Source organism: Humulus lupulus, chromosome X (assembly GCF_963169125.1).
Source record: "Humulus lupulus chromosome X, drHumLupu1.1, whole genome shotgun sequence".
Classification (NCBI taxonomy): Eukaryota; Viridiplantae; Streptophyta; class Magnoliopsida; order Rosales; family Cannabaceae; genus Humulus; species Humulus lupulus.
In genome coordinates this window covers 14,110,129-14,182,217 of record NC_084802.1, presented here as the reverse complement: position 1 = coordinate 14,182,217, position 72,089 = coordinate 14,110,129, and the positions used below count along the sequence as shown (strand labels likewise).

Sequence of the window (72,089 nt, the reverse complement as noted above, 5' to 3'; positions counted from 1 at the left end):
TGGGAAGATAGGAATGGTGAAGGAGATGACAATAGAATTGCTGGGTATATAAGCTTTTTATGGGCGAGTGGTAAAGATATTAGGGGCAACGTGTCGCCCCTAATATTGAAACACACTATTTGGGAAAATTTCCCCAAAAGAATACCGCAAAAAATTTCCCTCTCAGTGGTGGTCAAAATTCCTTAACTATCATGGGCGACATATTTATATATTAGAGGCGACACGTCACCCCTAATATTTTTTTTTTCCAATATTAGAGGCGGCTAACAACATGTTGCCTCTAATAATGCCTATATTAGGGGCGACGTAGCAACTTTATGTCGCCTCTAAACCTGACTTTTGTTGTAGTGAAACTCCATGTGTGTTGTATAAGTGTAGCATTTAAGTCCCCTATTTTTTTTTTTTTTTTGTGTGGAAAAAGTCACTTCCGTTAACAATTGGTGCACATTTTCCCCTAATCATTAACAATTCGTTAAATGGGGACTCAGCATAAATATTTGGGACTATTGTCGCCAAAAAATAAAATATCGGGGACTTAAATGCTACAATTTTGAAAGAATGGATATTTTAGCCACCAATGTCCCTATAATTAATTTTTTTTCAAGAAGATCGAATGCTCTATAATTAACATATAAAAATAATCTCAAGCTCGAGTCTCATGTTGTTAAGGTTTTCAAGATGGTAATTAGCTAGTGGCCTTTTGTTATTTATTTACTATATTTATTCTGCCATTGTACAATCCTGCATCAAATCAATTATAAAATTTTCACTAAAATAGAAGTACATAATCCCCAAGATTTATATCATAGTTCTAATCTAAATTATTATTGTAAAAATAAGTAACATTAGGTATAAGAACACTCACAATAGCCACTTAATAATTTTTTTCTTTAAATTTATCCTTTAAACATTTTTATTTGATTTTTTTTCTTTCTCTCTAAAAATTTATTAGTTTTTTATTTATTCTTTTATAGATATAATATTTAAATGATGTAAAGAAAAAATAACATGGAATTATGCAAGCAAAACCACAACTTGTCTATGGTAGTCAATAACCCCTTAAAAAATATGAGAAATAAAATTATTTATATGTTAATAATAGAGTATTCGATTATAAGGAGATTGGCGACTAAAGTCCCTATTCTTTCAAAATTGTAGCATTTAAGTCTCTGATTTTTTTTTTGTGTGTGTAATAGTCCTTAACATTTATGCTGAGTCTCCATTTTAATGGATTGTTAACAGTTATGGGAAAATGTGCACCAATTGTGTAACAGAAGGGATTTTTGACAAAAAAAAAAGACGGGGGACTTAAATTCTACACTTGTTAAAAAAATAAGGATTTTAGTTGCCAATTACCCAGAATATTATTTGAGTCTATATATTTCAGCAGAGTTTTTACATACAAAGAAGAATGGTCATCATCTACACTGCAACACCACTATATATAGGGTGGATCTCTAAACTACTTTCTCTAAAAGAATGAGATATTTTTCTATTGTGTTATAATTATATTTATGTGAATTAATGTCAAACATGAAAGTATTTATTAACAAATAAAGACAAGATATTATTCCCATGACTAATGGGAATTAACTAATTAGCACTACAAGAAAAAACAGTATTCATAACACTTAAAAACTGCTAACCGGGACTATTGATAACACTTCTGAAAATGCTAACATAGCCTCTGTTATTAAAAGTCCAGTCTTTTCTATAACAGTTTTTGAATGTTATGTTCGGTGTTATCTTAAACTATTCAATAACACATTTTTAGGTGCTATAATATTCAAATAATAACATTTAGATAGAGTTTTTGGTTATAAATTTGAAGTTTAATCTTGTACTTTTTTCATAACACTTTTCAACCATTACATTTGATTATTTTGATAACATTTTTAGTTTGTTATATTATATAAACCATAACGATTTTTTACGCTTATAATATGTTTTAAATCATAACATATAGTAATAAAATTTTAATTTTTATTTTGATAAGTATACTTATATGGTTTTTTTTTAATTAAAAGATTTTCATTATTGTATTTTGATAAAAAAAAATCAAAATTAATCATAAAATGTAATTCTCAATAGATTGATAAACCATAAGTATTACATTAAACAATAACTAATTCAAACCATGAATGTGTCTACTTCATGAGAACTTAGTTCTAACTTAACTTTGAAAGCATAACATAATAAAGTTTTATAATCTTGAACAATTTTTACTTCAAAAATGAAAAATAGAAACATTACAAGATACACAAAAGTAAACCATGCGTGAAACTTGCTCCATCCTTCAATTCATCATCCTTTGTGCACTTGCTCCATATCTCTCTTCAACAACCTTATCCATTTCCAAATTTAGTCTAAAGCTCTTCCTCTTTTCATTGAGGAGTTTAACTAATTTTCCTGTAGGTATGTGTTTTGGCCTCTTTCCTTTTGTAGATGGAGGTGACATATCTTGTACTTGGCAAACTCTTTGACTAGTTTATGATCAACCGTTTCTATAATTAGTACGAATTTTGATGAGTTACAAAAATCATATATAACAACATATTATCAATTATCACAAAAAAAAAACTTATAATAAAAGTCAGAAAGAAAGAAATAAACTGTCATTCTTAGCATCAAAGAAATAAAAATTCAAAGTGTCATACTAATAGTAAAAGAGCGGATAAGCATCTCTTGGTCCATTTTTGCCACTTTTATCCTCATATTATTTTATATTTACTTTTTCCACTCCATAAAAATGTAGAATTTTTACATTACATACGACTGTTTTAGTAGCCACTGCCAGCAAAAAATAAATAAATAAAAGACATATGTTGACTAAGAGAATATTCTTAGTTTCAGCACTTAGCCTACTTAGTGACTAAGAGAATATATATATATGTGAGGTAGCTTTACATATCCTATGTACTTCTTTGTAGAATTTTTGGTTCCTATAAGTGTATATCTGACAATTATAGAATGCCAAATTGCTATACTCCTCTTGAAGAGTTTCTTTATACTTTTGGAGGACCCTGGCATTTCTCAGTTTCTTTAGTGTAATGGTTTGATTTGAACCCATAAGTAGATCACTAGTATTACATCACAATAGCTGTCATAGAAAACTCTTGCTTAGAAGCAACATGATTCTTCACTGTACAATATTTGCATATTCAGGTGAGGGTTAAGGTAGAAATAGAAGAAAGACTTGGATTTTGGGACGATTGTGAAATTGAGGAAGTACTTTTAAAGGACAACTTTAAATTCTAAGATTTTAGCTGTTTACTTTCTACATGAATGGAACTCACTATGTCTATTGGAAAGGATCATTCTGCTCTGTCTCAGAGCTGGTGTTTTGCACAAAACCAGCAATGACACAGTCAATCATTTATTTATTCATTGCCTTTTTCTGAAAGATTGTGGATAAATGTAAAACTATTTATAGTTGGAGGCTTTTTGGATTACTTTACAGTACTCTGTAAATTTGTTAAGTTTCAATTTTTAGGAGTGGGTAACGAAAATAGAAAGTAGCTGTGGGATTCTGCCTTGATGGCTATTTGTTGGTCATTGTGCTTAGAAAGGGACAAGATAATTTTTTTAATATTGAAAAAGAGATTGATATTATTTGGGCTAAAGTAGGCATCTCAGTGATTTGTTTAAAAAGAATTCAGGAATTGTATTTTTGGTTTTTCAAGAGATTGAGCATTTTTTGTTACTTGGATTTCAGTGGACTTTTCATCTCCTTTATATTTTGTCTTTGACAATAGTAGGGTCTAGTTCTTATTAAACAAAATAAAATAATGTATAAATAATATGTTTTCTAAAGTCTATGGTTTAGCTCATTTCATTTTGTCAAACTTTCTGATTATGTTCATTGTGTTTCTCTCACACATAGATTATGATGAGAAGGCTGAAGATGCTGTTGATTATGAAGACTTTGATGAGCAATATGAAGGACCAGAGGTTCAAGCGGCCACTGAGGAGGACTATCTTTTGCCCAAAAAGGCATACATTTCTAATTCATTGGCTACTTTGAAGCCTTCTGCATCTGTATTTGACGATGAAAATTATGATGAAGAAATTGAAGAGGAACAAGAGGTGGTTGATAATGATTCAAAGGTTCAGAACACTCTTTTGGGTAGGCTTGGTTAAGACTTTTATTTTGGCAACTTTTCTGTTAACTGTTCAATATTTTATAGAAGCGTATCATTTCTTTATTTGGTTGCTATCATGCATGTATAATTTTGTTTTGTTTTTGAATGTTTGTTTTCATACACATTCCAGCTTAAACTGTTTTCAAATGACTGCACTTTTTAGGCCTTCTTGCTTGGTAACATAATTATTTTTTTTGCACCCTGAAAGTCTGGAACAGACATGATTTTGGTTTAAAAAAATAGAAACATGCCTGGATACTATAAATTGCAGCTTATAAGAAAGGCAAAAACTATGTTTGGGAGCCTTCCAAAAATAAGAAAAACAAAACTCCATTGCTATGGATAGAAGATATTATTTTCAACTTCCCGAAAGATAGAGAGAAACAGTAATAAATGTTATATCAAACACCTTTAGGAATATGCTATAAATGTAAAGTATTTGTATTTGTGGGTATATGTTTTCAACACAAAGTCCATATATGCATGTATCCAGCAATATGTATTTGAGGAATAAACATGCCTACCTAGGACACAAACACATCATTTATTAATCAACGAAATAGCTGTAGAATGAGGGAGATCATACATTGCTTTTACGAAAAATAGAGAAGAATATGTACCAGCAGTTTAAGCTTGAGGGCTTTGGCAGTTTTGATGTCTACTGCTAATTGGTCAGCTAATTCTTGCAAGTTTAGGTGTTTATGTTGAGAACTGATCTAGAATTTATCGCTGAATTAAATTCAATCGTTTTTGTTGATTTATGGTACTATTCTTTTTTCTGTTATTTGGCTGCTATGATGTTGAGTGTATGCTGTTAGGTATTTATTAAGATTTATTTTTTTTTATAAGAAACCAGATTGTATTACAAAGAGATGATGGGAAATCATCTGTATTACAGTCTAGCCACTGCCAGCAAAAACTAAGTAAGTAAATAAAAGACATATGTTTTCAAGAGTTCTTCCCTAAAAATACACAAATAAGAAACAACCAATTAATGAGCTGAAGTATAAACTGAAATTTCCATTGATTACAACTTTAAATGTCAAGTGCAACATCTTCTACAATTTACAAAAAACACAACAATAATCAAACTAATATACCCTCACAATCATCTCTAACATATTTTTCATCTTCCACTACATTATATAACCTAGATTCAGTAACTTCAGACATTATAGGCATGAATTCTTGCTCATCATAATTTTCCATGTCATAAAAACCTCTAGGGGGTGCCCTAATCACTTCAGACATTATAGGCATGAATTCTTGTTCTCTTTTTTTTTTTAATAAATTAACAATTGTTCTTTAATTAAACACAAAAGGCACTAGCTGCTAGAACAGACAAAAAACAAATTCCCAATTTTATGTGTGAACGGGAAGACTAGAGCTAGCTAGCTAGCTTGATCTGTGTAAATTCATACAATGATATTGTACTAAAACAATTTTATATATCATCTTCTCCCATACATACATGCTTTAATATTCTCTTTATTAATATATCACCAAATATATTTTTTTTGTTCTATTGTCAATTGATTATATGCTAAAACCTTGAATTAGTGCAGCTATGATGGTATACATTTCTATATTGGAGCAACAAGCAAAGTATGTGGATGCTTTGGAAATTCTCACTGGGAATTTAGGATCTCTGTTAATGATTGAAGTTGATAAACTACGTATACAGGTACTTTAGAAGATTTATTTGCACTGTTTGATGTTTTTGGCTTGTCACCTACTCATGAACTCGTGAATATTGGTTATTACATTAAATCTTTCATGTTTACAGAGGTTTAAGAAAATGGATAATTAATATAGGGTAATAATATTGATCCTCTAATCTTTTATAGGTGTATACAAAAGGGATACTAATCTTTTGAAGTTTATTAGATATACATCAAATAACTAACAGAAAATCAGAAAACATTCCAGCCATATTTATTAATCAACCATCAATCATTATCAATTCAAAATATTCAAACAACACACAAGTTTTCTTCCTTATCTCGCCGCAGCACACAAATTTCTCATAACCTACTTCACTAATACACACAAGTTCTCAACCTTCCGTTATCACCGCAGCACACAATAATAATAATCTCAGAACCTACTTCACTATGGATGAATATCTAAGATATTCAAACTCCTCTAACATTTGCAAAGTATTTTAACAAAAATGAAAGAAAACATACCTCTTGCAAACTGCTGCAAATAAAGTTCCCTCCAATTTGAAATCCAATGAAGCCACTAAAATGAAAGCAAAATTACATACCAATTAATAAACTATCAACATCATTCGACCTTTAATTAGGAGTCATCATTAAAAAAAATTACAACTCTTACAACCAAGAAACTATCCAAACCCACTATAGAGTCCTTGGAAACTAAAGCTCACAAAATACAAGGGCAGCAAAAGCAGCAGAAAAACTAATAGCAAAGGCCAACAATAATGCAACAGTTTGAAATAAAACCAACAATAAAAAGAAAAGCAAACACAACACACATAGAAAGAATAAAAAACCAAAAACAGTTTGTATTCCAATTTAAAAGGATGAAAAAATCAGATTTATTATCAATACAAATAAGGGAAATGATAAATCCATGAAAGTTTGTTCTATCTTGAGCATTTTCTCTACAATAATGAATACCTTGAAAGTGAAAAAATAGCCAAATGAACCAAACCTAGCTGAGATGAAAATATGAGATCCCATTATAAATGCCTCAGTTCCTCAAAAGGTAACAAAAATAAAAACAGGGTCAAGAAAACACACAAGGACCCACATTCCCCAAAAGCTATTACAGCCAATGAAGAAGAGTGATATTGGTTCATTATCAATGGTTCAATGGAAATAGATATTAAAAATGATAGGTTCATATACAGTTGCTTTACCACCATGGACTGTCTTGAATCTTGAGACCAATTTTATTCCCATATAAGCCTTTCAATGAATACTAATAATAGCCAAGTAGAAAAGAAAATGCAGAGAACACCTCTTTGATTAAACAGACCAACAATCAAATTCAACAAGAGTGGGATGGAGTGAAGAAAAGAGAAGCCCTTAGATGGTTTAGCAACAAAAACTCATATCAAAACAAATGTAGATTGCTTTATTTATTATCACTTATTAGAACAGTTCATGTATATGCATAGCTAAGAAAATACATTATATATTATCTTAATCAATAAAGAAAATCAGTAGAACAAGAAACCTTGTGACTACAATTAAAACGTAACTGAACATGTTATATATGCAGCAATTATATACAATCACTATTGTAAACATCAATCATAACTCAGACAACTATAGCTGAAGTCCTCAACCTTAAAAGGAATAATCTCAAGACATTGCATCAACTTATAAAAAAGAAAATGCTAACATTACTTGTACAAGTATATGCCATAAAAAAAAAATTTAAAAAGGCACATGGGACAAGAATAAACCACCACCCCACAAGAGAACCCTATTGGCATCCTCCAACTAATTACTACGAACCAATTCCTCTGCCACAACTAAGTAAGCATAAATCATACTAAATCCCCACCAATATTAGTTTTCAAATTCTCTTATAACATAAAATATAGTTTTCAATACATTTAAGTTATTTACCATATCAATCTATGCAAATAATAAGATTTTTGAACAATTTTAAATCTAACACGCATCTTTAAATAAAACTCACTTGCTAGAATGTTGCTAAGACTCTTCTCAACTGCTTTTCCAAGAATATCATTATTTGCATAATCCATTTCCACTCTTTTCATCTCCCAAAATCTATTTTAAAAATAATAAGAAAAAAGAAATCATTCCTTTTAAATTGAACTGATCTAAAAGCATGTTGCTTCATGCATTTTAATTTCTCATTAAGACCCGGCTAAAAGCAATCAATACAAAATATTATATAACCACTATGTCAAAAAGAAATCAGTTGAATATTTATATTAGATGAAATTAACGCATAAATGATCAACTCTTAATAATGGACCCATTCTAAAGATACTTTCATCTTTTACCAAAACATTGTCAGAATCACAAATTGTTAAGTGCTTATAGTAACTCTTAAAAAACCATATTAATTATCAAAAGTATCAAAGAAAGAAGCCTAAATAATATAAATTTGCACATAGATATAGACCTATTCTGTAAAATTATTACTAGACAGCCACTGAAACGCTCAATGGATTCCTTCCATCCTTGTTATTAATATAAATTAAATTATAAAATAAAGTTGCTAAATACCTACTCATCTCTCTTAGTTCAAAAACAACTTCAGAATAGAGGAAAAGCTGGAAGGAATAAAAGAACTCAAGAAAATAAAAGGTCAGGCAAGAAACTAGAATACACTGAAGCCATATATTATATTAACTCAATGACTAAGAAACAAAAGAAAAAACTGAGTTGAGTACATTCCATGTTGAGTAATTGGAGATAAGCACTTGGTCTTTATCAAATGAGAATGGCAGGTTTCAATAATTTCATAATTTGCTTGCATATGGAAGCAAATTTTCAATTATCAAATGGCCAAAATCTCACAATCCAATTTGGTTGTATCCTCAATTAGACAAGTGCCAATGATCTCCATTTCATCATTACAAAAAAATACATAAAGGTAGTGTGCAAAAAATAGTATTTCAGGCAAAAAGATAACTAATAAAATAGAAGAACAAATTTACTAAACATAAAAATGAAAGGATCAAGCAGAGTACACACCTCTGTTTCTTTCTGAAGAGACATGAAAGAAGTGACAAGAGACTTTGCATTTGGTCTCTCACGTGCTTCATACTGCAAACAGCAGGAAGCTAAACGCACAAGTTCAGTTCCATCATCATTTGAAAAATTACCCTCTAGAGCAAAATCATAAGCATCAGAAAATTCTTGCCACGAATTAGATCAAGTGCCTGCAAACAATATAAACCAACAATGTTGATCCAACTTATTATCCAGTTAAAACCAGAGATATGTGCTTATGAACTGATGTACATATATTTACTAGTAGTAGTAAGAATAAAGTGTGAACTCACATGACTAGGGGTATATGTTTTCCACTCAGAAGATCCAGCAACAACATTCCAAAGCTGTAAACCACACTTTCTGGTGTCACTCTACCTGTCAACAAAGAATTGAATCGTATCATGTATATATCATATTGCTACCAGACTAAATTCTCTCAGCTTCATAAAAAAAATATTTTATACTCGTCAGCCAAAGATATCATGAGGAAAATAGTACAGCAATGCTTTTTCCATCAACATAATTTTTCTTGGAATTTCCATTACTAAAGTCATGAAGAAATGGCTCTTCAGTTGCAAATATCTAACATAGTGATGCCCGTTCAATGATAATCCACATTAAAAGAACACATTATTTCACTTATTCAAGCAAACAAAAATACCAGTTAACTGTTTTAGCAGTTAAGCCAAGACTGTTTAGTTGTTAATATATTTTCTTGACAGTTGATACAATTTCTTGATAGTTATTACTGTTCTATCCAAGTTCAACACTCAATAGATTCCAATCAATGCTCTTATGGTCTTTCACTGTATTAGGCAACAAAGTTTCAATTCCCACTTCATCCAAGCATTTTTTCATCAAAGGGAATCCACAAAGTCTTTTTTTTTTTTTTTTTGATCAAGAAGAAATAATACTTCATTGAACAAACAAGCATATACACAAAGGCAAACTGCCCAAACATAACCAATACAATCCAATCAAGAACCCACCCTCACATTACATACATTTGAAGCTTTCTTAAGAAAAGGTTCAGATGAGGGACATCTTTCCTGCTATGAACCATATACAATCTATATTTAACTAAAGTAATAATCTCTTTGGCTATACAATAAGCTGACAGTGAAAACCCATCAAAAATGTATCTATTCCTATTCCTCCAAATATTATAAACCACTGCAGCAAGAATCATATTCAGAGTTAAACAAGAAGAAGTATTTGGTTCTGGCTGACCTGACTGTTGGGCAGTTTGTTTATGTGGTTCGAAAGAGAATAAAGCTCAGTGCTGAGAAGGCCATATTTATATTTGTAAAAAACATTTTGCCACCTACTGCTGCCATGATGTCTGCTATTTATGAGGAAAACAAGGATGAAGATGGTTTTCTTTACATGACTTATAGCGGGGAGAACACATTTGGATTGTTCTGAGGGAAATCAATATGGAAAATTTGAAATGTGTAAATAAGGACTCGAAAAAGCAAGATGGAAAAATGTACATATTATCTGTTTTATCTCATGTTTATTTTCACCTTGCTGTGGGGATTGTGTTTCTTATGGTTCTCAACTGTTAATAATAGTTGTGTCTAGATTTCAAAAAAAAGTTTTCAATACTTATACTCACTTAAGGTGGTGTCTTTGGTGTTATACTTATATGAACTCCTTATTTCATGCTTTTTACTGAGTTAGGATAGAGACTGTATTTAGAATATTATTCTCGTTAATTAGCTATATTGATAAAGTCTAGATATAATATTTACTAGTAGAGTCTAGATATTGTTTTTCTAAGTTTATAAATGGTGGTATATACATATTGTTAATATTATAATTATAATATTTTTATTGAGAAATTTGTTAGCCCACACTCTTCCGTTTGGTAGATTGAGATGTTGGAGAGATTGACATTATATCCACTGGAATTTTATATTGAATTTAAAAATGAATAAATAAATTTTAGGTGATTGTATATTAAATAAAAAAAGTTGTTATAGTTCAAATGACTCGATCTCTACATCTTTTTTATCTCTTGACTTATAATCTTCATAGCTGTTTCTCTTGAACATTGAACATAAAAATATCTTATAATCTTCATAAAAATATCTTATAATCTTCATAGTTGTTTCTCTTGACTTAAAATATTGTAAAATTGCATATCAATCTAGTTTCTATCAAAGATGGGTTTTTTATCAAATCAACTACAGCTATGAAAAAGAAAAGGATAGGAGCAAAAGTAAGCAAATCAACTACAACATTCAGCCAACAATTTGTATTATCAAGGATGAGAGAAACGAACCTGAGATAGTGGGCGTGAGGCAGAGATAGATCTCTGGAAGGCGTGACTTCTTGAGGCAGAGAAAGAACTCGTGAGGCAGAGAAGCTCCACTCTGGAGCGTGACTTCGTGAGGCAGAGAAAGAGCTCCACTCTGGAGCGTATCTGCTAAAAAATAAAGATTGCTGCTCCAAAATTTCCTACACGATATATGGAAAGGACCACAAAGAAATTTAAGGGTTCAAGTAATAAAAAATTTCTTTTAGTTGCAGTCACCTTGCAAGCAGTATCAAACCCAAAACTTATTGGGACTTATTTGCATTTCAAGTCACCATCAATGGTTTTTGGACACCCAATCACCTGAGTTTTCAAATTCTTTCCCCTGGTTGAACAAAAGAAAAAAAAAACCAAACTGTGTTAAACAAACCAACGAAACAATGTTAAAGGCAAGACTCATGTAACCCTGTCGAACTGTTAGATAAAGAATCCCTAAATTCTATTTGGATGGGTCCCATACACTGATACAAGCACCTAAAAAATAGATGGATCCATGGATTACATGAATGACATATGAAGACAAATACAGGCAACAGTTCCATCTGCCAAGCAAGATTTTTCTAGAAAGAAAAAAATTAGTTATATACCTGAAATTCTCAGCAAGGAGGCAGGCATTTGTGTTCGAGTCATCCCCACCAACAACAAGAAGTCCATCCAAATCAAGCTTCGCGGCAGTATCTGCAGCTTGTTGAAACTAAAAGGAAAATCCATTTAAACAATTTAATATGAACTTAATGTGTCAATAAAACTTAACATGAAACTGTGAAGAAAGAAAAAAAAGTCACCTGCTCTAGAGTTTCAATCTTATCTCTTCCACTACATATCATATCAAAACCACCCTGATAAAAGAAAATTTTCTCCAATCAAATACAATAACTTGGTTAAAATGCCAGCAGCCGCATGTATGAATTTTGTATAAATCACTAGAATAGAATGGATGCGCTATATCTTCTGAGCAAATTAGAACACTCAGAAGTAGCTATCTTTACACATGATCATGGACCTCCACTGCATAAATGACAAAACCAAACCATAGTCCAAATTCTCACCTGGTTTTTGTACGGGTAAATATATTCTGGTGTAAGTTCCACATACTTGCCCTTCATGATTCCAGCTGGACCTCCCCTGAAACCGTACAATACGCTGCCTTTAGCACGCTCCTGCAAGTAATCTATTAGGAAGCATAGAATGAATGAACTCAACCATACTGACACTATTAACTGCAAGAAAACGAATTATGATAACAAAAAATTCTCACCAAAAATTCCATAAATGACATTGTGCCCTGGCTGAAAAGTTGACTTCGTGAGGCAGAGATGAGTTGAGAAGACTTCGTGAGGCGGAGAGGACGGAGAGACGAGACGAGAGTGAGACTTCGTGAGGCGGAGAGGGCAGAGAGACGAGACGAGAGTGAGAGATGGAGACTGAGAGAAATCTTTCGGGTAACTTAGATTTAGGGAATTTGGCAGATGAGACTAAAAAAAAAATTTCATTTTGGCGCCTGAGGTTTATCCATATGGCGCCAAAATATGTTTCGTGTGTTTTTAATCCCCCACCAATAATAGCACTTCTAAATATATGCTATTCTTTAATGTAATATATACTAAAAATTGTTGTAGTGTAGATGACGCCCTACTAATCTAGGACTGCCACCTTGTGTGTTTAAAAATAGTGCTTAACTTGTTAATCGAGAAGTTTGGACTCAAAACTGTGTTTAAAGTTAACAGAAAGCTACAACGCCATAATTTGATTAAAAGATATAAACTTTGTCATTAGAATTATAAAATATTTACATGGGAACGTTTAAACAAATCAAATTTACATCCATTGGTTTCAAAAGAATTCGACCTAAGCGACAAAATTCAGACTCTTATCCCAAGTCCCTCAGATAATCCAACCCGACAGGTTGAGCAGGCCGAACATGTACGCACCGCCACCAAGCCCTCCAACTCATGGCTGGTCTATCTTCCCTTTGCTCTTACCTGCACCATAGAGCACCTATGAGTCAAGGTCCAGCAAGAAAACCCAACAAGGCATAATAATAATCACATTAAACATGAATAACACTTAACATGATTCGCAGATTATAGACACATTCATTCTAATCATATAAACAATTAACACGACCCATGCCGAACAAGGTGCATCACCAGGCACCGAGCTTACAACCTATGCCGAGTGAGTGTATACAACACTCTAATGATGGCCCTATCATCACGCCATTCCACATGATTATAGCCGAATATGGTCCATGCCAATCAATCACAGATAAATTCTGCATATATAAGCGTAGCAAACACAAATATGCAAAAAGGGGTACATAAACCCTAGTTCCAATTTAAGTTGCACAGTCATAACCGTTTACACGTTAATATCGGGGCCAATGCCCTACTCTATATGCATATGCTAGTTTTCTTTCCTCGGGTCTAGTTTTCTTACATTTAAACACATTTAATGCACATAATCAAGCATAATCAATTATATAATAATATGATTCAGTTCATGTCCTCCAAACATGCTATTTAAGGTACTAAACCTCATTAGGAGCTCTGGCCATTACAAATTAGCCTTAGCTACCTATCTTAAATGCGCAGGATCTCATATATTCTACTAGGCTTTCAATGTAATTGATTTTGGATATCTTCAACGTTCAAGAATTAAGGCGACGTTTGATTGGAGGGAATGAAAATGGAGGAATAGAAATGATAATGTAAAAAGAATAGGAATAGAATGGAATAGAAATTAATATGAATAAAAAAATTAATAAAAAAATTATTAATTTTTTTCAATCTTATATTGGAATGATCTTTCCTGAAGAGTTATTCCATCAAAATAATTTTTAAATCATTCTATCATAATGATATTCTAATACTTCAAAATGCAACTATAAAAAAAAAAAAAAAAAAAAATTGATTCATTTCTATTTTATTATCTCCAATCAAACATCACCTAATTTTATTATCTGCTCAAAACTAATTAAGTGAGTGTTTGGTCACGGTCATATTGTAGCAAGTGACTACTACTTTCCATAGAGTTGGATTCTATACTTTTTGTATTATTGTCATTTACAACCTTCATTGCACTCGAATTCATAATCTTCGCTCATGAAGTGCAAAAGTCGAGCAAGCCTTCTCTGCTTATCGATTAACTAAGGGTTGTACAAAACTTTAGTCTTTTTTATCGTGTTAGAATCATGCATAACAAAATTATTGTCTATTATAATTATGCCCTAAATTAAATATATATACACTATTATAATTGTTCCCTAAATTAAATATATATATAGAAGCATATATAAATTATTACTATGAACACATGTGAGATGAAATCACCACAAAATAAAATTTTTTGATAGAATTAGCTTTTTAAAAATGAGTATTATGACGAGACAAATCAAATTTAAAATATGTATATCACATTCATTGTAAATCAATGCTCCATAAGACCTATTTAACGAAACTCGAACCAAGAAAATAAACTCGATTCACATATCTACATAGATTTAAAATCAATTACAATAAATAAATAATAATAAAAAAAAGAAATAGAGGAGGAGCCAAACAATTAATTCTAGTTGAATGAGGATTTTGCTTATCAAAGTGGTCCTCTTATTCACTAATTGGCTAAAAGCAATAAAAACAATATAAAATTATTCTATTACATCACATGATTTGCTAGTTATAAAATATGAAATATATATTTGTAAATAAAGAGAAAGCTGCAGTGACTTTTATAATCATAGTTGATGATCAAGATGAGCCATGTTATTAGAAGTATATCCAAATAATTAGCTTGAACATTTATAGAATAATCCAGATGGGAAAGCAAAGGCTAGCTATAGCCCTCTTTCACTTTCTCTCTCTTATGTTAGTGACAATATATATAAATATATATATATATTAATTAATTAATTAATAATTAATGGTTTCACTCATTTTGGCAGCTATATTTTTAATGAGTTTATTCTTGTACAAGTCTGACTACATCCCTTTATTTATCCTCTAAAAAATAACATTAAAAAAAATGCAATCTTCCATATTTATATAGAAAAGATAACAGAAACTACTCATTGTACAACTTTTATATTATTATTTTTTCCATATATATCCCCACCCCCTTGTGATAACATAAAGATAAATACAAAAGTAGCCCTTCTCTCACTTACATTTATGTATATAAATATAATATATGATGAATTATTAATCAACACACTTTGATCCCACTAATAATTACAATGACGACACATGTGTATAATAATAGCATATATATATATGTATTTATATTTATAATAACACGTACCAATCCGTTGAAATCTGATCCCACTTAGAAGAATATCGTTGTCCATTTCACACACATTAAATCAATTTTGATCAATATTGTTGAACTTGTCTGTATGACTTGATGAAAAATTAAACCTGAAAATATATATTATTATTACATTATCCTTTCAAATATACCATAATCATGTATAGTAACAACTTCGGTAAATCACCACATAATAATACACTTTTGTTTCTGGGAAAAAAAAAAAGAAAAGAAGCTTCGTTATCTTTGTCTCACTCAACTACGTCCACTGAAGAAGATTGTTTATTGTCAACTACCAAATAACTGCCAGTACCACCTTGTTGATGAAGACGATCACGATCATTGTTATGATTATTATTATTATGAACATGATGATTATGATGATCTTCTTCAAGTTCAGTGCTACTACTATCTCTTTCTTCATCTAATATTTCATCTTCTTCATGCAATTCTTCACCATCTTCTTCCTCCTCGTGATCTGAACTTTCAGGCCACTGTCTCTCCGGTTGGACCATCAATGGCTCCATTCCGAAATGGGTTTTCTCCGATATTCCGTTATTGTTCTGAACCACATTGTTCTTTATGGTTGTTTTCTCTCTATACAACGCATCGAGCTGGTGAAAGTACGGACATGTCTTCGAATCCTCGGGTCTCTTTTTGTTACTGTCCTTAACTTTCTTGAAGTACTTGTTGATATTCTCCCACTTCTCCTTGCACCTCTTCGAGCTCCGGTTGTACCCGAGCCGCCTCATCCCGGTGGAGATCTCCTCCCAAAGAGGCCCTTTCGGTCCATTCTCGTGGTACTTCAACTCGAGTGTTCTTCTCAGATTAATCAGTGCTTGAACTTCTGATTTCGGCCACCGTGAAGGGCTCAACTGAACCGGCGAAGTAGCCGCATTAGCACTGTAACTCAACCCGTTATCGCCCAATTTCGGCCGCGGCGGTGGCGTTGCCACAACAGGCTGCGGCGGTAGTGGTGGCAACGACACGGGAACGTGAAGGTGATCGTGAAAATTACTATTCTCGTGATTGGTTAAGAACAAATGGCTTGAATTATTCTGAGGAGCAACGACAGCACTGCCACCGGAGACCTTCTGCAAGAATGCGATGACAGCGGCGTCTTTGGCGGCCGCCGTGGACCGCTCTTGGACTAGAATTTCATGTTCACGATTGACTCTCGCCATCTCTTGAAGCCTCCAGGCATCTTCGCGGACAATCCTCGCTTGTTCTGACTTCTCAACGGTTTCGAGAAACTTCTTCTGCATCTCCTCTTGCTTCCTTATCACCTCCTTCGTCAACTTCCTAAAAAAGTCCCTCCATTTCCTCTTCCTCTTCTGACCACTCCGGGCTTGGAATTCCTCATCCGAAGCCGTCGAGGACGAAGTCGACGAGCTCGAAAACAGATGATGATCATGATGATTATTAGTAGTACCAGCGGCCGCAGTTGGAAAAGAAGATGATGACAAATTGGGAATAGTAGTAGTGGTGTTTAGGTGGTTTATCGATTTGGTTTGTGGAGGGAATAAAGAATTATTACTACTAATATTCAAAGTAGGGTTGTTATTAGTATTATTTGTTGGTGTTGGTGTTGGTGTTGGTGGCAATGGTACTACTAGTGGGGATGGAGGAATATTATTTGTAGGGTTTTGAAGATTATTATTGATATGATAAGTAGTAGTGACAACTGTAGTGGTAGGAGTAGTAGTAGTGATTGGAGGAGGGGTTGTCCATGGCGTAGTTGGTGAATTCACTATAATTTGTGGTTTCGAAGGCGGTGGTGGTGGCTGAAGCGGCGGCGGGTGGTGGTTTTGTTCGAAAGCCGCCAATTGATCGAAAAACCTGTAGGTCTTGCCGTCTGTTTTTCCGGTCCGGCCTTCTTTGGTTCTCTTGTGGTACTTGTAAACGTTCTCGAATTTCTCCTTGCATTTCTTGGCGCTTCTTTGGAATCCAAGCGCAGCTAGCTTCCTGCCAATAAATGTAAATTTTATTTAATTTTTTTCAATAATATTGCATGAAATATTGATCACTCTAATTAATACTGCAAAGATAATTGTAACAAGAAAATATTGAATTTGAGTTTAAATTATAATAATTATGATTTTAAGATTGAGAGAAGAAAGGTGTCATTTATATATAACCTTGATGAGTAAATAGAAGATCGAGATATATTGTCACATAAAGTTTTCCCTTTATTTTTTCTTATTATCTTATATTATATCCCATGTGGAGAACAGTACAATAATTTCTATAACTAATTAGTAGTGCTCTTTCCTTCTGTAAATTTTCCTATTATTTATAAATATATATATATATATGAACCCCATGCAATATTACTTAAACTAAACTGCTTGAATATTTATAGAATTAACTATTTTTTTTGGCTAATTAATTAAAGTATAATGCAAAACCCCACTTAAAAGATTAGAATGAAATTTTGTTCATATTTCCAGAACTCCAGATTTCAAATTGTTTTGAAATGAATTCAATCTAACTTCATTAATTTAGCTTAATTGAATATAGAAAAAAAAAATTGTATTCATCAAATTACTATATACAAAAGAAAAAAAACTTTTGAACAAGTTGGAAGGAGAGTACTAGCACTGAATTAAGGAATCAATACTCATGAAATTCAGAAAGAGAGAAAAAGGAAAGAAAGAGTGATATATATAGTACTTTTATCATTATTATATACATATATTTATATATAAATGAATTACCTTGAAACTTCTTCCCACAATGGACCTTTGAGACTTGAATCCCGGAAAGTAGCATCCATATCCTGTCGAATCTTCAACAGCGCCAAAGTCTCCTGACGAGGCCACCGATTTCCGCCGCTCCGGTCACCGCCTCCGCCGTCATCAACATTTTCTCCACCTAATTTGTTGTCTTCTTCAGCTGAATTGTTGGACAAATTACCTTCAACAATCCTACCTTCGCCATCGCCGCCGCCACGGCCTTCCTCATGGCGAAGCACAACATGATCTTGGGCCGCCACCGCCGCGACGGAGGCTGCAGCCACCGCAGCTTCAGCACTTGCGTCCCCCATGGTTAGGACAATACAAGGCTTAGCTATATCTGCAGTGGATCTCCAAATTACAGCTGAAGAAAAGGGAGAAATTATAGAGAGAAAGAAAGAAAGGAAAAAAAAAATTATATGATAAAAAATATTTGTCACAATTGATGAGAGAGTGAATTCCGTTTGGATTTTAAGAAGGTGGAATATATGAACGTGATTCTTTATAATTTATTTCTCTCTAGATGGGTTTTTCTGTCATTTATTACAAGGACAATCTTTTTAATTATTAAAAAAATCAAAATAAAAGGGAAATGTTTAGGGTACACTTAGAGCTAAAGAATCTTTTTGTTTCAAATTAAACATAGTTAAGAGCCATTCCTTTATCATAAAAAAAACACATGAAATTTTAAGTAATATTATTTTAAAAAAAAGGTAATTATACACGAACATTATATATATATATTATATGCTTTTTGCGTACCTTGTAATTTTTTTTAAAAAAATAAAATAAAATTAATTGTATGTAATAATAATCATAATATTTGATCAAAAATAAATTTGTGAGTGGGAACAGGCACACAGCTACAGAAAACGACGAGATTGGGATAATACGAGTCGGCCCCGTTGTAGGTCAGCTTTGCCATTGGGAGCGTTTTGGTTTTGGATTTCAGTGGTCGTTGCTTACACATGGGCCGCTTGAAATTACCAAATTACCCTCCCATTACCTCATTGACCTAATTGAATCCTATATTACCCCTTTTAAATTGCCCCTATTAATTATTAAAAATAAAAGAATGAGCCATTATGCAAGTATGTATACACAACACAGGTAATAATATTATATATTCTACAAGTATACATACATATATATATATATGTATGTATCTCATGCAGCCACGTGGAGGGTGGGGATAACGGTGTTTGACATTTAACCGTGTTTTTATTTTTGGTTTCTAAGCCATCTATTCTCTTCTTATACATATATATTAATATGAATTAATTATTTAATCAAGAGTTTATCTTATCTTATTGATAATAATAACAATAATAATAATAAAGTATATTATATAATTTGCTAAACATATCAAACAAGTTGGATAGAGGTCATTCTAACTAGGCCAAGTCATATTTATTGAGAGGAAATAAAGAGTGACCGATTCAGTTAGGTTGCAACCTACCATAATAAATGGGGTTTGGAAAATAAAAATTTGATGGTATACACAATAATTCCGTAATGATTTACAAATTATTTGGCAAAAAATAAATAAATAAAAATTGGGACCATATATTATAATAATTATACGTATATATATTGGCCACCGTAGCTTTATTATGAGCTGTTAAATGTTACAATAACACTATTTATATATACACACACCACTATTTGTATACATGAATATGATCTGTCAAGAACATGCCCTCTCTTTTGCTTTTTGGCCATGAATATCTTGCTAGGCATGCAAGTGTACAACGTGCCATTTTCTCTATTACTTAGTATTCGTATTTAATAGAGTTTTCTCTTATTTTTAATTATAATTATTATGCACTTTGGTGGAGTGATAGTGATTTTTATTCATCAAATTTTTTAAATAAATATATAATTAATTCTCACTTTGAATTGATTTTAATTACGATCTAGTACATGATGTGTGTGTGCATACCTTACCAAATGAATAAATAAATATAATGATAATAATAATTAGTTGATCGTTATATATGTATTGAATATTTATTCATGAGAACCTATAGCTTGGTAATAGTATATACCCTTTTTAACCTGAGAATTATAACTTGATGAATCGAAACTTGTTATAATTGGATACATCAAGGGAGTTGGTTAATTAATTAATTATAATTAACGAGCGTTCTTTATCTCTCTTTGGAGGGTAACTCTTTTATTTGAGTCATCACATAGTAAAATTTATAACTGTTATTTGAGTTTTTCTAATTTGTGTGAACTTTGATTAAGGTCGGGCACATAATGAAAGAGGGGCCAAAGCTCCCAATCTTATTTATTTTCTTCAAAATTTATAGATTTGACTCAAAAAAAAAAAAAAAAGTAAAAGAAATTACTATTTTGATCCTTGTGTTTTGACAAAATATATGAATGGACCTTATGTTTTGCTAAATTACATTTCAGACGACATATTTTACAAAATAAATCAAAATATAGTACTCTAAACTCAATTTTGGTCAAAATAATTTTAAATATAATATTTTATTATCTACTTTTTACTTATCTTTTTCACTTTTCTGAACTCATTACAACGATGATCTAAAATTGATTTTATATTTTAAATATTTTTGAGCAAAATCAGCTCAAGGGTATTATTTTGATATATTATGTAAATCATAAAGTCTAAAATATAATTTAACAAAACATAAGGTCTAAATAGATAATTGCTCAAGATACGTGGACCAAAATTATATTTTCCTTAAGAAAATTACATTTTAGCCCCTTTACTATTGAACTCTGCCTCTGTCCATAGACACGGTTATATTCTATACGACCATAAATGAAATGTTCCTTCCTCTCAAAATAAAACAACTTTTTTATAAATGTTATGTTTTTTTTTCCTATTTTCTAAAACAAGGAATAGAAATTGACGTAATTTTATTGACTTACTTTAATAAAAAGAAAGTGATAATAAATTTTTATGTGGAAAAATTCGTATTTTTGGAATAATAAACATCCAATAACTTAAATGACCCCACAACGTGCTTTCAGTGTGGTTGGACTTTAGGATGAAGTTATGCTTTGTATGGTTGAAAAAGTTTCTTATAGCTTCTCAAACCCTTTGAACTTCAAAATTGGTCACTATAAGAAATTTAATTTGATTCATTAATTCTGGTACACAAAAAAAAAAAACCCCCAAGAGAACAATTAATAATATTAAATTACCAAAATATATTATTATATAATAATAAAAATATATATGTATAGAAGATAATAATCTATGTAGCTAGGTTGTTGGTGTGTGTTTACATAATATATTTTTGCTCTATCATCTCAAAACTCAATTATTGAAGATGAAAAACAAATGAACTAATAATGGGGGCAACATATAATGCAATGAAAGTGGGACCAAAGTCACCCAACCAATCAATTGGATTATTAAATGTTTTCATTAATAAATCACCGCGTATATAAATATATATCATAGATTCATAATATATATATATATATATATATTTATGTATATGTATGTATAATTATATTAAACCCTTTCCTTTTCTTTTGCCCCTTCTTTTGTAGCTGGAGATTAGCTTAAGTGTATATTTATATATATACTCAATTAAAATATTCTATCCTCACCTGAATCATAATACAATATTAATGACATGGGCATCACATGTATAGGTGTTTTAATCAAGCAAAAGATCTGAAAATTAATTTATTTTAATAAAAATAATTTTTTGTGCAATTAATTATATTGATTATTTGAAAGGGTAATTATTAAGCAAGTTGGTAAGATTCTAATGTAAACAAATCATATATTGACAATTTCTAATATTATAGTATATTTACCCTCAAATATTATATCTTTTGATATCCAAAAAATATTTGCACTTTTAAATTTAATGACATATATTTTCAGTATTAAATCTATTATGTGTTTTAACCAAAATTATATATATTATCTTATTAATTTGTATTTTGCTTGACTTTTGTAAACAAGACATTATATAGAAAAATATGTATATAAATTTTACTGAGTTGTTTTATGTCTCTATGCTTTGCTGGCACATGAATTATCTAATCTCCAATAGCTGGTGACAGGTGCTTTGCCACCTTATGTTACAATTAAAAGATAAATATTCAACCTTAAAAAGTAAAAAAAAAATAAAAATCTAGATCTTTCACAAATGATTTGATAAATTAAAAAAAAATGTCAAGTTGAAAAATAAAAACAAAAAAAAAAAGAAAGAAAGTAAGAAAAGAAACCTCAGGCGTGTAGGTCATGTATTTCTTAGAGTCCTAGATATTTAGCTTAATATTTTTGTTGATAAATTAACTAATTAAATAATCATCAGATATTAATAAATGTTTAATGTAGGCCATCCAATGTTATTATAATTAATAAAAAATCCCATACTCACTGATTTTAAATAAAAAAAAATCGAAAAAGAAAAATATATTAGATAAGTGTACGAAGAAAATTAGTTCAATTAATTAAAAAAATCAGTAATCTTAATTTAAATATTGATAAAAAAAATGGATTGATTATCATAAATGGTGATATAGTAAATGAAAACAGAAAACATACTTTATAAACACAATTCCTGATCTCTTTCAAAGAAAAAAACACAAATCATGATCAATAAATGAAACATGTTAGTGGCATCAGATTTTTTAGGTTTATGTCATGTGTATGTATTAATAATTATTTTATTAAGAGATTAGTATATATATATATATATATTATAGTATGTACATATTATACAATATGTACACATATTATTTAACATAATTGTCTCAGTACTAAAATTTAGTGGACTTCCAGATCATTATGGATATCGATCGATCGATAGATTAGATCCCAGTTATATATACATTTTTTTTTTTAAAATAAGAAAATAATTTTAATGATATAACTTTGAAAATAATTTTAATAGGCCAAGAAAGTAGCACTACATGTATAAATAATATATAAGTTAATTTTTGTACAAGAAATTAAGATGCTGTCGAGGAAAGTTACAAGCAAATTGTTCAATGAATGTGAATGGTATAATAAATTCTTATAGATCAATAAAAATGGCCTCTTTAACAGCAAAAGAACAGATATATATGGCAGAAAAAAAAAAGCAAAGATAGAACAAAAGGACCTAATAATTATTAAAAAGTTTTTAAAAGAAAATGTGGTATAAATATTTATATATATTTATGTATGTATAAATAAATAAATGCTCTCAATAATGAGCTGTAAACTTGAGTATTTCACAGGCAACCACAGCTAGCTAAGCCTTTTTAAAGGTAACTGATAGAATTGGGAAATAAGTTGGGTACATATACTTGTTTTTGGTGAGACAGAAAGAAGGTTTTGCAGGTTGGCCAATCATATAAAGTAGTAGTTGTTTGTACTTCTATAATACTTACAATACATATAATATACATATATATATATATATTTATGTATATATATTTAAATATGTCTGTAAATTATGCCTTTAAAACATAAAACACCTTCTGGTACTATATAAGTAGTTAACACACTATTCACTTGTCAAATTTATTTCTCTATTTTTTTTCCTACTTGCTTATTGTATAATCCTTAATGACTTACAATCCTTAATTATTGAGAATAACATAGATATATATATATATTCCTATGTAACATTTATATTTTATATATTTATGTGGGAATTAGTGGTGCGAGTTTTTTCATTTTATTTTTATCATGGTTGCAAATATGTTGGTTTAAAGTTGTATATTTTAATGTTATTGTTTTTAAAAATTACCTTTTTAGAGGAAAATGACTTACTGTTGCAGTAAAAAAATCGTTTTGCCTTCTATTTTTTTTTTCTTTCTAAAATTAAGTTTTATGAGTCAGTAGTTCATATTGATATTTATCATTTACAACTTAATTTTAATATTAGTTTCTTCATCATTTATTATTAATAATAAAAAAAATTATTTGTGCATGCCTAATAAGGCATGTGCTTACATATATAATTATGATCATCAATGGTAAATAGACAAAAGCCTTAAAGCAATTAAGATTAGGAACATATAAATTGGTATAAATAAAACAGCAAAGAAAAATACAAAATGAAAAGATAAATACCAATTCAAAAAGATATAAAACAAAGAATACTATTAATTAAAAGAGAGGGAGAGGGAGAGAGAGAGAGAAAAAAAGAAGGATAAGTATTAGTTTTCCTGAAATTTAAAAAATGACATTTACCCTCACCCACAAACTTGTATATAGAATAGTGATTTATGTAATAAAAATAGAACAAATAATTTATTCTCAATTTACACATAATTTATACGTAATGACATATATAGTATATTTTGTAATTATTCATATTTTATTTTTTAAAAAATACTATCACATTATGCGAGTAAAAATTTTAGGTGTAATTTACATTAGTCTGATATCAATTTTATTATAATTATTAGCTGTTCATCAATAAAAACATCAAACCTATTTTAATATTAATTACGAGTGATATGTGTATCAAAATATACATATAAATATTACACAAAATAACATAGCAATTTAACATAACTAATCATATTTATTAATTATTGAGATCCAATGTTTTTAAAAAGCAATACCACATTATTTTGTGTAATATTTGAGTATATATTTTAGATGCACATATCTTTACTTTAAGAGTAATTACAACGTAGTTCTACTATTTTATCATACCCAAGCAGACTACAAATGTCCCTTTTTCTTAATATGGTGGGATACTGCAGTAATGGCATAATTTTATTTTTATATACTTTAATATTTTATAAATAAAATAATATATATTTATAAGATAAAATAATATAATAATATATAATTTTTTTTGTGTGTAATTTTTAGTATTGTGATTAGAATAAATATATATATATATATATAATACTAAATTTTCAGTATTTCAGTAGTGGTTGAACACGGAAAAATGACTTTTGCTTGGCTGCTCTAATATTATTCATAATAGTGTATTTTCACATTGGGAGAGATTTTATTTTGTTGAAGTACATTAGTAAAGGCCAGTGTAGGTGACGTGGCAGTAAAAAAATTCACGAGGTGGCCCACTTAGAGGAATGTTAATATGTGGACACAAAAGGTTTTGCGTAACATGGAGACCATGTGATATATGATATGGTTAATTATGTCATCCATGTGGCATTTTTTTTTAACCCTTTTCATCAGTTTATGTTTATGTGGCTCACACCTCAACAAAAACACAACTCTTTAATTTAAATTCTTATTTTTTTTTATTTTTCTTCTTTTACTTTATTCTTATTAGAATTAATCCATTTTTCTTTTTAATATTTTCACCTAATAATTACAATAAAGAAAATGACTTCTATTTTCTTATTTTATTTTATTTTCCTTTCACATTATTTATGTCTTTTTCAATTTTGTAGTTATGAGTCTTAATAATAAGAGAGGCCTTGAAACATACCATGCATTATTTTTATGGGGTCCACCATTAAGAGCAATTTTTTTTAATTTTTTTTTCATTCAATTACATTTTCATGACCCACTTTTTCATAAGCTGGAAAATATAGTTCAACTTAAATAACATTTCAAACAAATTAAAAAATAAATAAAATTGATAGAATGAACATTCAATTTTTTATTCATTTATTGGTTTCGACACATCAACATTTTTCATATAATGCTATAATAGTATTATTTGAGAAGAAAACTGAATGCTTGATTAAAATTTAATAATAAAAATCTAGAAAACAAGAGTTGAGAAGCTTCAAATCGTTAAATTAATTAGTATAAAATATCCTATCACGCTCAATACTATTGTTATCCAATGATATATTAGATTTTTTTTTCTTCTCAAATTTGTGATTTTGTATGAAGTAGATCAAGTAGCATTTTAGTCCAGAATAGAAATCACAACGAGACAAGAAACTACACAATAAATAAACATATCACCATGGTGCCACCTAATTAAAGTAGTGGAATTTACACTTTGTATAAACAAAATTTCTCAATCTTTTATATATAATATGAAGTTGTCATTTTGTTTATTTTTATATTGTTTTATATCTTTTCTTTGTATATTATAAATACGAATTTAACGAAAATTGTTGTTTTCTATTATATTTAATATTTTTTTTATTATTTTCTAACGCTGTTAGTTTTAAAGTCATCTAAAGTAAGTAAATTGAACAAAAAATAATAAATGAACCATAATAATTTATCATCACATATATTGAAATTTCATATTAAAGTATTTGAATTACTCTATCAATTATGTTATCAAAGTTATAACGGAAATATATATATGTGCTTAAATTTATTATTTTATTTCTTTTATTAATTATTTATTTTGTCATTTATAGTATTTTGGTTATCCAAACATGTATATAATAGTGAAATAAGATATTAATATACATTTTTTTTTATTTTGTCGATTAGTTTTTTTAAAGAGAATTGACTTGTTTTAATTGTTCTAGCTATTAATTAAATATATTTATATATAACATTTTGTTGGCTTTAAATTTTTTAAATTAAATAAATAAAATTTGATCAAATAAATGTTTTAAATTAGAATTTTTTTAATATTTTATTATATTGAAATTCATAGTTATTTTTTAAAAAAGAAAATTACAATTTTTTTTAAAATTTAATACTAAAATGCACTATATATTTATATATATCTTCTATCTATTCTATATAATAAGTGTGTAGATAATGGAAATTCTTAGTTTTAACGGTTTTTTATTTTTTTTAATGTTAACTTTAACGGAATATTCTTATATCTAAAGGTAGTTTGTAAATACTTAAACTTAAATAAAATAAAATAAATAATTAAAATAAGATATTTTACAATAATAATTTTTTTAAATAATAAATAATTAAACAAATTAAAATAGGATATTTTTGAGATATTTTACAATGATAATTATTTAAAAATAATAAAATTATTTTATAACTTAAATAAAATTTAATTAAACTTAAACTCACTTATTATAATAATATCATATTAAATATATAATATAATATACTGTCAATTAGTAATAAATTGATTTTTTTTTTTAAAAAAAAACTAGCAAGAAACTTAAATTTAAAATACATGTATAATATTTAATATTACATTAAATATATAATATATAATTGTCACTCCCAAATTAAAAAACTAGAACAAACATAAACTCAAACAAAAATAAATAAATTATTTAATTAAAATATGAAATTTATATGACATTAGTATAAATTTAATAAAAATAATTAATAAGTTATATAAATAAAATTAAGCAAACGTGCATATTACACGTTGTTTGTATCTAGTATATATAATAAGTGTGTAGATAACAGAAATTCTTAGTTTCAACGGTTTTTTATTTTTTGAAGGTTAACTTTAACGGAATATTCTTATATTTAACAGAATATTCTTATATTTAACGATAGTTTGTAAATACTTAAACTTAAATAAAATAAAATAAATAATTAAAATATATATATTTTTGAGATATTTTACAATGATAATTATTTTAAAATAATAAATAATTAAACAAATTAAAATATGATATTTTTTAGATATTTTATAATGATAATTATTTAAAATTAATAAAATCATATGTTTATAACTTAAATATAATTTAATTAAACTTAAACTCACTTATTAGAATAATATCATATTAAACATATAATATAATCTATTGTGAATTAGCAACAAACTACTTTTTTTAAAAAACTAGCAAGAAACTTAAATTTAAAATCCACGTATAATATTTAATATTACATTAAACATATAATACATGATCTCTTGTTGTCCCTCCTAAATTCAAAAACTAAAACAAACATAAACTTAAACAAAAATAAATAAATTTTTTAATTAAAATAGGATATTTATTTAAAATTTATATGACATTGATAAAAATTTAATAAAAATAATTAATAAATTCTATAAATAAAACTAAACAAACGTGCATATTGCACGTTGCTTGTATCTAGTATATATATAAATTGTGTATCTAACATATTCTTGGTTTAACATTTTTTTTATATAAAATATATGACATCTTTTATTTATTTATATGATAATTAAAAAATATAATAAAAATAAATTAATATATTTTCTTAATAAAATAAACAAAGGTGTCATGCACGTTACTTTTATCCAGTAATATATCTCTTCTATATAAAAAAATGTTTAGATAACGGAAATTTTTAATTTTAACCATTTTTTATTTTTATTCCGTTAACGTTAACAGAATATTCTTATATTTAACGGTAGATTGTAAACATGACTTAAACTTAGATAAAATTAAGTAAATAAATAATCAAACAAATTAAAATAAGATATTTTTGAGATATTTTACAATGATAATTATTTAAAAATAATAAAATTATACGTTTTATCACTTAAATAAAATTTAATTAAACTTAAACTCCACGTATTAGAATAATATCATATTAAACATATAATATAATCTACTACTAACTAGCAACAAACTTAAATTTAAAATTCACGTATGTTACTAATATTATTTTAAACATATAATATATAATATCTTGTTGTCACTGCCAAATTAAAAAACTAGAACAAACATAAACTTAAATAAAAATTAATTAATTAATTAAAATGAGATATTTTATGATAATTTAAATAATTAAATCATATTTATTTAAAAATAATAAAAGCATATATATCATTTTTTTTATCTTATAAATTTGTGTGATAGTTTGTTTTTTATCAAGTGATTTGAACTATTTTTCTTCATCAAATTCACCAAAGGACATTGCGAGATACATTGGAAACTAAAAATAGTTTATGCATGTATACTACTGTCTATACTACCATGTAGCCATGTAAATATATATATATGTCAATGTTGTGTTTAGATGTCGTATATGTAGATATTATTGATATAAATATTTATCTATACTATAAAACTATAATTCATTATTTTATTTATATATATATATATATATTAAAAAAAACAGTAAACCAATTTTTATTAGAATTATAGACAATGTTTAAAACTTAAAATTAAGCAAACGTGCATTGTATGTTACTTCTACCTAGTATATCTCTTCTATATAAAAATTGTGTAAATAACGGAAATTCTTAATTTTAACTATTTGTTTTGTTAACTTTAATAGAATATTCTAAATATTTAACGGAATATACATTTAAAATTAGCTAAAGTAGATATTTATAAATTATATTAATATAAATTCAAGTATTATAGAATATCATTATTATATTAATATTTAATGTAAGACTACTTATATAATAATTATTATATTAATATAAATTTAAATTCAAATGTTACAAAATATTATTATGATAATAATATATAATCCTAATATTTTATTAATTATATTAATATGAGTTTAAATATTATAAGATATTATTATTATAATAATATTTAATATAAGACTAGAGATTTAATACTTATATTAATATAAATTTAAATATTATAAAATATCATTATAATAATAATATATAATACATAATCTTAATTTTTGTTAAAAAAATTATCATTTATGTTTAAAAATGTTATCATATTATATATATTAAAATAAATCATAAACAATGTTTTTGTTTAATTTTTCATCTCATATGTTTATGTCATTCTTTTATATATAATATTATTTATTTATTTAAAATTTATATGACAATAATAAAAATTTAATAAATAAATTCTATAAATAAAACTAATCAAACATGCATTATAAGTTACTTGTGTCTAGTATATATATATATATAAAAATTTGTTTTCCAATATAAACGTAACTTCAAGAAAACAAGTCATAATTTATAGTTGAATTAAGTTCTATTTTGAGAAAATCTGAAAATTAATTGATGAAAAATTATAATATGAATTTTTGAAACTTATGTCAGGAAAATTATTAATATGAGAAAGTCAAATTTATTAAAAACTAGTTATTAAAAGATCATATTTATAAAAATTTCTCATTAAATTATCATATCTCAAAACTTAAATATACAGGGAAAGACAGCCAGCAAAATTGAAGTGAAAAGCCCATATATGAGTTCGAATGAATGGGCTTTATGTAAGCTAGGGTAACACATCGTAGCCCAATTTTCGAATTGATCAAAGTGAAAATTACATTTAATATGGGTTTTTTAATAAAGTTTTAAAAAATATGGCTTTTTTTTTCTAGTATTATTTTATGGCTTTTTAAAACTTTTATTCTATTCTATGGGATTTTTTTCCCATATTTTTGTATAAAATCATTATTATGCCACAGTTAAATTTCTAATTATATTTATAAATGTAGAAGGGTAATTATGTAATTTCGTGTGTAGAATGGTTATTATGTAATTTTGTAATTATTTATTTAATTTTATATAAGGTATTTTTTACTTTTTACTTTTTTACTTTTTATTTTTGTCTGTTTTGACTGAGGGGTTTTGCCCTTTCTTGTTCTGCAACGGGTGCCGAACGGTGTTGGCGATCAGTGAGAGTGGCAGGCGAACGGTTGTCTTCTCAGACGGACGGCTGTTGTCTCAGGCAAACGGTTGTCTTCTCAGGCGAACGGTGGTCGTTAGCAGAGTTGTTTGGTGGGTTCCATTCCTCTGTATTTCACGATTATTGCTTCTCAAGCGAACTGTTGTGTAAGGATTTTCGTTTTTCCTTCTGGTTTTCATCATCTACACACACACAGTTTCTTTATAATATGTGATTGATTTTGATTTTCTCTACATATAACTTGATTGCAAGGGAAAGGGCTCGTGATAGGTTACGATTTTGTTTATGTGGTATTTTAGGTTTTCAATATTTTAGGTGTTTTCTGACTTGTGATGGTAAAAGTCATTGTTGGAAGCAAATCTATGGTTTTTATGATGAGTCTTGTTATATATATCCTTCACTCTGTATATCTCTTCTCTTATCTATGGTGCCTGTAGTAATAATCATGTGTTTGTGTGTGTGTGTGTATATATATATTTATATCTCTTTTCTGACTTGTGCGTGTATATAGTTTTTATGATGAGTCTTGTTATATATATCCTTCACTCTGTATATCTCTTCTCTTATCTATGGTGCCTGTAGTATTAATCGTGTGTGTGTGTATATATATATATTTATATCTCTTTTCTAACTTGTGACTCTGTATATCTCTTCTCTTATCTATGGTGCCTGTAGTAATAATCGTGTGTTTGTGTGTGTGTGTCTATATATATATATATATATATTTATATTTATATCTCTTTTCGGACTTGTGATGGAGTAATTGTGATGGAAAAAGTCATTGTGGGAGGCAGTCATTGTGATGAAAGCAGTAATTGTGGGAAGCAGTTATATTTTATATCCTTCAATCTGTCTCTGTCTTCTCTTCTATATGGTGCCTTGTAGCAATATGCGTGTGTGTGTGTGTGTGTGTATTTATATCTCTCTCTTTTTCTGTCATAGGGTGGGTGGACAGTGTAACAAGGCTCATAATGAACATTCCCATGTTGTGTACTTTTAATGATCAAATTAGCTATGAGATCTAAGGGCTGTCTTTGGTTGTACTTATTCTTTTCTTTTGAATATTCATGTTGTTTTATAATGCTACTATTTTCAAAAAAATAAAAAATAAAAATAATGCTACTTGTTAATAATAATATATTTTATTGAAGATTTTTCTAATGACAAGTAATGATTATTTTTATTATTAGTAAATAGAAGTTACTTTTGCAGTAGGTTTTGGTTTTGTATTTTACCTCTACTATGTGGAAGTTAATCATTTTTTCGGCTATATTATATTTGTTCCTCAATCATTTATCTAAACTTTTTAATTCTTGATGGCTTTTTGTGTTTTCTGTTTGTGTAGCGATGGTTCAAAAGGGAGGTGATGCTGGCTCTTCTAAGCCCTATGATCTTGGTGGACTCTCATTAAAATTGTGACGTTCTCCTCGAAGTCCTGGGGGAGGATTGAAGCCCTGTGGTCCTGTGATTATCGATGAGACAAACAAGCAGGTATTTTAGTTTTCTTATATTCCTGGTTCAATTTTGTTTTTTTTCTTAGTTGGGTGTTTAGTCATTTTATAATGAACAAATTTTTATATGACCAGTAACCGGTTTCTATCTTTTTTTTTATTTTTTTATTGTGATTTATTTATATTTATTTCTGTTATTGGTAATTGGTTGGATTGAGGTGATTGATATTTTAATTATGTTGTTTATATTTTAAGGTGACCGGTTTCTTTGATGCATATTTTGTTCCTTTTTTATAGTGTGTTTTTTAGTGATTCTAAGTGATCATTTATTTGTGATTCTTTACTATTCTTGTTTCTATATTTGATATGTTTTTGGTTTGTATATGTTGTATGCCTTTTTCTTTTGCTCTATAATTTTATAGGTAACTGGTTACTTGTAGGATGTAACTAGTTACCCTTCAAGTGTATTCATTTTTAATTGTTGTTTAATGTTTAAGGTAACTGGTTACTTGTAGGATGTATATTGGTGCTTAATGTTTAATGTAACTGGTTACTTGTAGGATGTATATTGTTGTTTAATGTTTAAGGTAACTGGTTACTTGTAGTATGTATATTGTTGTTTAATGTTTAAGGTAACTGGTTACTTGTAGGATGTAACTAGTTACCCTTCAAGTGTATTCATTTTTAATTGTTGTTTAATGTTTAAGGTAACTGGTTACTTGTAGGATGTATATTGGTGTTTAATGTTTAAGGTAACTGGTTACTTGTAGTATGTATATTGTTGTTTAATGTTTAAGGTAACTGGTTACTTGTAGTATTCCTGTTTTCATTTCGATTTTTTTTTTAATTGTATATGTTGTAATGTCGCTGGTTACGCTTTAAAGTAACTTGTTTCCTTAGATGTGTATGGTTTTTTTAATGTTGTAGTAATTATTTATTTTAATATTCCTTTTTGTGGTATTTGTGTTATATTTTTATTCAGGCTGTGCAATATATGATCAAACCAGAGTTTCGGTTTGGAAGTAAGGTTCAGCAATGAAATAAACAAGAAGTTATAGCTGATTTGAAAAAAGTCTTCACCAAGAAGCAGAAAGCTATGTTTAGAAGGACTCCTTTTGGTCATTTTTTGGATTTGTCAAGTACTGCATGGCAAGCACAGCTTGTACATAGTGTTTTGATGAGGGAGGTTCATCAGGAAAAAGAAGAATTTGAGTTTTGGTTTAAGCTTGGTGATAAGGTAGTGAGGTTTTCTCTTAGTGAGTTTGGATTAATTACTGGGCTAGACTGTGCTGGTAGTGTTGATTTAAGTATGTTTCCTGATGGTAAAAAAGGTCTTAGGACAGAATTTTTCCCTGGTGTTAAAGCAAATGACAAAGTTAGCAAAAATGAAGTTAGTAGCCTTTTTAATTCAAAAATTTTAATGCTATGGGGGATGAGCTTGTTGTGAAGTTGGGTATTGTCCACTTTTTGGCTAGTTTTTTGTTTGGGACCCAGAATGAGACAAGGGTAGACAATAAGTTTTTTGGTATGGTTGATTGTGAGCTTTCCCTGTTGAAAAAGTTTGCATTTGGCAAACTTTTGTGGCAAAGAACTAGGTGTTATATGCGCTCTGCTTTAAAGGAGAGGAATGCTCTTTATATGAAGATTCCTAGAAAAGCAGATGGGTCTCTTGATAATTGGAGTTACAAGTGTTTTGGTTTTCCTCTTGCATTCCTTATATGGATTTATGAGACCCTTCCAAGTTGCTCATCGTTTTTATGTCGGAGGATTGGTTCTTCATTTCCAAGGATATTGAATTGGCATAGCAAGGATAGTGTGAGTTATCAAGAAGTTCTTGAGAAAGTTTTTATAGATGAGAATGTAGTTTTTTTCCTCTCTTTGTTTTGTGTTGTATTTTTATATCTGTTATATTTGTAAGTAACTGGTTACTTCTCAATTTTATAACTTTTTGTTGCTATTCATGTTATTTTTATTTGATTCAATTTTTTTTAAATTTAATGCAGTTTGATGTCAATATTGTCGTTCCTAATGCGGAAGAAAATAAATTGGGTATATTGAAAAATTTATCATTTGAAAGTGTATTCTGTCCAACACCACCACCTATAGGTGATGACATTCCCCTATCGGAGATGCCTTTGTTGAGGCCTGGACTCTTTCTTCCAAAGAAGCGTTTGGAGGTTTGTTTTTTTTTTTTCCTTTTTTTTTTTTTTAAACCCTTTTTATATGTCATTATATTTTAATGTTTTTGTTATCTTGTTAAATTGTATGTAGGATCAATATAACAAGGGGCTCCAAGATCAAATCAAGGAGTTACATGTTAAGCTGACTGAAGTTCAAGCGTCGCAAAAGTTGATTATTGGTGAACTTGGTTGTCTGAAGAAAAGTTTTGAAGCTGATTTTGCTACAACTATTGGTTTGCTTGTAGACATTAAGTCTGTTGTGTCTGTGAAAACTAATGGTGGAGATTTAGATTATGAAAATAAAATGGACTTTGACCATGTTTCTCCTGTAAATAGTTTATTGCGTAATTGTCTTTTCTTATATTATTTGTTTGTATATCTTGATTAAATATTTTATTGCTTTTCTACAGGATTATGTTGATGATGTTTGTGTGGGGGGTATCAAGATGTTCAAGTTGGTGAAAAGTTGAGGACCGATTTGGAGCATTATGTGAAGATTGCTTCAGATTTTGTTACTCTTGTTAAGGTATGCTGTTTTAATAACATTTTGTCTAAGGAAGTAGTTTTTTTTATATTTGTTATAAATTTTAATTTTTTCCTTTTTGTTTTTGCAGAGTCAATCTAATGAAGCCTCATTGCTATGCTCGACTCCTTCAACTTTTACATTTCATGTGTCAAATGAAATGTGGAAGATGATAGATGAGTCTACTAAGAGATCATCAAAAGATAGTAATAATATGGAGGGTAAGAGCGATTGGTCAATTGTTGTCTATGATTCTTTAAGGTTGTCTGATCCTGTGGCTATTTTGCCTAAGAAAAGAGAGGCGAAGCCAAGTGCTGTTGTCAAGTCTCCTTTCATGAAAAAGTTTGGTTCTTCTGAAGATGAAGGTAAACATAAAAGAAAGAAGACTGTATTGGATAATATATGTCCTTTTTCTAATGATCTTGGTCAGAATCACACTGAAGAACAAGCTTCTGAGTTTCATAGTTGGATTGAAACTAAAGTGAAGTACAATAACAAGTATGTACAATTTGTTTTTTTTTTTTGGTTTTGTGTGAAATTTTTGGTTTTGTTCTCTAAATACTGTTTGATTTTTTTGTTTTGTAGGTATAAGAAATATGATGATAACAAGGTTGAGCCATCGATCGATTTCACTTTCATTTTTATTGACGAGAAGACTTGGTTCTACCGTTTGTATCATCTTGGGCAGTTTGTTAATTCATCGGTGAGTTTCTTTTTCTTTTTATGTTATGTTTCTCATTTAAAAAAAAAAATTCTTTTGATCTGCTTGAATTCTATATTTCTATGTTTTGCTGGGGGTAACTAGTTCCCTCTGTCTTTTTTTGTGTTTGCATGATGTGTAACTGGTTACCTAAATGTATAATCTAGTAGTTTAGCTGGGGTAACTAGTTACCACAGTCATCTTTTTGTGTTGCAATGCTTTGTGTAACTAGTTACCCAAATGTATACATTGATGTTTAGCTGATGGTAACTTGTTACCCACACTTTTTATTATTTGTTGTGCAGCTGATTGGAACTAGTTACCCTCTGTTTTTTTTTTATTATGTTTTGTTGTAAGTGGTAACAGGTTTCTACATAGTGGTCTTATAAGCCTTTATTTTTTAAAATGCAGCATATTGATGTCATGATGTATTATTTGAGGAGAAAGGTTAAGTTTTCGAAAGGTTTGATGAGGAGGGTATCTACTACTGATAGTTGTTTTGCCCAAAATATTGTTTTCATGTATGAGAAATTTGTGAAATCAGGCAGTGATACATTGAACATTGATGACAGTTGTGTTGCTTTGAAGATTATGAGGGGCAACTCATTATTTTGCAGTAGTCACTGGAATCTACTTGATCATGTTCTTATGCCTGTTAATGTTAAGGATCTTGCTCATTGGCTTTTGCTACATTTTGACATAAAGAAGAGGTTGCTCATTGTTTATGATTCTATGTCGGGGGCGAGACATGAAAATTTGAGTTTACCTGTAATTGAAGCATTTGCTGTAATGCTTCCTCTTCTATTGGAGAAGATTGATTTTTATGATCGTCGTGACATACATCTTGATATTAGTCCTTATGATGTTGCTGAGACTGATGCTTTGCAATTGAGTATTGCTAGAGGCGTTCCTCAACAAGTTGAATGGTGAGTTTTTTTTTTTTAAGTTTGCTTATCCTGTTTGTTCCTGGTTTTGTTTTTATGTTCTTAGTTTTTTATGTGTTTGTAATATTGTAGTGACTGTGGGATTTTTACAACGTATTTTGCCGAGCAATTAATTATTGGAAAGGAAAACGAGATGCCAAAAGAAATTGATGCTTAGTTGCTTCGCCAAGACATTGCTGTTAGCTTGTATTTTCATGGGAAGAAGAAACAAGAAGATGGATATTTGACTAGCGATGAGTTTTCTGAAAAGGTTTTGGATAGGAAGCAGAAGAGAAGGAAGACTGCTGCATAGGTTCTCTTAAGACTACTGCATAGGTTATTTAGGAAGCTTTATGAAAGGATATTAGACTTTTTTTATTTTGTCTATACTCTAAATCAGATCATCTTTTGGAAAAGGATGTTTGACTTTTGGAAATGATTACCAATAGTTAGTTTGATACTTGTATATGTTAAATTGGTACTATTTGTAAGACCTTGGTTACTTAAGGATATTATATATATCTTTTGATCTTTTCTGTGTTATTTATTTGTATATATTTACTTATTTTTTCGGAGATATTTTAATGGTAACCAGGTACTTTGTTTGGTGTTTGTCTTATATACAAAAGTGTAGCTGGGGTACTTTTGGTGCTTATTGTTTTTTCTATTTGTGATAATTTTTACAGCAAAGTACCTAGTTTCTCTTGTTTGTTTTTTACTGTATTACTTTTAAAGCAACTGAGATATTTTAATGGTAGCCAAGTGCTTAGTTTGGTCTGTCTTTTATATAAAGGGTAACTGGTTACTTTTTTGGTGTTTGTTGATTTTCATTTTTTTTTTGGTGGCATATGTTAGATCAAAGTACCTACTTTATTGTTTTTTTATTTATTTTGTATTTCATGTTTAATAATTATATATAATAATATTCAACTTTTTTAAAGTAACTGTGATATACAAAGCAATTGAGATATAATAACCAGGTACCCAGCTGGGTCATCATGTTATATACAAAGTAGTAACTGGTTACCTTACTCAGAATATTATGTTTTATTTAAAAAAAAAACATGTTTTCATGGTGTTAGTTGCATAAATATTTGACATATATCAACAAAAAACCAACAATTTATTATAAAGGGAATCTTATATGCTTTGGTAATCATTCAATTTATTTGAATATGTAACAAAGTTATTATAATACTCAATATCAATGTATGAATATGAAAGTCAATCATTTAATGAATGAAGCTATGATATGGTTGTTTTATTGTAATATATCAAGCTATGACTTTTGTTTTTTTTGCTTGTTTGCCTTTTCAATTGGTGGATTCCTGCAAGTCTTCTTGTTATGTCCTGGTTGGCCACATTTACCACAGGTGATTATCACTTTTGGTTCTCCTCTTGATCTTATTCTTTTCTTTCTTGGTCTTCCTGCAGTGATTGTTGCCTTTGGAGGTAGCACCACTATGTCTAAGTGTTGTGGTAGATTCCATTCATCTTTATGGGGCAAAGGATGAACTTTTTCTTCATACATTGCTTTCAAAGTTTCTGTTTTGTAAAACTTTGCACAGTAATCATATACTCCCAAGTTTCTCTTTGCAATTACAGCTACTGCATGCCCACAATGCATTTCATCTTCTTGAAACCTATTGCATGTACAAGTTCTATTGTGAATATTTACTGTGAAATTGGTCCCTTTTTCATCACGAACTTGATATTCTATTGGGTTGAAAGGCAAGACCTGCAAATAGTTTTGTGATGAATTAAAATAAAATAATAAACATTTATGTACAATTAACATTGAATGTATGCTGTTCCCACTCTGTTTAGTTTATTGTTTTGTTTTTGTTGTTACCCAGGGTAACTGGTTACCATATATTGACAGAATAAAGAATAGTAAGAATAAGTTTAGTTGCATACCTCATACTTCATTTTTGAAACAATGTCATGTCTCAATTCATTTTCTGTTGCTGTAGACACTTTTGTGAATGTTCCATTTGCATTATTTGAATTGTTCCAACCCATTTTTGAACCAAACTTCTAAGACATTCAACCAAGATATCAATAGGGAGATTTCTTGCAGATTTTAGTGCAGTGTTGAGCGATTTTGTAATGTTGGATGTCATCATGGTGTATCTTTTTGTTGGTGAGTATGATCTTGCCCAAGTTTCATATTTGGCTTTCTCTAAATAGGGTCTAATGCGTCTGTCAAGTCTATCAAGGCTTCTCATGTAGTGTTCACATTCTGTTTTTGTGTATGCTTTTGCTGCTGCAATGAAATTCATTTGTAGCTGTTCTCCATGGTCCATACTTGCTTTTCAAATTATTGAGCAAGTGATACATGCAAGCTCCATGGAACGCATTTGGGTACACCATATGTACTGCATTCTCTATGCTCTTATGTCTGTCGGAAACAATAGCCAATCCTGTGAAGGTAACCAGTTACTTTTATAAGATACTAAACGAAATAGCATGTATTTGTGTATTGGTTTTGGGTAACCATTTCCTTTTTATATGTAAACCATATGATAAAATTGAAGCTACCATACCTTCGGGTTCTCCATATGTGTCTCTCAGTTTGGAGAAGAACCAAAGCCAAGAGTTATCATTTTCTGAGTCTGCTATTCCAAAAGCCAAGACAAAAATGTTGTTGTTTGGATCTAATGTTGATGCTGAAAATAGTGTGCCGCCATGTGCATTTTTTAAGAAAGTTCCATCAACCACAATGATAGGCCTCAAGTATCTCCAACCTTTAATTGAGTTGGAGAAAGCTATGTACAAGTATTTGAATCTATCTTCATTGTCTGTGAGCAGATGTGTTACTGTTCCTGGATTTGCTTGCTTCAACATGTGAAGATACATTGGCAACTTTTGATATGAATCATCAGGGTTCCCTCTTACTAGAAGCAAAGCTTTTTCTCTTGATCTTCATGCTTTTGTGTATCCCATGGTTACTCCAAAGTCATCATTCATGTCATTCATGATGTCATTTGGAGTATAATTTCTTTTGACTGACTTGTACTTATTCTTTATTAATTCCCCAATTATGATGCTTTTTGCTTGCCTATGATCCTCCATAACAATTTCAACAGAGCAAGTATGATTTGGAATGCATTTTAGTACCTTGAATAAATCTTGATTTCTGTATTTAGAAGCTCTCACAAACCAGCTGCATGTGTCATCTGCGCAGGTAACCAGGTACTCTCTTGGTTCTGATCTTTTTGTTTTGAACTGAAAGTTATGTAGCATTGCATGGTAGCCAAGAGCTGATTTGATTGTGTTCTTGTCCTTGTAAATCTGTCCTTGCTCTATTTTGTTCACTCTGTAATCAGATATTACTATTTCAATTTCCTCCAATCTCTTTTTTCTTTTTGAATTGTCTTCAATTATAAAATCAGCTACTTCTTCAGCAAGGTGAGGTATGTATGCCACATTGATTCCCTCATTTGTTGTGCTTGACATTCCTTCTTCAAGTAACATATGTTCATTGATGGAAGCTTTGTTTGCTTGCATTAATAATGTTCCCACCTCCATTTCTTGTGCTGTAGCTTTCTGATTTGATAGCTGAAGAAGATTATTTTCATCCATTGATTCTTGAACTATATTCACACACAATGGTAAGTCTGTTATTTTTTATGCAACTTTTTTCTTTATTTCCAAGTAGAACAACACTGAATTGGCTGATTCAATCTTCATTGGTGGTGTTCCTTTGGCTACTTAATAATAAACTTCAATGCTTGCTCTTGTTTCCTTTATCTCTTGTTTTACCAAATTCACCAAGTTGTCAAGAGAACAATTTGGTGGAATCAATATTCCAGTCATTGTGTACCCTTCATACTCATTTTTTTCATTCCACTTGCCTCCAAATTGAACCAAAGAAGTAGTATTTTCCATACCTGTAATATTTTGTAAATTTTTAAGCAGTTAATTGGGTGTAACTGGTGAAGGTAACTGGTTACTATAGTCTGCAATTACATACTTTAGTGGAAAACTTAATTGGAAAATATGACAGTATTCAAGGTAACTTGTTACTTTGTTGTTACTGAAAGTTTTGACAATTAGAATTCAGACCAATAGACCAATATGAAATGTTTTTTTTATCGCAAAGACAAAATTGACTCTAAAATAATCATAGTTCTTATTTTTTTTTGTATATTTTTGGTCAATCAATATAACTATATTAGTAGGTTTAATTATTTTTTTCAAATTTCATGTTAATTATTATGTTTTTTTTTTTAAAATGGACATAATGAACTTCATGATTACCATTATAATCTGAAATAGGTATGAGAAAAATATGAAATCAATGGTTCTATATTATGTAGAAGAATTAGGAATTTAATAGATATTAAGTTGAATAAAATTACAGTAATATAGTATTTGACGGAGCAAGATTTTTAAAAACCTGGTTTTCTTGGATGCTTTGGATGATGGACAAGTTCGTCGCCGGAGATGGTGGACGTCGCCGGTGATGGAGAAGGACGTCGCCGGAGATGGACGTTGTTGGAGAAGCAGATCCGACTGTAGGAACGTGTTGTTTCAGGTGGCTGGAAGTTCGGGTTTGTGGTTGCCGGAGATTGGTGTTCTTGCTGAAAAAAAAAATTTCGGCTGGGTATGTTTTTGATCGACTCAAAATTTCACCATGGTAGTATGTGCATCTTTAATTACAATTCTACCCTCCTTAATGGCTTATTTGTTTTATTTTTTAATGTGGGATAGCTTTTTCCATATTCTAATTTTTTGTAGTTAAGTTTTTCCATATAAAGTAAGTAAAGTTTAATTACCATATTTTTGCACATTAATGGCTAAAAAGCCATATTTATGAAAAATCCCCTTGATCAAATGATCAAAAAGCCCAATTTGAGCACTGATCTTCTTGATCCACTTACATTACATGACAAGCCCAAGAAACTAAATTATGGGTATAAAGTTCCAAAGTCCAGCAACATGTTTAAAGGAATGGCTTTTACATATGTTTACAAGATTCCAAAATAATTCTAAATTTATTACTAACAAAAGTAATACCAAATTTAACATTTTCGATAACTCAAAACTAAAAATAATATGCCGTAAATCGTGATATTCTTTAAAATTAATATGAAATTAATTCAATATTGGAGAGGAATTCAAATATTTTTTAGGAATATTTACATTTGGTCTTGCTTTTTTAATTTAAGGGGATTTTTAAAAAATGTGGCTTTTTAGCAATCTTTGTGCAAAAATATGGGAATTAATCTTTCTATAATATGTATGGAAAAATTTAATTAATAAAAACTTAGTTTATGGGAAAACTAACTACATAGGCCAATTGAAATTTAAACAAAAACACATCAGCACAATCAGGGGCATACATGTAATTAACGATACAATAGTCCTCTGCCCAAGCATGAAAGTCGATTGAAGCCTTCTCCAAAACCACGTAACTCTCTGGAATTGGTTCCATCTCCGGCACTCCCTTCTTCGGCAATTTCCTCAACATTCGATCAATACTAGCAAAGGTTCGATCTCAGCTTCTACAAAAATACTTAACAAAAATCTGTTCACTGTGACAACAAAATTACTGATAATTTTCTGCAGAAATCAAATAAATTCCAACAATCTTCCAATCATACGAGTTGCAATCTTTGCAATTTCCAGCGACCTGCATCTCCGGTACACAATCAAGAAACAAGGTTTGCAAAAAATTGTCTCCTCTATCAATTCTATTCTATTGTCATTTTCTTTTATTTGAAAATTATCTTAAATCTTCTACATAAAACTGTATTATTTACATACAAAATCACAATTATAGATGAACTATTATCTTGATTATAATGATAATGATCATGATCATGATGTGTTTTCTGAAAAACACAAACAATTTATAGACTAAAAAATTGAAATTTTTTTATCTAAACCTACTGGTTTGTGTACATTGATTAAGAAAAAATAGACAAGAAACAAAAATTCTAAAAATTTTATATTCTAATTTGTCTTTACAATAAAAAGAATCATTTGATATTACTGTGAAATTTAACTGCCAAAACATTCAGTAACATTAGGATAACCAGTTACCTTGAAAAACAATCAATATATTCAACTAAATGGTTCAGTACGGTATGTGATTACAGATTAAGGTAACTAGTTACCTTCCCATCAATATGATCTTTAGCCAACAAAGATTGATAATGATTAACCCCTAAAAGTGAGGAATAAATATAAGCACATTTTAAATGAAGAAAGATCTGTAAAATTTGAGAAAACTATTTCATGCACAATCATGCAGTGCAAAGATTACTTATATATACCTGCAATATTGAAAGATAATATTAATATGAAAAAAAAAGATGGACATCAGAATATTTGGCCTCTTTACGTAGTTGCTTGATTGTGATGAAGCCATGAGACAATGAAAGGAAAATACCACAACAGGGTTCGCAAAGAAACTCTTTACGATTAAGGAATGGATATATTTAGGAGGTTCACTACTTAGTTACACTAGTGATATTAAACTGCCATGTCCTGTTAATTAACTACATGTCCATATATATAGTAAATCTTTTTTTCTTCTTTCCTTTTTTGAGCAATTCAATGTCATATGTTTAACTGAGTAAAGGGTTGTTCTCTACTCTTTCTCTGACTGACTTCAGAGTGATTAATAAAAGTTTTACTATTTTCTTCATATTTTTCTTCGCCAAATTGGTTGTGTACATTGATTGACTAAAAATAGACAGAAAACAATAAATCTAAAAAAATTTAATCCTAATTTGTCTTTTCAATAAAAAAATTATTTGATGTTGGTGTGAATTTTAATTGCAAAAACATTCAGTAACAATAGGGTAACCAGTTACCCTGAAAAACATTCAATATATAAAACTAAATGTTTCAGAAGGGTATGTGATTAAAGATTAAGGTAACCAGTTCCCTAGCCCATTTAGAACCAACTAACTGCTTAAAAAAAATTGCCAAATTTTGCAGGTATGGACAATACTACTTTTTTTTGGTTCAATTTGGAGGCAAGTGGAATGAAAACAACGAGTACCAAGGGTACACAATGACTGAGATATTAATACCACCAAATTGTTCTCTTGACAACTTAGTGAATTTGATAAAAAAAAAAGGAGACAAAGGAAACAATGACAACTATTGAAGTTTCATATCAAGTAGACAAAGGAACACCACCAATGAAGGTTGAAACAGACAATTCAGTGTTGTTCTACATGGAAATAAAGAAAAAAGCTGCTGCAAAAATAACAGACTTACCATTATGTGTCACTATAGTTCAAGAATCAAGCAATGAAAATAACCTTCTTCTACGAGCAAATCAAAAAGCTACAACAGAAGAAATGGAGGTGGGGACATTATTAATGCAAGCAAACCAAGCTTCCATCAATGAACAAATGTTACTTGAAGAAGGAATGTCAAGCACAACAAATGAGGGCATAAATGTGTCATACATACCTCATTTTGCTAAAGAAGTAGCTAATTTCATAATTGAAGACAATACAAAAAGAAAAAAGAAGTTGGAGGAAATCAAAATAGTAATATCTGACTACAGAGTCAACACAATTGAGCAAGGGCAAATTTACAAGGATAAGAACACGATCAAATCAGATCTTAGCTACTATGCAATGCTGCATAACTTCCAGTTCAAAACAAAAAGATCAGAACCTAGAAAGTACCTAGTTACCTACGTAGATGACACATGCAACTGGTTTGTGAGAGCATCTAAGTACAAAAATCAAGATTTATTCAAGGTACAAAAATGCATTCCAAATCACACTTGCTCTGTTGAAATTGTTATGGAAGACCATAGGCAAGCAAAAAGCATCGTAATTGGTGAATTAATAAAGAATAAGTACAAGTCAATCAAAAGAAATTACACTCCAAATGACATCATGAATGATATGAATGAAGACTTCGGAGTAACCATGGGATACACAAAAGCATGGAGATCACGAGAGAAAGCTTTGCGCCTAGCAAGAGGGAACCCCGATGATTCATATCAAAAGTTGCCAATGTATCTTTACATGTTGAAGCAAGCAAATCCAGGAACAATAACACACATACTCACAGACAAGGAAGATAGATTCAAATACATATACATAGCTTTCTCTAACTTAATCAAGGGTTGGAGATACTTGAGGCCTATAATTGTTGTTGATGGAACTTTCTTGAAAAATGCACATGGTGGTACTCTATTTTCAGCATCAACGTTAGATTCAAACAACAACATTTTTGTGTTGACTTTTGGAATAGCAGACTCTGAAAATGATAACTCATGGCTTTGGTTCTTCTCCAAACTGAGAGACACCTATGGAGAACTCGAAGGTATGATAGCTTCAATTATATATTCTTGTTTACAAATACAAAGGAACTGATTACCAAAATCAAATACGCACATACATGCTATTTCTTTTAGTATCTGAATAAAGTAACTAGTTACCTTCACCAAAAATGAAAAAAAAAATTACCTAATTTTTGTTTTTTATTTTACAATATTTATAATCCACAGGATTGGCTATAGTTTATGGCAGACACAAGATCATAGACAATGCAGTACATATGGTATACCCAAATGCTTTCCATGGAGGTTGCATGTTTCACTTGCTCAATAATTTGAAAAGCAAGTATGGAAGCCATGGAGAAGAGCTACAAATGAATTTCATTGCAGCAACAAAAGCATACACAAAAACAGAATGTGAACACTACATGAGAGGCCTTGATAGACTTGACAGACGCATTAGACCCTATTTTGAGAAAGCCAAGTATGAAACTTGGGCAAGATCATACTCGCCAACAAAAAGATACACCATGATGACATCCAATATTGCATAATCACTCAACACTGCACTAAAAGCTGTAAGAAATCTCTCCATTGAATGCCTTAGAAGTTTGGTTCAAAAGTGGGTTTGGAACAACTCAAATAATGCAAACGGAACATTCACAAAAGTCTCTACAGCAACAGAGAATGAGTTGAGTCATGACATTGTTTCAAAAATGAAGTATGAGGTATGCAACTAAACTTATTCTTATGATTCTTTATTCTGTCAATAGATGGTAACCAGTTATCTTCCATAACAAAAAAAAAAAAAGCATTTACACAGAAGGATAACTAGTTACTTTCAATGTCAATTCTAGTTAAAAAGTTTATTATCTGATTCTATTTCATGACAAAGCTATTTTTAGGTCTTGCCTTTCAACACAATAGAATACCAAGTTGGTGATCAAAATGGGATAAATTTCACGGTAAATATACATAATAGAACATATACTTGCAATAGGTTTCAAGAAGATGAAATGCCTTGTGGGCATGCAGTAGTTGTCATTGCAAAGAGAAACTTGAGAGTGTATGATTATTGTGCAAAGTTCTACATTTGCCCCATAAAGATGAATGGAATCTCCCACAACACTTGGACATAGTGATGCTGCCTCCAAAGGCAACAATCCCTGCAGGTGGACCAAGAAAGAAAAGAATAAGATCAAGAGGAGAACCTAAAGTAATAATTGTTATATTATTTTATAATATAATGTAATATTACATTATATTATAATATAATGTTTTAGATTAAATAAATGTGACAAAGAGTGTCACATATTGTAACATATAATAGAGAGTTACAATATTTAGATATATGAGAAATATCCAAATATGTAACATATTTGGTGTTACAAATTCAGCTACAAATTTGTAACTTCCAAATTTGACCATTTATTGTGTAAATTTTTTGTTACACAATATTGAGATGAATTTCATAAAATTCATATGTGAAATGGCTGTTAGAGATATGATTTTAACCACAATAATGTGTTTTGGGGGTTACAAAATCATTTGGGAGGGTTTGGAACTGTTTGGAAAAACATCACATTTTCAAGTGCTGAAATTGGTTAGTGGCTGCGGCCTAGGGGACAGAGAGTAGTGGCCGCGGCCATTGATGTCCCTGGGTGTGACCACAGGTGCATTTCAGGCCAAATTTTCAGTTTTTTCCAAATGTGTTGAACGGTTCCAAAAACCCAAATAACTCCCAAATCTCTTTTTTAATTCCATAATAATCCAATTAATCATTGGTAATAGCCATGGGGGTTGGTAGAATTTGAAATTCAAAAGGTGTCTCTAAACTCTATAAATAGGAGCCTATAGCTCACTTGAAAGACACATCATTTCTATCCATTATAGCAATTGGCTAGAAACACCTTGAGGCTTGATAATTCCATAAAGCATTTCAAAAGTCTGTGAGAGATCCCTTAGTACTTGAGTTAGGGGGAAATAAGCTTTTGGACAAAGGTTTCAAACCTTGTTCAAGTTGGTGATCCCAACACTCTTCAAGTGAGTTTATTGTTTTTGTTCTTGTTCTTATTTTCTTCTATTGTTTTTCTTCTTGTTCTATTTACTTGTACTTTTGTTTAAGAGTTGTAATCATTTTATTTCCTTTGTTCAAACACTTCTAGTTTATTTGTATCTTTTGTAATAGAGTTGTACTTTCTATTTCTATCATCTTGCATCTCCTTTTCCTCTTATTTGTATTTTCAGTTATAGAGTTGTAACACTCTTTTTAATCAATCATTATTTATTTGTAATATATTGCATAGAGTTGTATATTCTTACCTTATCCATTGGGGCAAATACTATTTTTCCTAACACTCAAAAGCTTATCCCTTGTTTGTTTCAATGGAAGGTGAGACCATCAAGATTATGAATCAAGACCTAGTGAGGTTGGACAGGTTTGATGGATCCAATTGTACTAGGTGGTAAGACAAGGTAAGTGTAATTGTATACACTATTTTATATAATAGTGATGAAATTGTATTTCATGTATTATCATGTTTTCAAATATTGATATATGAATAATTGTGTAGATGTTAACATGTTAATACAATATGAGATACATTGTAACATAGTTGACAAATCTATTTGTGAAAGTTAAATTCTTAGAAGTGAACTTTTGACAAGCTCTACATAATTTAGGGATTGTTAATCTTATGTGTATGCTATATGTGAGATAGTAGTACATACATTTGACATGAAAATTATGTTTTGAGAATTTATAAAGCATGATAATTAGGTAAGTTTTTGACATGCCTATATATTGATTTTATGATTCAAGAGTATATATCAATATGTGGATATGTGAATTATTGTATGATATTTGTGATATACTTACAATATAATTATGAGATTCAAAATGCATGCTAATATGATGGATATATGTTGACAAATTATGTGAAATTTCTTTGAGACATAATTATGTTAATATATAAAAGTATTTTGATATATACATGAGAATTATCATGATTTTTATGGTGTGCCATATAATATGATAATTAAGGCGATAATAATATAAATATGTTTTATCCTCTATTATTGCAATGTGATGAGTTGCCACTTATTTGGTAAATAAAGAGAATTATTTGAGAAATTAAAATTTCTCATTTAAGTGTTGATCATCTCAACTTATGAGATAAGAAAAGATGAACCTAAGGGGGTCACATCTTTTGATATGTGTCTTGCTATTGCAAGAAAATGGATTAAGGGGATCCAAAATTATGGGATGACATATTGACCTATAGGCTTGGAGTCTAAAAGTGTGGTCAAAAGAGAAAACATTTGAGAATTATTTCGTGACAACAATTCTCAAATATTCAATGTCTCAATGAGGTGACATTACAAAATTGGAGAAGCAGTTTTGAATCTTTATACCAATAGTGAATAAGGTTGAAGTGAATTTTATTCATTCTTGTTAAGGGTGATAATATGTTTTAAATTAATCTCAATGAGGAGATAATGTTAAACCCAAGCATTAGAAATCAAAGTGTTTAAATAAATCCTTGAGGGTTTATTTTCTTTGATTTAAGTGTTTAAAATTGACATCCTCAAATTGATTTTTGATGAAAAAATCAATGGATGTCAAAATGATGTTTTCAAAAGAATCTCAAAGAGACTCTTAGAAAACACACAAAAGTTGTTTAAGTGACTTTGAGATTATTTAGACAACTAAAAGTCAAATTAGTGATTATTTGCTTGAGAAATTTTCACATGGTGTTTTAACTAGAGGTGGCAAAAGGTATTTTCTTACTTTTATCAATGATTTTAGTAGATATACCTATGTGTTTCTTTTAAAGTATAAAGATGAAACTTTTGATGCTTTTAAATTGTATAAATTAGAAGTTGAAAATCAACTAAATAAAAAGATTAAGGTGCTAAGAAGTAATAGAAGGAGAGAGTACTTCTCTAATGAATTCAATACATTTTGTGAAGAAAATTGTATAATTAATGAGTGCATCGCACCTTATACACTACAACACAATGATGTTGCTGAAAGGAAAAATAGGACTTATCTAGAGATGATAAATTCTATGTTGGTGTTTTCTAAGTCGAATTTCAACTTATGGGGTGAAGCGTTATTAACCGCTTGTCACATTCTTAATTGAATACCGATGAAGAAAAATGAGATATCTCCATATGAGTTATGGAAAGGAAGAAAACCCAACATAAGTTACTTCAAAGTGTGGGGGTGTCTTGCATATTGCAAGAAAAATGAACCTAATAGAACAAAGTTAGGTTCAAGAGCCATAAAGTGTGCTTTTGTTGGTTATGCCAACAATAGTAAAGCTTATAGGCTATTAGACTTAGAGTTTAATATTGTGATTGAATCTAGAGAAGTTGAATTTCTTGAGAATATGTTATGTGACAACAATTCTCAAGCTTCAACGTCTCTAAAGGAGAATTTGTTATATGAGAACAACTCTCAAGCTTCTACATCCAAAATCGATTCTCAATAGGAGAATTCTCAAAAGAATGTAAAGCAACCCTTTGAACTTAGAAGAAGTCAAATACTTAAAAAGGAGAAAAGTCTATGTAGAGTCCCATAATTTACTTAGCTAGGTAGATAGTAGTAGTAGTAGTAGTAGTAGTAATAGCTAGTATTAGTTATAGTATGTTCATTACTGTGGATTTTGGTTCAAGTCGGGACTTAGTTGGAAACTCCTAGCAATAGTTATGGATTTTATAAGTTTAAGCTATAGTTTAAGAATATTAATTATAACATAAGGTTTGATTAATATTGCTGGTTATTAATATGATAATTATTATAACCTAAGGTTTAGATAGAGCCAATAAGAATATGACATTTGTCATGAGCATAGTTATTCCTAAGGTTTAGATAGAGCCAATAGGAATATGACACTTGTCATATGTATGATTATTAAGGAATTATTATTTTAATGATAAAATAAGGGAAATATAAGACTTAGTCTTCAACAGAATTTGTTAGGAGCTTGACATTTGTCACAATTTTATTTATTTGTGATTTAGATATTTTATTTATTTGTGAATTAAATAGATTTTTCGTAACTTTAGGGTACTGTAACTTTCGACCTATTTTTGACCCAGTTATGTTATGAATTTCAAAAAATAGTATTTCTAAAACATTGTAGATAATTTAATTAGCTTTCTAACGGTATAAAGATATTCTAAATCGGAGTCCTACAGCTCCAGATATGTTAATTTTACTATAGGTTAGTTTAGAGTTACGAGATTTAGAAAGTTAGAAGTTAGGATTCAATTTTAAATTTAAATTTAAATTTGGATTATAATTAGAAGATTTTTATTCCTAGAACTCTATAAATAGGACCTAGCACCAAGCTTTTTCATTCATTCTTCAAGCATTGATCAGAGCCTTCTAGGTGCTAGTGAGACTATAGAGTAGGGGTGAGCATCGGTCGGTTTGGGCGGTTTTTTCACAACAAAAAATCCAGAATTCGGTTTTCGGTCCGGATTGGTGCAATCCAAAAATCGACCGAACCAAACCAGTTTAAAAAAAAACCGACCGTTTTGGACCGCGGTTTGGTCGGTTAAACCAACCAAACCGAATTGATTATTGTTTTTTTTTTGTGAAAGTTTTAGTTAAAAAATTAAAATTTTTGGATTGTTGGAATTCATTTTTGTGCATTTTTAAAACATAAATATATAGGACATAATTAAATTTACAAATTTTAAAGTTTGAAACATAATTAAAAGTACAAATTTTAAAATTTTTAATAATTAATAATTATATAATATTATATTATTATTTTATTATGTTCGGTCGGTTTCGGTTTTATTGGTCGGTTCACCCAAAATTTCAAAACCGACCGAACAGTGGCGGTTTGCACCGTCGGCGGTTTTTTCGGTTTAAACGATTTTGGTTTTTTCGGTGTTCGGTAGGTCGGTGTACACGGTTTTTTCGGATTTTATGCTCAGCCCTACTATAGAGTGATAAACACTTGGGTTGGAATTATAAGCTTTGTCATTCTAAGCTTATTAGACACTTGGGAAGTAAGGTTCATAGAGTGTATTTCGATTTCGAGGTGTAGTTCGGTCATAGAAATTTCAAAGGTATTCCTATTCTTAGTTCATTTTCTGTATTGTTAGTTCTTATAGTTTTTCTCTACTCAATTCCTATCCCAATCTTCTCTATTATTGGTTAGGCATCTAAGTTCTTCGAACTTGAGATTTCTTGTTGGTAAGTATCTTCTTGATGGTTTAGTTCATTCCTCTTCATCTCTTTCTTTTAGAAATCTCACCTCTCTATTAATGGTTTTTAGGAGTGTTCCAAAATCCCGACTTTGTTCTCATCGTCCCGGTATTTTGGTAAGGAAAATAGGATAGATCTTGTATGTTTGTATGATATGTTATGTTTATGTTATGATATGTTTATGCTACAATATGTATATGTATAATATGTTTTGTAGTCCTTGGGCATATGACTTGTTTAGATAACAAGCCCCAAGATTATGTTTTTAGTCGCTTGGGCATATGACTTGCTTAGATAGCAAGCCCCAAGATTAGTTTATCATTTTCATGGTTTAGAGTTATGGTTTACCCTACCTCAGATATTAGACAGGGGACCTAGATGGGTTATCATATACTACCATATGATCTAACCTACCTCACATATTAGACAGGGGACCTAGATGGTTTGTCGCATGCCATGTTAATGAGTTAATGGACATTAATATTGTATATGTTTTATAGTGAATGCTTATGATATATGGTATATGTTTTATAGTTTATGTTTATGATGAAGTTTTATGCTGATGATATATGATGTATGTTTTTAGTAGGTTTTCCTTGCTGGGCATTAGGCTCATTCCTTTATTTTTAGTGTGATGTAGGAAAATGAATATGGAAGGCGGAAGGATTCTTGGTAGCTTGGCTTGTGTGTTAAGGATGGATGGAATGTGTGGACTGCGTGTTGATCGAGGATGAAGTTATTTATTTCTAGTCTTTTAGATCATGTTTTTCCACATTTAGTTTTTTTTTAAATAATTGAATTAAAGTTTATGTTTTTCTTTTAAACAATGGGTACCCATGCCATATTTTCTATTATTATGTAATTGATACAATATTTTGAGATTTAATAAAGTTATATTATTTCTTATGTACCTTTCCCAAAATAGTAGCTATGTATAGTAGATCTAATGGTCCAAGATCTTAGATTGGGTCATTACAGTCTAGTAGTGGATAAGATAGATTCTCAACGAATTTCATTCTACATGGTAGAAGGAAATAGAGAGGAAGTCTGTTGACGCCGTTTTTCGTCAACAGTGAAAGAAGAGCACGTAAACAATAACTAGTAATGGCCAATTAAAAGATGACAATACAACACACGATTTTTTACGTGGTTCAGCAGTTAAATCTGCCTAGTCCACGAGTCTTTGTTATTAAACTGAAGATTATCTCTGAAAATTCTTAAGCATGAATTCTTCAGAGTTTTCTCTCAAGATTCATAATTTCGGTCCTTTACAATGGTGCATGACCTCTCTATTTATAGAGAATGATGCAGAATACTATCCACATATTTTGGGTAGTTACTCTTTTTGTATAAATAAATTAAATGGCTTTAAATGCCTGTAATCCGATATAAAAGGAAACGTCCCCTGAAGAACAGGGGGCGTATAACTAATCGAATAATATCCCATGATTTTATGGGATTTACAATAATAAATGCAGAACACGTCCCTTATAGACAACACTTGTAGATATTCAAGGACATTATCATATATCTCCAAGGCCTTATTCCCCCAGGTTTCTCATCAGCTTTCGAGCTAATGACATCTCCCGAGGTCACATGGCTTCGAGGTCGTACGTGTGTCAGGCTCGGAACCCCTGACCCGAGGTCATTCCTGAGGATAGATGCGTCTCGGGAGCTACCCTTCGAGATCGTGGACATTTCGAGGCCACCACATTCAAGGTCGTCTCAGTCTTGCAGGCTCGATATTTAGTCCTGGAGCATACTTCGAACTTTACGAGTTTATTCGCTGTGAATCCAGCTTTCGAGGTCACATTTAACATGGCTCGAAATCTGGGTATAACAAAGTCATTAGAAAAATTCCTATTGTACTTCTTGTTGAGAATGATCCTAAGACTTAGGGAGAAGTTATGCAATCGAGAGATAGTGCATTTTGGAAAGAAGTCATCAATGATGAGATGGATTCCATTCTTTCCAACGACACTTGGGAATTGGTAGATCTCCCACCAGGGTGTAAGCCAATTGGGTGTAAGTGAGTATTTAGGAGAAAATACCACACTGACGGCACTATCCAAACTTTTAAAGCTAGATTAGTAGCTAAAGGGTTTAGGCAAAAAGAGTGTATCGATTATTTCGATACCTATGCGCTTGTTGCAAGAATAACTTCTATAAGAATTTTGTTCGCTTTAGCTTCTATACACAACTTGTATGTTCATCAAATGGATGTCAAAACGACATTCCTTAATGGTGACCCCAATGAGGAGGTCTATATAGAACAACCCGAAGGGTTTGTCCTACCAAAATATTAACATAAAGTATGTAGACTTGTAAAATCCTTATATGGATTGAAACAAGCTCCTAAGCAATGGCATGAGAAATTTGATCAAGCCATCATGTCTAATGGGTTTAGACATAACAATGGAAACAAGTGTTTGTATTCCAAAACTTGTAAGGGATATGTGATCATTGTTTGCATATATGTGGATGACATGCTTATTCTAAGTGATAGCATGAAAGGGATAGAAGAAACGAAGAGGTTTCTATCATCAACCTTCAAGATGAAAAATCTTGGAGAAGTTGACACCATACTTGGTATCAAAGTAAAGAAACATAGTGGGGGTTTTGCGTTAGGGCAAGCCCACTATGTTGAGAAAGTATTGAACAAATTTAACCAGCTCAAGGTTAAAGATGCCAATACTCCATTCGATCATAGTGTAAAACTAGAGAAGAATGAAGGAAGAGCGGTGGCTCAATTGGAGTACGCTTGTGCTATAGGGAGTCTGATGTACGCTGCCCAATGTACTAGACCTGATATAGTATTTGTGGTAAGTAAACTTAGTAGGTTTACAAGTAATCCAAGTGTGGATCACTGGAAGGCGATTGGAAGAGTCCTAGGTTATCTCAAGAAAACCAAAGGACTAAGCCTTCACTACTCCAAATTTCCTTCAATCTTAGAAGGATATACAGATGCAAGTTGAATATCCAATCTTGGGGAAAACTTGTCCACAAATGGTTGAGTATTTACACTTGGTGGAGGTGAAATTTCTTGGGGTTCTAAGAAACAAACCTGTATATCTCATTCCACTATGGAAGCAGAGTTTATAGCTCTAGCTGCTACCGGCAAATAGGTCGAATGGTTAAGGGATCTATTGATAGAGATACCCCTAATCAAAGAGAATGTATCCACTATATCAATACATTGTGATAGCCAAGCGGCATTGGCTAGAGCATACAGAGGAGTGTATAATGGGAAGTCTAGACACATTAGTCTAAGACATGGATATGTAAGAGAATTGATTCACAGAGGAATCATCTCAATATCCTATGTGAGAACAAGTGAAAATCTGGCGGATCCTTTCACTAAGCCACTAACGAGAGACTTAGTGGCTGCATCATCTCGAGGGATGGGACTAAAACTCCCTAAAGAGATTCACGATTGATGGTAACCTATCTTAACACTAGTTATTTAACTAGTGTTAGGTTCAATAGGTAACAACAAGTCAATCAAGTGAATATTAGTTGTACTCAAAACAAGTCCCTTCTGAGATATTGAGTACTTGTGAGTTACCAAGTTGAGGGTTAAAACCGAAAGGTTTTTTAATAGAATTCAGTCTTGTGAAGACAAGTAATTTTGGTAACAAAATACTGTATGAATTCTACCTATATGGACCAAGGGGTGGTGCCGCCTCTCATGAGAATTGGGAGTATTCTTAAGAACATCCATGAATGGAAAGTGCACATGGCCATTAACGGTTCAAAGCGAGACATAGAGGTCTCAAGTGAACATGTAACACCCCCAATTTGCTAATAAGGTTGAGTACCTTGATTAGCATGCCTGGAGGGCAACAAGTGAGTTATCATGTTAATATATGAGTTTTAATGAATATGTGATTAGAATGCATGTTTAGGTGGAATAAATATGCATGTGGGCCCCGTTTGTTTGTTAGGGGTAAATTGGTAATTTTAGCCCGTTGAGGGCATAAATGTGATAATTGTATTATATGATTAATATCACGTGTGAGTGATGATATTATTATGATGCACGTGCCGAGACGGTCCCAGGGAGCTAATTAGTTTAAAAGTCACAACGAGATTAAATACCCGGCTCGGGAGGAGCCTAGGGGTATTTTGGGAATTTTACAAATTGAGTTTGAGAATTAATGGTTAATGGTAATTTAGTAACTTGAGTGGCCATTGGTAACCATTAAGATAGTTACTTAAGAAGAGGAAAATGGTAGATTTGTAAGGAAGGTGAAATGTCAAGAATGCCCTTGAGGTTTAGTTAGGAAAGGAATTGCCTTGAGGGGTGAAATAGTCTTTTGGCAGAGATATAGACACCTTCAGCTGAGGGAAAAGATGATTCACGTTCTAACACTTAGTCATATTTTGTCCTTGCTGAAATTGGAAGAGAAACTAGAAGGAAAGGAAAAGAAGAAGAGAGCTGAATTGGGAAACCTAGGAGGAGAATCAAGGTGGTTTAAGGCAATTAAGTTGATCATAAACCAAGATTTTTCAGAGGTAAGGATTTGTCTCTGTTTTGTTTAAGTTTTAAGCTTGATTTCTAGAAAGTGAGTATGAAAATTGAAAGATAGTTGTGGCTGGTTTGCATGGGAATTCAACTTGGTAATCAAGAGGGAATGACTTGATGCTGGAATTGGAGAGAGTTCAAAGTCGAATTCTTGGTTGAGGTAAGGTTTCTAAGCATCTTTGAATTTTCGTTTCTGGTGTGGTTTAAGAATATTGAGGCATGGTTTAAGTTTTTCAAGCTTTGGTTTAAGTTTTTGGCCTACTGGTTTAAGTTTCTGAAATTTGAAACCAAAGTGTGGATTATGGGTGTGATTGTGTGTTTGAGCTTGTTGTTGGTGTTTATAGGTTGTTAGATGGTTCATTTGAGGTTTTAAATTGATTTTGGGGTTTAGGTATGTGTTTGGGTTGGATTGAAGGTGTTTTGGCTCGGGGAAAATGCAGGGGAAAACCCAAAATTCTGGGTTCGCGTAAGGGCGCCGCGGCCCTGTTCTTTGGCGCCGCGGCGCAAGGCTGCATCAGGAGCTGGGAAACTTTCTGGGCGACGCGGCCCTCAAAGGGTAGTGCCGCGGCGCTAGGATATTTTCTGGGCAGGGAAAAATTTCATTTTAGGGCTTTTGCCCCGTGGGCTCGGGGGATGTTTCTGTTACATAGTTTTGGGAAATTAGAGGTCCCGAGAGTACGGGATTGGTCCCGGGAAGTGGTTTTGGATTGATTAGTATTAAAGAGTGTTTTATATGTGTTGTGATTAGGTTTCCGGAGAGGCTTGGGTTAGAGGACCGTGCTCGTGACTTTGGTGCATTGAGAAGCTTGGGATACAGGTAAGAAAACTGTAGTACCCGTAGAGCAGGGCATGGGCCCATAGTGTTGTTGCAGGGCATGACCCTAGATTGAATTACATGTTAGGGCGTAGCCCTTGATTGAATTGTTATATGTTTGAATATTGTTTAAATTATGCTATATGTGATTGTGGTTGAATGAACGGCATAGGAGCCGAGAACGGCAAACAGCCGGGAACGGCAAAGGGCCGAGAACGGCAGTGGGGCCGTTAGTAACATTTGGCACGCGGAGTGCGTGATATTAGGGTGAGACCCCAATGGATACATGGGATATCCTTACGGTGAGGACCGAGATCCCAGACTTTGGTAACACCTCTGGGATGGCATGGCCGTATATATTTAGTCTGACGGACTATCTGTTTGTTTGTGGATTATCTGATATAATGATTATATAATATGCATATGTTATGTGTTGTGTGATTTTTCTTGCTGGGCTTCGGCTCACGGGTGCTCTGCGTTGCAGGTAAAGGCAAAGAAAAAGTCAACCAGCCATGAGTACGGAGAGTGTGAGGCGGCGCGTACATGTTTGGCCTGCCCGACTGTTTTGGTTGGGGGCATTTTGAGAAATGGCTGTACTAAACTGTGATTTTGATGGTTGATTATCTGAAAATCTATTTTGGGTTGTTAATATTTTATAAACCATATTTTGGGATCCCAAATGTAAGACACTTGAAATTTTCAATGAAATAGAGTATTTTCCAAGATTACAGCCTTGACTTTTGTTTAATCACATTTTGTTCTAAAAATCTCGTTTAGCGAGTTAATTCCACATTTCAAACTCACTTAGTAACGACTCTAAGGTAGTAAGGCATTACAACTTGGTATCAGAGCGAGCCAAGGTTTATTAGTTATGGAGATTGACCGAACATGTACGCTCGCTGTCATTGAAAAGCTCGACTCAGGGTTGATTGGTATGGTTGATTATTATGCTTGAATATGTGCTTGAATGCCCTGTTTGCCTGCTTAATTTATAAAGAGCATGATGAATGAGTTAACATATGTTATCTGTATGTTAACAGGCCCGTTGTGTGTTATATGTTATCTGTATGTTATCTGGATTGTTGGTTATGGTTGGTTGTTGTGAATGGAAGGTGGAAATGGACTTTGTTACCATGCCTGATAAGCGGCGTCACTGATTGCAGGCATATAGTTGTGATGCCTCGGCAATCATCTAGACTCTGCGGCAGTAGAGCTGAGGATGACAGCTAGGGTCAGGACTCTCCACCTGCCCCACAGAACTGGCAACAGATATTAGCCGAAATGGAGGCAAGATTGCAGAGAACAGAAGAAAAACTTCGTCAGTTGAGGCAGCAGGTCCCTTCGCAGGTCACTGGGTTGCCAATTCAGCAGAGTGTAGCGCCAGTGCCGGTTCAGCCTGTGGTTGAGAACAGGTGGAATCCTCTGTATGAAAGATTCAGAAAGCAGCAACCTCCCACCTTTGAGGGTGGATCAGACCCACTGCGGGCCGAGCAGTGGATGAATATGATTTCCTTAATCTTAGATTTCATGAGGGTTGAAGGAAATGAAAGGGTAGCTTGTGCTAGCTACATGTTTAGAGAGGATGCCCGCATCTGGTGGGATGTAGTGAGTCAGTGGAGGAATATTACAATTATGACTTGGGAAGTATTTAAGGGTATCTTTAATGAGAAATACTATAGTGTAGCAGTTCAAGCTGCAAAGGTTGATGAGTTTATCAACCTGACTCAGAACAGGTTATCAGTTACTGAGTATGCCCTGAGATTTGATAGACTGGCGAAGTTTGCGCCAGACTTAGTGCCGAAAGATGCGGCGAGGAGGGATAGATTCTTACGGGGGTTGAATGTGATGATTTCCCGTGACGTGAATATTACTTTAAATCCAGAGACTACTACCTATGCTCAAGTAGTGGATAAGGCCCTTACTGCAGAGAGGGTCGAGGACCAGATATCGAGAGACAGCGCTGTTAGGCGCGATGCTAGGAGGACAGTGCCTCCTTTTACTGGGTCTAGTCGGGGCAGTGGCTCCAGTGAGCAGAAAAGAAGAGTTCCGGATTCATTTGCTCCTCCTAGTTCTGATAGGAGGGTACGAGGTTCTATTGGTGGCGTCATGGCGGAGGTGACAACTGGAGGAGTTTTCCAGTGTGTCCTCAATGCAGATGACGACATCAGGGCGAGTGCCGGATTAGGGCATGTTTTATTTATGGGAGTGCCAACCATCTGAAGAAAGATTGCACACAAGCTAAGAAAGAGGAGCCAAAGTAGGGAGACAGTCTCGCTCCTGCCAGGGTATTTGCTTTGACTCAGATTGAGGCGGAGGCTAGTCCCTCAGTTGTGACAGGTCAGATCTCCAGTGCTTGTTCTTTGTATACTGCATTGATTGATTCAGGGGCTACCCATTCATTTGTATCTGCTAGAGTGATAGACCAGCTTTGTAGACCTAGTATTGTGTATGCTAGGGGTTTCCAGATTTTGTTACCAACAGGAGAAGTGGTAGTCTCTAGGAGATGGATTAGAGCATTACCAGTAGAGATAGATGGTAGGGAATTGTTTGTTGATCTGGTTGAACTAGACATGGATGATTTTGATATGATATTAGGGATGGATTGGTTAACGAGGTATGGGGCAACAATTGATTGCAAGCGACGAATGGTGACTTTTGAACCAGAAGGCGAGGTACCTTTTGTATTTGTGGGGACGGTGAATGGACCGCGGGTGCCTATGATCTCAGCACTGAAGGCTAGAGAGCTGATGCAGGAAGGTTGCATAGGATTCCTAGCAAGTGTTATGGATACCTCTAGAGTTGCATCAGTGGGATCGAATGAAACCAGATTGGTCTGTGAGTTCCCAGACTTATTTCCAGCAGATTTGCCAGGATTGCCGCCACAGCAGGAGATCGAGTTTGTCATAGAGTTAGCACCAGGAGTGGAGCCAGTATCCAGGGCACCCTATAGAATGGCTCCGGAAAAGTTAAAGGAGTTGAAGATTCAGTTACAGGAGCTACTGGATTTAGGGTTCATCAGACCGAGTTTCTCGCCATGGGGTGCTCCAGTGTTATTTGTTAAGAAGAAGGATGGGTTGCTGAGGATGTGCATTGACTACAGGGAGTTGAACAAGTTGACTATTAAGAATAAGTATTCACTGCCTAGGATCGATGATTTATTTGATCAGTTATAAGGGTGTATTCAAAGATTGATCTCCGGTCTGGTTATCATCAGTTGAGGATTAAAGAGGAGGACATACCAAAGACTGTTTTTCGAACAAGGTATGGGCACTATGAATTTCTGGTTATGTCCTTTGGATTAACCAATGCCCCATCAACATTTATGGATATGATGAATAGGATTTTCAAAGCTTATTTGGATAAGTTTGTGATTGTATTTATCGATGATATCCTGGTGTACTCCCAATCAGAGACAGAGCATGAGCATCATCTGCGCCTAGTATTGCAGTGATTGAGAGAGCATAAGTTATATGCTAAGTTCAGTAAGTGAGAGTTCTGGTTACCACAAGTTACATTTCTGGGCCATATTGTCAGTAAGGAGGGGATATTGGTTGACCCAAGTAAGGTAGAGGCAGTGAGAGATTGGCCTAGACCGAGCAGTGTTCCTGAGGTCAGAAATTTTCTTCGGTTGGCAGGATACTACCGACAGTTTGTAGAGGGGTTCTCCAGAATTTCTACTCCATTGACAGAGTTGACAAGAAAGAAAACCAAGTATGTGTGGACAGATCGGTGTGAAAACAGCTTCAAGGAATTGAAGCGACAATTGATTACTGCACCAGTGTTGAGCCTGCCGACAGACAATGAGAAGTTCGTAGTTTACTGTGACGCTTCCAGACAAGGTTTGGGATGTGTGTTGATGCAAGCTGGGAAAGTGATAGCTTATGCGTCAAGGCAATTAAAAGAGTATGAGCAGAGATATCCCACGCATGATCTGGAGTGGGTTGCAGTGGTATTCGCACTTAAGGTTTGGAGACATTACTTGTATGGTGAAAGGTGCGAGATATACACTGATCACAAGAGTTTAAAGTATTTCTTTAATCAGAAAGATTTGAACATGCGCCAAAGACGATGGCTAGAATTGGTAAAGGATTATGATTGTGATATCCTATACCATCCTGGAAAGGCTAATGTAGTGGCTGATGCATTGAGCTGGAAGGGCGCGGGACAGTTGTTTGGTTCGAGACAGATATCTGACAGATTAGCTGAAGAGATGACCAGAGCAGGTATAGAGTTTGTGGTTGGTAGGTTAGCCAACATAACTCTTCAGTCCACGCTCCTTGAGAGGATTAAGGAAGCACAGGGAAGGGATCCCCAGTTAGTTGGACGTAGAGAGAATGTCCTAGCTGGAACGACTGAGGACTTCTCTATCTCAGAGATGGGTTTATTGAAGTACAAGGGACAGATTTGTGTTCCGATCGATTCAGATATTCAGTGAGAGATTCTGGATGAGTCTCATACCACTCCCTACTCTTTACATCTAGGTACTACGAAGATGTACCAAGATTTGAGAGTTTTGTATTGGTGGACAGGCATGAAGAGGGATGTGGTAGACTATGTGGCTAGGTGCTTAACTTGTCAGCAGATTAAGGATAAACATTAGAGGCCAGCAGGGTTATTGTAGCCTCTAGGGATTCCCGAGTGGAAATGGGAAGATATTACCATGGGCTTTGTGGTTGGATTGCTGAAGACCGTGGGTCAGCATGCCTTGGTGTGGGTGATTATGGACAGGTATACTAAGTCCACCCACTTCTTACCTGTGAGGACCACTTATACTGTGGAACAGTATGCTGAGCTATATATGAAGGAAATTGTTCGACTTCATGGGGCTCCGAAGTTGATAGTATCCGACAGGGACCCCACCTTCACCTCCAAGTTTTGGGAAAGCCTGCAGAAGGAAATGGGCACACAGTTACGGTTTAGTACCACTTATCATCCTCAGACAGATGGGCAGTCCGAGAGGATGATTCAGATACTGGAGGGCATGTTATGAGCCTGTGTGTTGGATTTTTGGGGATCTTGGAGTAAGTATCTTCCTTTGATTGAGTTCTCGTACAACAATAGTTATCAGGCGACTATCGGAGTGGCTCCGTATGAGATACTGTATGGGAGAAGGTGCAGATCACCAATACACTGGGATGAGACAGGTGAGAGAAGATATCTAGGTCCAGAGATGGTTCAAAGGACCAATGAGGCAATTGAAAAGATTAGAGCTCATATGCTCGCCTCCCAGAGTCGCCAGAGGAGTTATTCAGACCTGAGACACAAGAGCGTGGAATTTCAGGTCAGTGATCATGTGTTCCTTAAGGTTTTGCCCCTGAGAGGAGTGAAACGATTCGGTGCTCGGGGCAAGCTGAGCCCCAGGTTTGTTGGCCCCTGAGAGGTTCTAGAACGAGTTGGTGTGGTAGCTTACAGGTTAGCGATGCCTCCAGCTCTATCAGAGGTTCATGACGTGTTTCACGTATCCATGCTCCGGAAATACGTGTCAGATACTGATCATGTGTTGAGCTATGGGAATTTGGAGCTGGATCATCATTTATCATACGAGGAGAAGCCTATTCAGATCCTTGAGAAAAAGGATAAAGTCTTGCGAAGCAAGACCATCGCCTTGGTTAAAGTGTTGTGGAGAAACAACAAGGTTGAAGAGGCGACGAGGGAACTTGAATCTGATATGCGGGAGTGGTATCCCGAGTTATTCAGGTAATTTCGAGGACGGAATTTCTATAAGGAGGAGATAATTGTAACACCCCCAATTTGCTAATATGGTTTAGGACCTTGATTAGCATGCCTGGAGGGCAATAAGTTAGTTAACTTGTTAATATATGAGTTTTAATGAATATGTGATTAGAATGCATGTTTAGGTGGAATAAATATGCATGTGGGCCCCGTTTGTTTGTTAGGGGTAAATTGGTAATTTTAGCTCGTTGATGGCATAAATGTGATAATTGTATTATATGATTAATATCACGTGTGAGAGATGATATTATTGTGATGCACGTGCCGAGACGGTCCCAGGGAGCTAATTAGTTTAAAAGTCACAACGGGATTAAATACCCAGCTCGGGAGGAGCCTAGGGGTATTTTGGGAATTTTACAAATTGAGTTTGAGAATTAATGGTTAATGGTAATTTAGTAACTTGAGTGGCCATTGGTAACCATTAAGATAGTTACTTAAGAAGAGGAAAATGGTAGATTTGTAAGGAAGGTGAAATGTCAAGAATGCCCTTGAGGTTTAGTTAGGAAAGGAATTGCATTGAGGGGTGAAATAGTCTTTTGGCAGAGATATAGATACCTTCAGCTGAGGGAAAAGATGATTCACGTTCTAACACTTAGTCATATTTTGTCCTTGCTTAAATTGGAAGAGGAACTAGAAGGAAAGGAAAAGAAGAAGAGAGCTGAATTGGGAGACCTAGGAGGAGAATCAAGGTGGTTTAAGGCAATTAAGTTGATAATAAACCAAGATTGTTCAGAGGTAAGGATTTGTCTCTGTTTTGTTTAAGTTTTAAGCTTGATTTCTAGAAAGTGAGTATGAAAATTGAAAGATAGTTGTGGCTGGTTTGCATGGGAATTCAACTTGGTAATCAAGAGGGAATGACTTGAAGCTGGAATTGGAGAGAGTTCAAAGTCGAATTCTTGGTTGAGGTAAGGTTTCTAAGCATCTTTGAATTTTCATTTCTGGTGTGGTTTAAGAATATTGAGGCATGGTTTAAGTTTTTCAAGCTTTGGTTTAAGTTTTTGGCCTACTGGTTTAAGTTTCTGAAATTTGAAACCAAAGTGTGGATTATGGGTGTGATTGTGTGTTTGAGCTTGTTGTTGGTGTTTATAGGTTGTTAGATGGTTCATTTGAGGTTTTAAATTGATTTTGGGGTTTAGGTATGTGTTTGGGTTGGATTGAAGGTGTTTTGGCTCGGGGAAAATGCAAGGGAAAACCCAAAATTCTGGGTTCACGTAAGGGCGCCGCGGCCCTCAAAGGGTAGTGCCGCGCGCGCTAGGCTATTTTATGGGCAGGGAAATTTTGCATTTTAGGGCTTTTGCCCCGGGGGCTCGGGGGATGTTTCCGTTACATAGTTTTGGGAAATTGGAGGTCCCGAGAGTACGGGATTGGTCCCGGGAAGCGGTTTTGGATTGATTAGTATTAAAGAGTGTTTTATATGTGTTGTGACTAGGTTTCCGGAGAGGCTCGGGTTAGAGGACCGTGCTCGTGACTTTTGTGCATTGAGAAGCTCGGGATACAGGTAAGAAAATTGTAGTACCCGTAGAGCAGGGCATGGGCCCATAGTGTTGTTGCAGGGCTCGACCCTAGATTGAATTACATGTTAGGTCGTAGCCCTTGATTGAACTGTTATATGTTTGAATATTGTTTAAATTATGCTATATGTGATTGTGGTTGAATGAACGGCATAGTAGACGAGAACGGCAAGGAGCCGGGAACGGCAAAGGGCCGAGAACGGCAGTGGGGCCGTGAGTAACATTTGGCACGTGGAGTGCGTGATATTAGGGTGAGACCCCAATGGATACATGGGATATCCTTACGATGAGGACCGAGATCCCAGACTTTGGTAACACCTCTGGGACGGCATGGCCGTATATATTTAGTCTGGCGGACTATCTGTTTATTTGTGGATTATCTGATATAATGATTATATATTATGCATATGTTATGTGCTGTGTGAGTTTTCTTGCTGGGCTTCGGCTCACGGGTGCTCTACGTTGCAGGTAAAGGCAAGGAAAAAGTCAACCAGCCATGAGTACGGAGAGCATGAGGTGGCGCGTACATGTTTGGCCTGCCCGACTGTTTTGGTTGGGGGCATTTTGAGAAATGGCTGTACTAAACTGTGATTTTGATGCTTGATTATCTGAAAATCCATTTTGGGTTGTTAATATTTTATAAACCATATTTTGGGATCCCAAATGTAAGACACTTGAAATTTTCAATGAAATAGAGTATTTTCCAAGATTACAGCCTTGACTTTTGTTTAATCACATTTTTGTTCTAAAAACCTCGTTTAACGAGTTAATTACACATTTCAAACTCATTTAGTAACGGCTCTAAGGTAGTAGGGCGTTGCAGAACATCGCAAAGGTGTGTGTGTTATCACCGATTTGTTAACATGAAAAGATGGTTCAATGCCTAGTGCAACCAAATTTTGTGATAATTACACTATAGTAAAGTTCAAGTTGAAAAACACTTTAATTTAGCACTAATGCAATGACTCCTATAAGAGAGAGTTCTTATTTAATCAAGTGAGGAATATGTTATATTTTAAAATATAATGATTGATTAAATAAGTGTTACAATAAGATAACTATTTAATCTAGTGGGTGAATGTTATATTATTTTATAATATAATGTAATATTATATTATATTATAATATAATATTTTAGATGAAATAAATGTGACAAAGATTGTCACATATTGTAACATATAATAGAGAGTTACAATATTTAGATATATGAGAAATATCAAAATATGTAACATATTTGGTGTTATAATTTCAGCTACAAATTTGTAACTTCCAAATTTGACCATTTATTGTGTAAATTTGTTGTTACACAATATTGAGATAAATTTCATAAAAGGCATATGTGAAATGACTGTTAGAGATATGATTTTAACCCTAATAATGTGTTTTGGGGGTTACAAAATCATTTGGGAGGGTTTGAAACCGTTTGGAAAAACAGCACATTTTCAAGTGCTGAAATTGGTCAGTGGCCGTGGCCTGGGGGACAGAGAGCAGTGGCCGCGGCCACAGGTGCATTTCAGGCCAAATTTTCAGTTTTTTCCAAATGTTTTGAACGGTTCGAAAAACCCAAATAACTCCCCAAATATCATTTTTAATTCTATAATAATCCAATTAATCATTGGTAACAGCCATGGGGGTTGGTGGAATTTGAAATTCAAATGGTGTCTCTAAACTCTATAAATAGGAGCCTATAGCTCACTTCTATTATAACACTTGGCTAGAAATACCTTGAAGCTTGATAATTCAAGAAAGCATTTCCAAAATTTGTGAGTGATCCCTTAGTGCTTGAGTTAGGGGGAAATAAACTTTTGGACAAAGGTTTCAAACCTTGTTCAAGTTGGTGATCCCCAAAACTCTTCACTTTGGTTGTGTGAGTGAGAGTTTATTGTTTTTGTTCTTGTTCTTCTTTTCTTCTATTGTTTTTCTTCTTGTTCTATTTACTTGTACTTTTGTTTAAGAGTTGTAATCCTTTTATTTCCTTTATTCAAACACTTCTAGTTTATTTGTATCTTTTGTAATAGAGTTGTACTTTCTATTTCTATCATCTTGCATCTCCTTCTCCTCTTATTTGCATTTTCAGTTATAGAGTTTTAACACTCTTTTTAATCAATCATTATTTATTTGTAATATATTGCATAGAGTTGTATATTCTTACCTTATCCATTGAGGCAAATACTATTTTTCTTAACAATAATCACCTGCGGGAAATGTGGGCAACCAAGACATAGCAGGAAGACTTGCAGGAATCCACCATTTGAGAAGCCAAACAAAGAGAAAAATCCAAAGACATAGATTCATATTTTACAGCAAAACAACCCTTTAATAGCTTTATTCATTGAAAGAGTCGCTTTCATATTCATCAAGTATTATTTAGTATTTTAATAAAATTGTTTCAAATTTAAACACATTGATTGATTATGCAAACTTATAAAATCCTTTCAAACTAATTTCTTGTATTTGTTTACTTCTTATTTATCAATGCCGCCATCAGTATAAATACACCAAAAGGAAACAAACATGAACGTAACCAGTTACCCAATAATAACAACAAAACAACGATATAGGTAACTGGTTACCCTGATATAACAATACAAGATAAATTACCCACTATAACAATCTAAAAGCCAAAAAAAAAATTAAAACCTTTATTTTCTTCTATCACAAACTCCTATATATATAATATTAAAGTTACTTTAATATTAACTTAATAAACAAGTTGCATTACTATGATAAAAAACTTAGTGGAAAAATCTAAAAAATACTCAAGTAACCAGTTACCCTCGGTATATTAGCAAAGAAACAGCCTGAGTACTTGATTACCATCAAAATCATTCTTGCCCCTAATAACCCTAGGAAAATTAGTTAAACAACCCAACTAGGAACTAGTTACCCTCAAATAACTTCATAAAACAATGGAAAAAAATACGAAAACAAATAGAAAACTAGCTACCTACTTTAAAGTGTTATATAAAATATATATTAATAATTGAAATAAAAAACAACAAACCAATGGGGAAAAATAAAAAAAACACTTAAGCAACCAATTACCCTCAATATGTTAGTAAAGAAACAACGTGGGTACTTGGTTACCCTCTAAATCATTCTTCTCACCACTTACACCTGGAAAATTAGCTAAACATCTTATCTGGGAACTGGTTACCCTGAAATAATTCCATAAAACAAAGAAAAAAAATACAAAAAAAAATGGAATACTAACTACCTGATTTAAAGTGTTATATACAATATATATTAATAATTGAATTAAAAAAAATGAACAAAAAAATAAAAATAAAACAACAAATGAATTAACAAAAGGCTATACTGATATATATATATATATAATGACTTTAAGAATCCCAATGTTTTATATAAGTAGAAATTTAAAATAACTAACTGTAAAACTATAAATTGATCCATCATTTAATAACTGTTATAGCAAAATAAAAAAGCAAAAGAAACATAATATCACTAAAAGCCTATGCAGCAATTTTCATTCTCTTCTGTCTCCTCTCCAAAAGCCTTTCATTGAACTCCTACCATAATTCTTGGAGTGAAAATATGTTGAAACTTTCGGTTTTAGAATTTAAAACTAATTGCTGAAGTATTTTAGTATTTAACCAAGCTAGTTTTTATTAATTTCTAGTTCCAGCTATTAACCCGAAAGATTATATACACATATAAATATATGTAGAATATATTAAGCAAAAGTTGTAAATATGAGCAGAAAAAAATTCTGAGACATATATGTCATTAGCAAGACAGAACATAGTGTTTCCTGAGTAGAATATGTGTGCATATGTGTGCATATACACATATACAGACATATGTATTTTTTATCTCCCTTTTCTTATTTAATTAAATAAAATCTGATTTAATGTCAACTATTGCTTATTTTTTTCAAATATTTTCAACATGAGTTTTTAAAAATAAAAACACCAATATTATTACAAGAATGTATAGAGAGGCTTTGGAAGGGTTTTCTCATTGTATTTTATGGGGGTTCTAAGTGAAGTGAGATTGCTTGTTTTTTTTTTCCTGGGATTGATTTTTAAGTGTCTTCAAACTCAATATTTCCACAGTTTCTTATTTAGATAACTATTGATAAACATGACTTGTATATATTATTTATGTCTTAATAATACAATTGCTTCAGTTTTATCATGTTTTTACTCTTTCTTGTTAACTAAAGTTTAGATGAGCTACATGTACCACAAGAATAAGACTAAAAAAATAAGACCACAAAAACAAACAATAAATAACAAGAACAAATAATGAGAAGTAAGAAAGATACATGGCTAATGGATTTAGAATATCATCCCTCTACATGCCATCCCTTGTAAACCACTACCGGTGATGTAAAGGATTTTTTTCAATAAGATACTAATAAGGATTTTACCTTGTACTAATACACCCTAGGATGATATATATAAGAGGGTAAGTAAGTATGTCAAGGCACTACAAGAATCCAGAGAAGAACGAACTTTAAATCACCAAAATGGAAAATTGTTACACATCACAAGCACATTCAACATGAAATATTTCCAATTGTAAAATGGGAAAAAAAAGTAGAGCAACTAAGGCAAGTTGAGTAGAAAAAAGGGAAAAAATACACACACACACAGAGTAGGGCAGAGATATTCTTACAATAGGATGTGCCAGCAGCTCGCCAAAGTTGTAGATATTATCCCCAAGCAGTGCTGAAAGTGATAAACCAAATGCCAAGTCCTAAAAAATTGTACAAAAAAATCAAAATACTGAAACTAACAGTCAAAACAGCTGGAAAAGTTTAATGCATGCTGTTGGTCAAACAAAATTTCTCTAAAGAGGCTCCAATTTAGAGAATACATTTTTAAAAAATCTGAATTTATTCTTCTGCAAGGTAACTTATTATTTCAGTTACTCTTTAGTAACTTATTGTATCCACTAGTTTTCGAAACCAAATATGTAATAGATAAATATTAACTTATCCACCTTACTGGCTATGTAAGCAGAAAAGAAAAACAAACAAACAGAGTGATATGTCCAAAAGTAAAAAAATAAAAACACATTTTCATTACTTCATAAGTGTTATTGTACAGTTTGGTAAAATATATATACTGTAGAAAACATGAAGAAGAAGAAACTATATAGATAATCCTAGTTTCTACACAAAACAATAACATAAAGAAAGATTATAACATAAAAACACAGTGAACTCAACAAAGCCTTTAAAACTTCCTCATCTCATTTAAGAGGAATATGATTAATTCCTGAGACTATTGCAAAGCATTTGAAATAGAATAAATAAAGTCCAAGAAGCCTGTTCCCTTAAGAATACCTTTACTAGTCAATAGCTCAAAATACAACAACAGCAAGAACCCAATTACAACTGCCTTCCCATTTATAATCTCATTCTTCCCTGTGAAACCAAATCCTCCTGAGCTCTCATCAGCCACCATCCTTACCTATCAAGCAAAAAATATGACATTAAAGAGAAGAAGAAAAAAATACTTACTGTATGAGCACGCAAATCAAATGCAGACCTGTCCGCAATACCTACACACTCAATCCAACCGTAGGAACACTCAATCTCAGCATCCCAACAGTCACAAGCATAGCGAGCCATTTCATTTGCAAGGTGCTGGTGGAACCGTAACGTTCTTCATTTATACCAAGACGAGTGAGGAAAAGATAAACTCTCCCAATGAAGTAGCCGAGAGTTTCATTATTAACAATTCCCTAAGTGACATGTAGCACTATAATCATCATCACATGCTTAGAGACAAGGGAGCAGAGAAAAGAAGATATTGAATAAAAGTTATGTAAACAAACCCTGGCAACTGCATCACCCAGACAAATTTTCTTCGCAGACTCGCCAGACATTTGTTCTTCCCTTGGGAACATTAGAAACTCCAATTTTGCAACTTTTGCAAAGTTTGGGTGAGATTTGTCTTCGGGATCCACGAACTCTCAAAAGCCCTTGTCGAGGAGAAATCTGCAGATATATACAGTATTCTTGGAATGAGATATTGTTTAAGGTTTTATTTAGAAAACAAAATGGACCTTGCAACACTGTCACAGATCAATGGGACACAGTTTTGGGCACAAAATAAGCATAGCACTAAGGAATGCAACAGCTACATTACAGGGCTATTTTCTATTCTTATAAGAAAGGAGAGGACCAAAATACTAGTTACAAAGACCCGTTACCAATTAGAAATAATATGAGCATCCTATGCAAACATAAGTGCTAAAGTCCAAAGATAAGAAAATTAAGAACCTCATTTCTGAAAGCCTGGCCAATTTGAGCAGCAGCAAAAGGAAGCTTGTTCCCATTGTAATAGTACAAGTCTTTGAAGTTAACAAATATGCCCTGTGAAGTTTCTGGCCGCATGAACCTACAGCAGAGGAGATTTAATTACATATCATTACTGACCAAACAGGAGTCTTAATAAAAAAGAATCGTTAAGAATAATTAGTACCAAAATGTAACGTGCTCACCCAGGGCTCAAGCCAGATGGGCCTATTGATGTTTTGAACATAAGATTGAATGGATATGGATCAGAAAGTGGATTCTTAGTGTCTGGAGCTGTAATGCCATACTCCTTAAGTTTGGCACCCAGCTCTTCAGCTGAAAGATCATCCAAAACAGCAAGTATGCGCTTCAATTCTGCAGCCTCCTTGGCAGTTATGGAAAGGTCTTTTTGAAGCTTTTCACCGCAGAAGTCCTTGAGCAAGTGATCGACACGATAGCAAGTCCCAGTTTTCTCATCTTTAACCATAAGGTCAGTAAATTTATCAACATGACCAGATGCTTTGAGAACAACCTCTGGGGTGACACAGGGACAGTCAACCTCCAACATGTTCTCCTCAAGAAAAAAATGCTGCAGCAAAACAAATCCCCGCCTCTTAGCAGACTCCATATAAATATATAAACACACACACACACACACATACACACTAGGATAAAAGAGCCTGATTCCATAATCACAACTAGCGGAAACAAAAACCCATAACAAAATTACTCACCTCAAAAACTCAATTGAAGAAATCACCTACACCATTGATGCCAAAGACTACCATTGAACCACCTTCGTCGCACAGCCCGAGCCCCCATCGCAGCGTCACTATTGGGTGAATTAAAAGCATTATCTATCAAATAAATGAAGCAAAAAAATAAAATAAAACCTGTTGTCGAGACCATCTGCAACAGTGCTGCTGCCGAGACCCTCTACTACAGTTGTCGGAGCCGAGAGAACCTAGGAGTTGTGCATCTACGCCTGCCTACTTCTCCATCTTCGTACGCCTGTAGCAGGAACCCAACACGTCGACGACAACACACCAATCTACAACCTAAAAGGAACACAACCTTTTGTTCAGGTATAAATATAGTGATCAACCTGAAAGATAATAGTAAAGGAGAAGCCGAAGAAATGGGGAAAATAAATGGGTCTCAGAAATGTTGAAGGAAAGGATGGGTCTCAGAAATGTTGAAGGATACGTCCCAGAAATGTTGAGGAAATGGGTCTGTTGAAGGAGAGGAAATGTTGAAGGAGAGGAAATGGGTCCGTTGAAGGAGAGCTCTGAAATGTTGAAGGAATTGGGTCTCTCTCCGGTCTCACAAATTTTCAGGTCACAAATGAAAAAAAATCTAAGTGGCGCGGGATGGTGAATTATTACCGCCCTTTTTTTCACAAAGTGGCCCCATTATAGTACTCTAGTATAACACTTTTTTATTAGTATTATATTCATGTGTTATGAAAATGGGTATTTGGTGTAGTGGTTGTTGAACTTGGGCAGTTCGAGATCATATACCACTTCTGAACGACGATAATTTTTTAGGCCTTGGTTGATTTTATAGTCGAATGTGCAGGAATCACCAGTGAAGAAGTCATAACCCCAGCCAACGAGTTGTGGAGACTTTATGTCGATGGATCCTTAAATGAGAACAGATTGAGGGAAGGCATTATCCTAATAACCCCGTCGGGAAATAGGTTTCACTCAGCCTTAAGTTTTGGCTTCGAGGCTACAAATAACGAGGTTGAATATGAGGCACTGTTAGCAATACTCCGAGTAGCTTTCGGGCTAAAAGCTAAGGCCATACACTGATATAGTGATTCTCAGTTGGTAGTCAACCAAGTGTTAGGGGAATACCAGGAACAGGGGATTAAGATGGCAGCATACCTTGAAAAAGTGAAATAAGCATTTGAACAATTTGCGTTCTACGTGATCGAGTAGGTTTTGCGAGAACAGAACTCGAATGCAGACAACTTAGCTCGACTTGCCACAACCAGGGAGGCTGACATGCTCAATGTGGTACCAATGGTGTACTTGCCAAAACCAAGCATAACTGAGCCTGATGAGGTCGAAGTCGACATGATAGACTCACAGCCAACTTGGATGACACCTATAATCGATTACCTCAAAACTGGGAACCTTCCTATAGACCAAAACAATGCCCAAAAACTGATGTACAAAAGAGGATATTTCATGCCAATATTGCGATGTGTAATCCCACCCGAAGCTAAGAAAATCCTAGAGGAGTTCACAAAGGATTTTGTGGAGAGTCCGGGGGCAAAGCCTTTCAAAGAAGGTAATAAGACAAGGATATTTCTGGCCGGCGG

The 72,089-nt window shown here is 32.3% G+C and overlaps 3 protein-coding genes and 1 pseudogene across 3 annotated transcripts; 1 reads left to right on the top strand and 3 right to left on the bottom strand.

Moving 5' to 3' along the window:
* Positions 1-15,598: 15,598 nt before the first annotated feature.
* LOC133805413 (trihelix transcription factor GT-2-like) lies at positions 15,599-18,711 on the bottom strand. The gene is made up of 2 exons (XM_062243592.1): positions 18,212-18,711; positions 15,599-17,459 (listed from the first exon to the last, which is right to left on the bottom strand). The coding sequence occupies exons 1-2, from the start codon at positions 18,538-18,540 to the stop codon at positions 15,746-15,748; spliced, it is 2,043 nt and encodes a 680-aa protein (XP_062099576.1). The 5' UTR covers positions 18,541-18,711; the 3' UTR covers positions 15,599-15,745.
* An 18,985-nt stretch (positions 18,712-37,696) lies between these two features.
* LOC133805546 (uncharacterized) lies at positions 37,697-38,723 on the bottom strand. The gene is made up of 3 exons (XM_062243728.1): positions 38,577-38,723; positions 38,335-38,454; positions 37,697-38,155 (listed from the first exon to the last, which is right to left on the bottom strand). Exons 1-3 carry the CDS (start codon positions 38,721-38,723, stop codon positions 37,697-37,699), a joined length of 726 nt encoding a protein of 241 aa, XP_062099712.1.
* A 4,806-nt stretch (positions 38,724-43,529) lies between these two features.
* LOC133805545 (uncharacterized) lies at positions 43,530-45,816 on the top strand. Its single transcript, XM_062243727.1, has 5 exons — positions 43,530-44,724; positions 44,909-45,161; positions 45,285-45,405; positions 45,451-45,453; positions 45,583-45,816. Exons 1-5 carry the CDS (start codon positions 43,530-43,532, stop codon positions 45,814-45,816), a joined length of 1,806 nt encoding a protein of 601 aa, XP_062099711.1.
* A 23,048-nt stretch (positions 45,817-68,864) lies between these two features.
* LOC133805543 (glycine--tRNA ligase, mitochondrial 1-like) lies at positions 68,865-70,388 on the bottom strand (annotated as a pseudogene).
* Between the last annotated feature and the right edge of the window lie 1,701 nt (positions 70,389-72,089).

Coding starts and splice junctions, on each gene's coding strand:
- LOC133805413 (XM_062243592.1), bottom strand. CDS start 18,540: ATGGGGGACGCAAGTGCTGAAGCTGCGGTGGCTGCAGCCTCCGTCGCG. Junction 17,460..18,211: donor TTGTGGGAAGAAGTTTCAAG/GTAATTCATTTA, acceptor ATTTATTGGCAG/GAAGCTAGCTGCGCTTGGAT.
- LOC133805546 (XM_062243728.1), bottom strand. CDS start 38,723: ATGGACCATGGAGAACAGCTACAAATGAATTTCATTGCAGCAGCAAAA. Junction 38,455..38,576: donor AAGCCAAATATGAAACTTGG/GCAAGATCATAC, acceptor TGAATGTCTTAG/AAGTTTGGTTCAAAAATGGG. Junction 38,156..38,334: donor TTTCAAAAATGAAGTATGAG/GTATGCAACTAA, acceptor AACTATTTGCAG/GTCTTGCCTTTCAACCCAAT.
- LOC133805545 (XM_062243727.1), top strand. CDS start 43,530: ATGACAACTATTGAAGTTTCATATCAAGTAGACAAAGGAACACCACCA. Junction 44,725..44,908: donor CACCTATGGAGAACTCGAAG/GTATGATAGCTT, acceptor TATAATCCACAG/GATTGGCTATAGTTTATGGC. Junction 45,162..45,284: donor CCCTATTTTGAGAAAGCCAA/GTATGAAACTTG, acceptor TGAATGCCTTAG/AAGTTTGGTTCAAAAGTGGG.